The sequence below is a fragment of the Nicotiana sylvestris genome, chromosome 5 (assembly GCF_000393655.2).
Source record: "Nicotiana sylvestris chromosome 5, ASM39365v2, whole genome shotgun sequence".
NCBI lineage: Eukaryota > Viridiplantae > Streptophyta > Magnoliopsida > Solanales > Solanaceae > Nicotiana > Nicotiana sylvestris.
Window position 1 is genome coordinate 58,132,369 of NC_091061.1, and position 72,089 is coordinate 58,204,457.

Sequence of the window (72,089 nt, forward strand, 5' to 3'; positions counted from 1 at the left end):
TCATTGCCCTTTACCGCACAAGTGTAAGCAGTGACATGCTCATTAGGGTTCGAGGTTCCGTTGCACTTCAGAAGGTCTAGCATTCTGAACTTCTTTAGAATGGGTTTTGGAGCCGCTTCCTATGGGAACGGCTTCTGTACGAACTTCTTCGAATCCATACCCTTTAGGATCGAGGGTGCGCCCGGGATTTGGTCGACCTTGGAATTGTAGGTCTCTACCTTCTTGTCATTGGCTTCTATCTTCTTCTCGCCCTACTCGATCCTCTTTGTGAGGTCCTCGAGCATCTTTATGATGGCGGGGTCGGTTGCCAACTTGTTGTTGCTTGATCTTTCTGGTACCTGCTTGGCTTGGGGAGCCGTTTCCGGTGCTACCGTACTGGGAGTTTTCTGGTGGCTTTATAGCTGAGCAATTGCCAGTTGTTGTGCCTGTAACATTTCAAAAATAACGTGAAAGCTAACCTCTCGTTCTCCCCTAGCTGGGGTTTCCTGAGCTTCTTGTTGGTCTCCTTAGCGTACGCTCCTGTTAGTGTGGGAGCATATATCAACATGTTGGGCATTGCGTGAGACCACATCCGCGGGGATTGGCTCTGACACGCCTTCAGGGTTCAGCGGTGGTGCGCCAACACCTGGAACAACTACACCATTCTCTCTGTGGTTCTCAAGACCGTTGTTTTCATATGCATTTATTGAGTTAGACATTTTGACCTGAAATCAAAGGTTTTTGGACAAGAAAAAGCGTGAAATGTAACTTGTGTTATGTAGTAAACTAGCAAGAAAACAATCACTATTATTTTTAGCCTCACGATGGACGCCAAACTGTTTACCATGAAAATAGTAATAACAATTAAATTTGATTTTGTGGTTCTTAAAATATGTGATATATTTTTATGCTACTTTTTAGGCAATAGATGTTAAGTATGAGACTAGAAAATAAGATAAGAATTTGAAAGCAGTATGTTTAAGCAAACCGAGTGGCTGAGTATCGGGGCCTCGAGCCAGGTTATACGGGGCCTTGAGGACGAGCTCGATACTAAGCTGTGGACAGCCAATGAAGGACTAACAGTTTTGAGAGCTTTGATGAGGGCTCTTTGTGGTCAATAATGAGTAATAAATAAAGAACAATTAATGAAACACAATAAATGTAAGCAATAAATGTGAATAATAAACTCAAGGGAGGTTAAGAGAGAATGTGTTAGAGAACAAAAAGAATGTTCTTGTGTATTCAATATTGTGTATCAGATGTCCTTACAAAATTACAAGAAACCCCTTTATATATGTGAAGGGAACCCCAACATAGTACAAATGCATTTATTACAAAAATATATGGCTGGTACAGGCATTTAATGCCACGGTATGGGCTCATTCTAGCCTAATAAACCTAGGTTAGCTTTAATCACGTGCTTTGGGAACTTCTCGTTTGTTCATCATAGCCTTTGATTTGTACTACCTCGGGGTCGACCATTGAGAACCCTCAGGGGCGAACTCTGAGCTAAACTTCGAGCCTTCTGGGGGCGGTCCCTACGAGGTGCCCTAATGATCATAAATCGAACCCTCTGATTTTACCGTATACATTGCATTATCTCTTACCGTGCTCAATATCCAGCACACTCAATCACTCAACACTGCACAATACTCGTTGCGGCGTGCAACCCGATCCATATATATATATATATATATATATATATATATATATATAGCTATTAGTCTCATTATGACATGCAACCTGATCCATATACATAAGCCATAAAGCTCGTTGCGGCGTGCAACCCGATCCATATACATATAGACATAAGGCTCGTTACAGCGTGCAACCCGATCCATATACATATAGCCATAAAGCTCGTTGCAGCATGCAACCCGATCCATATACATATATTCATAAGGCTCATTGCGGTGTACAACCCGATTGTAACGACCCGAACCATCGTTTCCTGTATTTTCATCCCGTATTCCCCGTTAAATGCTTATTCATGTTTCAATATGTGTACTTGGTGAATTTGAGTCAATTCGGATCGAGTTTGGTATGAAATGGGACAATTAGTCTCTTTAAAGAAGAATTAGTTTGGAAAAGTCAACTGGACGTTGACTTGTGAGTTAGAGGGCTCGGAATTGAATTTTGATGATTTCGTTAGTTTCAGGGGATGATTTAAGGCCTAGGAGCGCAATCAGAATTAATTCTGGAGGTCCGGTGAAGAAATTAGCTCATTTTGGCGAAGTTAGTGTTTTAGCGATTTCCGGTTGATAGGTGAAATTTTGATCCGACGGTCGGAATGGAATTCTGAGAATTTTTGTAGCTTCGTTATGTCATTTTGGACTTGTGTGCAAAATTTGAAGTCAATCCGATGTGATTTGATAGGTTTCGGCATCGGAAATAGAAGTTGGAAATTCTAAAGTTCATAAAACTTGGATTGGAGGTTGATTCAAGATTTTAGCGATGTTTGATGTGATTTGAGGCCTCGACCAAGTCCGTAATGTATTTTGGGACTGGTTGGTATTATTGGTCGGGGTCCCGGGGGTCTCGGGTGTATTTCGGATGCCCAACGGGTCATTTTTGGAAGATTTTTGCCGTTTTGAGCATAAATGTAATGATCTAAAGGTTCATTTTTAGTTCTAGAGATCCAAATTTGATTCCGTGACTTCCAGAATTTAAATCATGAATTATAGGACTGATCTGGAAATTTTGGTTTAATTTCATCAAGTCGCGATTGGGTTTTTGACGTGAAATGTGAGTTAATTGTTTAACAAGCGAAATGGGTATTTAACTGGGCAAACGAGCTCCGAATTGAGTTTCGATTAAAGGTTTGTGTTTGTATTATTATTTGTGACTCATAGGAACAAGAATCATCTAATTCCGAGTTTGTATGATGGAGTTAGAGCCATTTTAGTAAAAAATGGTTGTGTTGCAAATTTCTTAAAAGCTGCAGTATTTTCTGCATCAGTGAACAGTACTCGTGCGTGAATAGTAACCGCGCGGGTGAACAGTGAACAGTGCCCCACGTGTATGAACAGTGCCCCACGTGAACAGTACCGAAAATTTCTGGACAGATTTAATGTCCAGCAGTCCGAGTTTGGTCATTTTTTTTGATTTCCAAGCTCGGATTTTGGGCGATTTTTAGCAAGAAATCTTGGGAAATCTTGAGGTAAGTCACTTGTGATTATTTATACTCCATAATATTGAATTATCATCGAATAATCCGACTAGATTACATGTTTTTGAGGAGTAAATTGAAGATTTAGGCCTAGGGATTTGAAAATAAGATTTGAAGATTTGAGGGGTCATTTGAACTCCGATTTTGGTAAATTTTATATGTACGGACTCGTGGCAAGACGAGGAATCCGGTGATGTGACTTTCGTAATTTTTCGAGAAGTGGGCCCGGGGCTCGAGTTTTGCGAATTTCGTGAATTTCGATATTTTTCGAGTCTTTTCGATTGGGTTATATTCCCTTAGCCTATTGTAATGTATTCGTTGTGGTTTTGACCAGATTCGACGCGCGAAGAGGTAAATTCGAGAGGCAAGGGCATAGCGGAGTAGACGTTGGACCGTCTTGAGGTGAGTAATGATTTTAAATGATGCACTGAGGGTTTGAAACCCCGGATTGCACAACATACTGCTATGTTGAGATGAGACACGCGTTGTATGACGAGCGCGGGGTCATTTACTATTGGGGATTGTGACTTGGTCCATCCCAGTTGATATTTTTACCGCGTAATTGATAAAGATTTATTGTTTTTCACTATGATTGGGCTTATTGCCATATTTGGGCTTCGTGCCAATTATCTGAAATCTTTTGTGAATTTACATCACTATTTTCCTCACGAATTGAAATATTATTTGAACTCAGTCCAATTGAATTATATTATTTTGTGAACTCAGCTACATTTATACTCAACTCGAGATTTAATGATATTTATAATGCTGTTGAGCTGAGCACTATTGTTTTACTGATGCCCAAGAGGCTTATGATTATTTTCTGGACTGATTGAGGCCGAGGGCCATACGTGAGGATATGTTGAGTGATGTGAGGAGGCTTTCAGGCCTCGAGTGTTATATGAGGAGGCTTTCAGGCCTCGTGTGTGATGTGTGAAGGCTTTCAGGCCTATTGATATTGCGCTTTGGGCTGTAGGAGCCCCTCCGGAGTCTGTACACACCCCCAGTGAGCGCAGGGTACCCAGGTGAGTTGGGAGTGGGCCCGAGAGGCCGTTGCTTGTGTGTGGTGAGTTGGGAGTGAGCCCGAGGGGCTGATGTTGTGTGCTGGTGAGTTGGGAGTGAGCCCGAGGGGCTGATACTATACTGAGATTTACATATTGAGCCCGAGGGGCAAGCTTTTGATTTATCCTTACTGTGGAAATTATTTGTCTTTACTGTTTTAAAAGAAGAATTATCTGATACTCACTATTTTACTGTATAACTGATTTTACTGCTTGGGATAGCGCTATATTGTGCCGTTATGAGATTTCATGTTTTCAGTCGTTATTTATTTTTATTACTCACTGGGTCGGAGTACTCACATTACTCCCTGCACCATGTGTGCAGATACAGGCAGAGCTGAGTTCGCTCCTGAGCGCTGATTCTTTCCAGACCAGGCGGTGACTAGGAGTAACGAGGTAGCTGTTGACGTCCGCAGCCCCGTTTTCTCCCTTATCTTTGTTATTTATGATAATTCCAGACTTTGTAAAATATTAGTAAACTCTGTAGTAGCTCATGACTTGTGACACCCCGATTTCGGGCTGAGTTGGGAGGGTTTTCCTTGTTCTATCACGTTTATTTCGCATTTAAGATTATATTGCCCATGATTTAGACTTATTCCTGCTAAGTAATTATAAAGAGATGTACTATTTTGTTGATTGGCTTGCCTTGTCCTCACGAGAGGCGCCATCACGACGAGGGTGGGATTTTGGGTCGTGACAAGTTGGTATCAGAGCCTAGGTTACTAGGTCTCGCGAGTCATGAGCTGGTTTAGTAGAGTCTCGCGGATCGGTACGGAGACGTCTGTATTTATCCTCGAGAGGCTGCAGAACCTTTAGGAAAATTTCATATTCTTGGAAATTCTTGTCGTGCGACTTTGTTGGTCCGAAAACTAAATTCTGTTGTTCTATTCTCTCGCAGATGGCTAGAACATGCGCTAATGGACAGGATGGACGACCACCATTGCCACCTACTAAGGCCACCAGAGGCCGTGGACACGGTCGTGGTCAAGGTCGTGGTCGAGGTAGAGCCGCAGGGGCAGCATCTGTAGACCCACTAGTTGCCCCGGCTTAGGATTAGGCTCCAGCTGCAGAGACTCCAGCAGCACCTGCTCAGGCACCAGCTGTGCCTATTGTTATTCCGGGTCTTCAGGAGGCCCTGACTCAGATTCTGACAGTTTGCACTAACCTGGCTCAGGCAGTTTCAGCCACCACTGCAGCAGCTACTTCACAGGCAGGGGAAGGCAATCAGACCCCCACTGCTCGCACACCTGAGCCAGTAGTGTAGGGATTACAGACTCCAGAGGCACCACCAGTACAACAGGTTGCCCCAGTTCAGTCGGTTGCACCGGTTCATGATAATATGGTCCCAGTTATGCCAGACGATGAGCAGCGTCTTCTTGAGAGATTCAGCAGACTTGCACCTCCTACTTTCAGTGGTGCTCAGGGCGAGGATGCCCAAGGTTTTCTTGACAAGTGTAGACGTATGCTGAGGACAGTAGGGATCTTGGAAGCTAGTGGTGTATCCTTTACTACTTTTCAGTTCTCAGGTGCAGCTTTCACTTGGTGGGAGGCATATGAGCGGCGTAGGCTGGTAGGTTCAGCGCCCTTGTCCTGGCAGGAATTCTCCACTCTCTTTCTGGAGAAGTGGGTACCGCGATCTTAGAGAGAGGAGATGCGCAGGCAGTTTGAGTATCTTCGTCAGGGAGATATGACCGTATCTCAGTATGAGGTGAGGTTCTCAGAGCTAGCTCGTTATGCTCCATGGATGGTCCCGACTGATCGGGAAAGGATTAGGAGGTTCGTGGATGGGCTTAATTATCCCATTCGTATTCTGATGGCTCGAGAAAGGATTTTAAGCCATACTTTTGAGGATGCAGTAGATGTTGCTCGCGACATTGAGACGGATCGTCGTCTAGAGAGAGAGCGGGAGGCTAAGAGGCCTCGTGGATCAGCTAGTCATAGTAGTGCTCCGTCTAGGGGCCAGTTTCAGCAGAGTAGAGGTCGTTTATACAGGACTCATCAGTCAGCTCGTCCAAAGTACCGCGGGCCATCTTCAGGTCATGGTCATCAGGGATTTCAGCAGGGCCAGTCATCACTCAGTGCCCTTCCAGCTCAGAGTTCTTCACGTGCCCCGTCAGTTTAGGGTCCTTCTGCACCGAGTACACCAGCTAGTCACTCCGGTGCGAGGGATTCTTTTCAGTCCCATCCTCCAGCATCTAAGGGTTGTTATGAGTGCGGAGAGTTAGGACATGTGTGGAAGCAGTGTCCTCATCGTACCGCCAGTTCATCACAGCAGAGGGGTCAGTCCTCATCTTCTGCACCAACTACTTCAGCACCCACCCAGTCAGCTAGGGGTGAGGGTCAGGCAGCTAGAGGCCTCCCCAGAGGGGGAGGTCGAGCGGGCGGTGGTCCGGCTCGGTTTTATGCTATTCCAGACCGGGTAGATGCTCTTGTGTCAGATGCTGTTATCATAGGTATTATCTCGGTCTGCCACACAGATGCCTCTGTCTTATTTGATCCGGGATCCACCTATTCTTATGTGTCTTCATATTTTGCCCATCATTTGAGTATGCCCCGGGAGTCTCTTACTTTACCTGTTCATGTGTCTACCCCGGTGGGCGATACTATTATTGTGGACCGTGTGTATCGGTCATGTGCTGTGATTATTGGGGGTCTGGAGACCCGAGTTGATCTACTGTTGTTGAGCATGGTAGATTTTGATATTATTCTGTGCATGGATTGGTTATCTCCATCTCATGCTATTCTAGACTGTCATGCTAAGACAGTTACTTTGGCTATTCCAGGTGTTCCGAGGATCGAGTGGCGTGGCATGACTGATTATGTCTCTAGCAGAGTAATTTCTTTCTTGAAAGCCCAACGTATAGTTGGGAAGGGTTATCTATCATATCTGGCTTTTGTGCGGGATGTTGGAGCTGAGACTCCTAGTATTGATTCTGTCCCAATTGTGAGGGACTTTCCTGATGTATTTCCTGCAGACCTGTCGGGCATGCCGCCGGACAGGGATATTGATTGTGGCATTGACTTAGTGCCGGACACTCAGCCCATTTCTATTCCGCCATATCATATGGCACCAACAGAGCTGAAAGAATTGAAGGAGCAGCTTCAGGAACTCCTAGATAAGGGGTTCATTCGGCCTAGCGTGTCCCCGTGGGGTGCACCTGTTTTATTTGTGAAGAAGAAAGATGGCACAATGAGAATGTGCATTGATTATAGGCAGTTGAATAAGGTAACAGTGAAGAACAAGTATCCTTTGCCTCGCATTGATGACTTATTTGATCAGCTTCAGGGAGCGAGGGTATTTTCTAAGATTGATCTCCGTTCGGGCTATCACCAGTTGAAAATCAGGGAGTCGGATATTCCCAAGACTGCCTTCAGGACTAGATATGGTCACTATGAATTTTTGGTTATGTCTTTCGGGCTGACCAATGCCCCAGCAGCGTTCATGCATTTGATGAACAGTGTATTTCAGCCTTATCTGGATGCATTTGTTATTGTATTCATTGATGATATCCTGGTGTACTCGCGTAGCCAGGAGGAGCATGCCCAGCATTTGCGTGTAGTGTTGCAGAGATTGAGAGAGGAGAAGCTTTATGCAAAATTCTCCAAATGTGAATTTTGGCTAAGTTCTGTGGCATTTTTGGGACACATAGTGTCCAGCGAGGGTATACAGGTAGTGCAAAGTTGGTCTAGACCGTCCTCAGTCACAGAGATTCAGAGTTTTCTTGGGCTAGCAGGCTATTATCGCCGATTTGTTCAGGGGTTTTCTTCTATTGCATCGCCTTTGACCAAGTTAACTCAGAAAGGTACCCCATTTGTATGGTCCGGTGAGTGTGAGGAGAGCTTTCAGAAGCTCAAGGCACTTCTGACCACAGCTCCAGTGTTGGTGTTACCATCAGCTACAGGTTCATACACGGTATATTGTGATGCTTCCAGAGTTGGGATTGGTTGTGTGCTAATGCAGGAGGGTAGAGTTATTGCTTATGCTTCTCGTCAGTTGAAGCCCCATGAGAAGAACTACCCTGTTCATGATTTGGAGTTGGCTGCTATAGTTCATGCCTTAAAAATTTGGAGGCACTATTTATATGGCGTATCTTGTGAGGTATTCACTGATCATCGCAGTCTTCAGCATTTATTTAAACAAAAAGATATTAATTTGAGGCAGCGGAGATGGCTTGATTTACTTAAAGACTATGATATTACCATTCTATATCATCCGGGAAAGGCCAATGTAGTGGCCGATGCGTTGAGCCGAAAGGCAGTCAGTATGGGGAGTTTGGCTTATATCCCAGTTGGGGAGAGGCCTCTTGCAGTTGATGTTCAGACCTTGGCAAATCAGTTGGTCCGGTTAGATATTTCTGAGCCTAGCCGGGTATTGGCTAGTGTGGTTTCTCGATCTTCCTTATATGATCGCATCAGAGAGCACCAGTATGATGATCCGCATTTGCTTGTCCTTAAGGACAGAGTTCAGCATGATAATGCCAAAGATGTGACTATAGGTGATGATGGCGTATTGAGGATGCAGGGCCGTATTTGTGTGCCCGATGTTGATGGGCTTAGAGATTTGATTCTTGAGGAGGCCCACAGTTCGCGGTATTCCATCCATCCGGGTGCTGCGAAGATGTATCAGGACTTGAGACAGCATTACTGGTGGAGGAGAATGAGGAAAGACATTGTGGGATATGTGGCTCGGTGTCTCAACTGTCAGCAGGTGAAATATGAGTATCAGAGACTGGGTGGTTTGCTTCAGCATGTGATTATTCCTGAGTGGAAATGGGAGAGAGTTACTATGGATTTCGTGAGTGGCCTTCCTCGGACTTTGAAGAATTTTGATTTGATTTGGGTCGTTGTGGATAGGCTGACCAAGTCAGCCCATTTCATTCCGGTGTGTACCACATATTCTGCGGAGCGGCTGGCTAGGATCTTTATTCAGGAGATTGTGCGGTTGCATGGTGTTCCAGTTACTATTATTTCGGATAGAGGTACTCAGTTCACTTCTCAGTTTTGGAGGACTTTTCAGCACGAGTTGGGCACTCAGGTGGAGTTGAGTTCAGCATTTCATCCTCAGACGGACGGACAGTCCGAGCGTACTATTCAGATATTGGAGGATATGTTGCATGCCTGCGTGATTGATTTTGGAGGTTCTTGGGTTGAATTTTTACCACTTGTAGAGTTTGCCTACAACAACAGCTATCAGTCCAGTATTCAGATGGCACCGTATGAGGCCTTATATGGGAGGCGGTGTAGAACTCCAGTGGGTTGGTTTGAGCCCGGTGAGGCTAGGTTGTTGGGGACAGATTTGGTCCAGGATGCCTTAGAAAAGGTGAAGGTGATTCAGGAAAGACTTCGCACAGCTCAGTCGCGTCAGAAGAGTTATGCGGACCGGAAGGTCCGAGATGTGTCATTTATGGAGGGCGAGAAGGTTTTGCTGAAGGTTTCGCCGATGAAGGGTGTTATAAGGTTCGGAAAGAAAGGGAAGTTGAGTCCGCGGTTTATTAAACCATTTGAGGTACTTAGGAGGATTGGAGAGGTGTCTTACGAGCTTGCTTTGCCGCCTAGATTGTCGGGTGTTCATCCGGTATTCCATGTGTCCATGCTCCGGAAGTACATTGGGGACCCGTCTCATATTTTAGATTTCAGTACATTACAGTTAGATGAAAATTTGACTTATACTGTGGAGCCAGTGGCTATTTTGAGTCGACAGGTTCAAAAATTGAGATCAAAAGATATAGCATCAGTGACAGTACAGTGGAGAGGTCGGCCCGTGGAGGAGGCTACTTGGGAGACCGAGCAGGAGATGCGGAGCAGGTACCCGCGCCTATTTGAAACTCCAGGTATATTTCTTAACTCGCTCGAGGACGAGCGTTTGTTTTAGTTGGGGAGAATGTAACGACCCGAACCGTCGTTTCCTGTATTTTCGTCCCATATTTCCCGTTAAATGCTTATTCATGTTTCAATATGTGTACTTGGTGAATTTGAGTCAATTCGGATCGAGTTTGGTATGAAATGGGACAATTAGTCTCTTTAAGAAAGAATTAGTTTGGAAAAGTCAACTGGACGTTGACTTGAGAGTTAGAAGGCTCGGAATTGAATTCCGATGACTCGTTTAGTTTCGGGGGATGATTTAAGGCCTAGAAGCGCAATCGGAATTAATTCTGGAGGTCTGGTGAAGAAATTAGCTCATTTTGGCGAAGTTAGTGTTTTGCCGATTTCCGGTTGATAGGTGAAATTTTGATCCGACGGTCGGAATGGAATTCCGAGAATTTCTATAGCTTTGTTATGTCATTTTGGACTTGTGTGCAAAATTTGAAGTCAATCGGACGTGATTTGATAGGTTTCGGCATCGGAAATAGAAGTTGGAAATTCTAAAGTTCATAAAACTTAGATTGGAGGTTGATTCATGATTTTAGCGTTGTTTGATGTGATTTGAGGCCTCGAGCAAGTCCGTAATGTATTTTGGGACTGGTTGGTATTATTGGTCGGGGTCCCGGGGGCCTCGGGTGTGTTTCGGATGCCCAACGGGTCATTTTTGGAAGATTTTTGCCGTTTTGAGCATAAATGTAATGATCTAAAGGTTCATTTTTAGTTATAGAGATCCAAATTTGATTTCGAGACTTCCAAAATTTAAATCATGAATTATAGGACTGGTCTGGAAATTTTGGTTTAATTTCATCAAGTCGCGATTGGGTTTTTGACGTGAAATGTGAGTTAATTGTTTAACGAGCGAAATGGGTATTCAACTGGGCAAACGAGCTCTGAATTGAGTTTCAATTGAAGGATTGTGTTCGTATTATTATTTGTGACTCATAGGAACAAGAATCGTCTAATTCTGAGTTCGTATGATGGAGTTAGAGACATTTTAGTAAAAAATGGTTGTGCTGCAAATTTCTTAAAAGCTGCTGTATTTTCTGTAGCAGTGAACAGTACCCGCGCGTGAACAGTAACTGCGTGGGTGAACAGTGAACAGTGACCTCACACGCATGAACAGTGCCCTCGCGTGAACAGTACCGAAAATTTCTGGACAGATTTAATGTCCAGCAGTCCGAGTTTGGTCATTTTTTTTGACTTCCAAGCTCGGATTTTGTGCGATTTTTAGCAAGAAATCTTGGGAAATCTTGAGGTAAGTCACTTGTGATTATTTCTACTCCATAATATTGAATTATCATCGAATAATCCGACTAGATTACATGTTTTTGAGGAGTAAATTGAATATTTAGGCCTAGGGATTTGAAAATAAGATTTGAAGATTTGAGGGGTCATTTGAACTCCGATTTTGGTAAATTTTATTTGTACGGACTCGTGGCGAGACGAGGAATCCGGTAATGTGACTTTCGTAATTTTTCGAGAAGTGGGCCAGGGGCTCGGGTTTTGCGAATTTCGTGAATTTCGATATTTTTCGAGTCTTTTCGATTGGGTTATATTCCCTTAGCCTATTGTAATGTATTCGTTGTGGTTTTGACCAGATTCGACGCGCGAAGAGGTAAATTCGAGAGGCAAGGGCATAGCGGAGTAGACGTTGGACCGTCTTGAGGTGAGTAATGATTTTAAATGATGCACTGAGGGTTTGAAACCCCGGATTGCACAACATACTGCTATGTTGAGATGAGACACGCGTTGTATGACGAGCGCGGGGTCATTTACTATTGGGGATTGTGACTTGGTCCATCCCAGTTGATATTTTTACCGCGTAATTGATAAAGATTTATTGTTTTTCACTATGATTGGGCTTATTGCCATATTTGGGCTTCGTGCCAATTATCTGAAATCTTTTGTGAATTTACATCACTATTTTCCTCACGAATTGAAATATTATTTGAACTCAGTCCAATTGAATTATATTATTTTGTGAACTCAGCTACATTTATACTCAACTCGAGATTTAATGATATTTATAATGCTGTTGAGCTGAGCACTATTGTTTTACTGATGCCCAAGAGGCTTATGATTATTTTCTGGACTGATTGAGGCCGAGGGCCATACGTGAGGATATGTTGAGTGATGTGAGGAGGCTTTCAGGCCTCGAGTGTTATATGAGGAGGCTTTCAGGCCTCGTGTGTGATGTGTGAAGGCTTTCAGGCCTATTGATATTGCGCTTGGGCTGTAGGAGCCCCTCCGGAGTCTGTACACACCCCCAGTGAGCGCAGGGTACCCAGGTGAGTTGGGAGTGGGCCCGAGAGGCCGTTGCTTGTGTGTGGTGAGTTGGGAGTGAGCCCGAGGGGCTGATGTTGTGTGCTGGTGAGTTGGGAGTGAGCCCGAGGGGCTGATACTATACTGAGATTTACATATTGAGCCCGAGGGGCAAGCTTTTGATTTATCCTTACTGTGGAAATTATTTGTCTTTACTGTTTTAAAAGAAGAATTATCTGATACTCACTATTTTACTGTATAACTGATTTTACTGCTTGGGATAGCGCTATATTGTGCCGTTATGAGATTTCATGTTTTCAGTCGTTATTTATTTTTATTACTCACTGGGTCGGAGTACTCACATTACTCCCTGCACCATGTGTGCAGATACAGGCAGAGCTGAGTTCGCTCCTGAGCGCTGATTCTTTCCAGACCAGGCGGTGACTAGGAGTAACGAGGTAGCTGTTGACGTCCGCAGCCCCGTTTTCTCCCTTATCTTTGTTATTTATGATAATTCCAGACTTTGTAAAATATTAGTAAACTCTGTAGTAGCTCATGACTTGTGACACCCCGATTTCGGGCTGAGTTGGGAGGGTTTTCCTTGTTCTATCACGTTTATTTCGCATTTAAGATTATATTGCCCATGATTTAGACTTATTCCTGCTAAGTAATTATAAAGAGATGTACTGTTTTGTTGATTGGCTGGCCTTGTCCTCACGAGAGGCACCATCACGACCGGGTTGGGATTTTGGATCGTGACACCGATCCATTTACATATAGCCATAAAACTCGTTGTGGCGTACCATTTGATCCATATATATATATATAGCCATAAGGCTCGTTACGTCATGCAACCCGATCCATATACATATATATAGTCGACTGCGCTCACTGGGGTGTGCAGACTCCAGAGGGGCTCCTTCAGCCCAAGCGCTATATCGCTGTAGCGCGCAGCCCGATCCCAAGAGTGTAATCAATATAACATGTTGCGGCGTGCAACCCAATCCCATAATATCACTCTCACTTAGGCCCTCGGCCTCACTCAATCATCAATCTCTCCAGTCTCACTCACGGGCTCACAATGTCATGAAACTAGCCCGACAACAATGATATGATGTATCAATATACAACAACTGAGACTGGGATATGATATGAATGCATGAATATGATTAAATATGAAATATCAATGAAATCAGTGAGATGACAGCAAGAAACAACCACTATGGGTCCTACCAATATTAGCATAAAGACTAAACATGATATCTAGCATGATTGACAACTCAGTTACTTAATCACATGGTGAAAACACAGATATCAACAAAATCGGGTCACTATTCAGTGCCCTAGAAACAACAGTCATAATTCACAGGGTACACGCCCACACGCCCGTCACCTAGCATGTGCGTCACCTTAACATCAATCACATAACACATAATTCAGGGTTTCATACCCTCAACACTAAGTTTAGAAGAGTTACTTATCTTAAACAACCCAATTCCAGATGCCGAGTAAACCAAGCGATGCTCCAAGAATGCCATCACGCACGTAGAAACCTACAAACGACTCAAAACTAGCCAAAAACAACTCAAATATATCAGATAAAGCCCAAGGAAGCAATTACAAATGATAAGGATCGAATCCTAAGTCAAATCCTAAATCCAGCCAAAAATACACCCGGGCCCGCACCTCGGAACTCGACAAAACTCACAAAATCCGACAACCCATTTAATTATGATTTCAACCATACTAGTTTCAGTAAATTCTGACTCTAATTCGATGTTCAAAATGCATAAATTCTTTTTATGAAACTTTAGGCCAAACCCCCAATTTCCTCTTTCAATTCATCAACCAAAAGCAAAAATCGAAGATAGATTCATGAAATATAACCAAGACCGAGTGTAGAACACTTACCCCAATTCATATGGTGAGAATTGCTCAAAAAATCACCTCAATCCGAGCTTGGAAATGTTAAAATGAAGCCAAAATTGCGAGCCCTTGTATTTATCATTCTGTCCAGCACTTCCGCTTCTGCGGACACTCAACCGCATCTGCGGTGTCGCTTCTGCGACAACCAACTGACCCCTCTCACCTGTGAATCAACATCCGCTTCTGCACAACCGCAGGTGCGCAACCAAACACGTTCCTACGCTAAAATCTCGCTCCTACGCCCAAGCTTTTTGCTTCTGCGGGGCCGCAGATGCGCCCCTATTCCCGCTTCTGTGATCCATTCCAACCAGGCCTTCCTTCGCTTCTACAATCAATCGTCCGCATCTACGGACTCTCATCTGCGTGCATTCTTCCGCAGATGCGGAAACATCAGAATCAATAGCCTTCAACAACATCAACATGAAGAAGAATGATACGAAATCAAATATGAAACACACCCGATCCCCTTGGGACCTCATCCAAACATACCAACAAGATTGATAACATCACACGGACCTACTCGAGGCCTCAAAACACACATAACAACATCGAAATGATGGATCACACTTTAATTCAAAATCAATGAACTTGAAACTTCCACAACCGATGCCGAAACCTATCAAATTACGTCTGATTGACCTCATATTTTGCACACAAGTCAAATTTGACATTACAGACCTGCTCTAACTTTCGAAATTAGAATCCGACCCTGATATCAAATGTCCACTCCCGGTCAAACTTTCTCAAATTCCAACTTTCGCCATTTCAAGCCAAATTCCACTACAAACCTCCAAATCATGATCTGGACGCGCTCCTAAGTCCAAAATCACCCAACAGAGCTGACGGAACCATCAAAAATCCAATCCGAGGTCAAATTCTAAAAAAAATCAAACTTAATCAAACCTTTTAAATTTAAAGCTTCTTGCTGAGAACCATTCTTCCAAATAAATTTCGAATAACCTGAAAACCAAAACCGATGATTCACATAAGTCATAATACATCATACGGAGCTACACATGCCCTCAAACAACTGAGCAAAGTGCAATTGCTCAAAACGACCGGTCGGATCATTACAGTAACTCTCAACTTAGGCCGATGAGGCCATATTATGAATCATCTGAAAATAACGTCTACAACTAACAATACCAAACTAAACATCCACATAGGGCTGGTAAAACCACAATACTGAAATAAAAAATGTACAGGACTCGTCTACTAGCTTCTAGGAATAACTGAACTGTATCATGGTCGGGACTGAGCCTCGACCTACCCATCAAACTTGTATATATAAAATGAACTCCAAGGTATAGATTTGGTAACTCCGAGGAAGTGGAGCTTACGAACCATGCTGATGTTTGACTTTGTCTGCTGGGAAGGTATATCCAGCTGTCTATCAGGATCTGCATGCATGAAAAACAACATCCCCAGCAAAAGGGATGTTAGTACGAAATAATGTACCGAGTATGTAAGGCAATATAATAACGGAAAGCTAAAACTAAACTGATAATATAATAACTGAAAGTACATGAGAGTCATTTATAATTCAAAAATATGCTTATCTGCTGATACTGACTCTTCTCTCTCAATATAGTAAGTAAAATAGTTGTCCGACCCTATAAGCCTCGGTATGTGTAACTGCTTTGCCATAGTAGGCTCGCTCATAGGCATTCGACCATACTAGGTCTGTATCTTGGCCATTCTGGGCTTGCTCATAGGCGCTCGGCCACAATAGGCTCGGTATATAACTTACCATCTGATTAGAGGTTGCCCAATAGGGGCCTGTCCATCGATTATAGCTTGATGGTGGTGAAAATACTATATATATATATATATATATATATATATATATATATATATATATATATATATATATGTATGTATGTGTGTGTGTGTGTGTGTGTGTGTGTGTGTGTGTATGTACATATACGTATCCTATGCTCTCTTGGTTGAAAAAAGATAAAACTAAACTGAATATGAAGTTCCGATAAGGGAGAATACTGTAGCTTATGAGACTAGGATAATGTACATAAATTCAGGAATAAGAACTTCTTTTTATGCCTCGTTATCAAACGCATGTAGTTACAGGATCATGCCAAAATGAAGGAAAGGTTTCACCTTAACATACCTTAACTCCGTGGAGTCCTTAATACCTTCCAAGCAATTCTTCAAACAACTCAACTCAATCTACCACATCATAAGGAGATTCAAATCAGTGTTGAATAAAGGCTAAGTCCGCAATTTAAACTAGTAGCTCGTTTACGTAAATTTGGGTAGCATCTCCCCTGTAACAAGGCCCTTCTCCAATACCATATACCAAAAACAACAAGAAAACAAAAATAACAACATGTATGCATTTTTGCCAACCTTATCTCCATCACAATATACCACAAAACAGCTCACACACCCTAATCACTTCATACATAAAACGATAACCAAATTAGTGCCAAACAACCTAAAAGAATGTGACCACGAATGACCAGCTCACTGTTCCATCATTATGTGGTGTTTCTTCACACCTTTTCTCCTCCAAAAATCCATAAAACATCAGCACAAGAGGCCAACACGAGTGGAATACAAAACAGTCTACTAAAAGTAAAATAAATCGAACTCATGGCTTCCGATCACCGTCCCATGAGTTATAACTATTAGAAAACGAATTTATCAACCTTCCTTGATATTTAAAAGCTTAAATAAAGAAAATATGCATTTTCTTAACTATGAAGTACCTTCCAAAACTCAAACTACAAAGAAAAAAATAGGCGATATAGTGATACTTACGTTGTAGGGATCGTTCTAATGTTGTCGCTTCTTGATATCGTACCCGAGGTGTTAATCTTCTTGGAAACTCTTGTAGAGATCTTAAAGGTAAGTTTTTAGGGGTTCTCTGATCGTGTTCTATGAAAAATAAAGAGAAAGACGATTTAAAACTTATATATATATATATATATATATATATATATATATATATATATATATATCAACTTTTGAAAAGTCAAAGAGGTGCTAGCTTGGCACCCTAGCATTGACCCTTCTTCCGACGCTTATATCTTTTTATCCGAATGTCGTATGAACGAATGGTTAAGAGCATAAGAAACTAAATTCAAATATCTTCAATTTGGTATACATTATGCCCCCCAAAAGACCTCATATAACATATGAAATGTATTGCTCAAAAAACTTTAGTGACACACATACTTATCACCTATGTAATCTGCGCAGTCTCGCGAAACATCAAATATCTCTCTACTCCTATATCGTATCGATAACGGTTTAATAAGTTAGAAACTAGATTTGTAGATGATCAATTTGGTAGGTATATAATCCCCTACTTCCAAGTATATTAGGAGAAAAGCTCAGCTACATTTGACCTAAGTTTCAACACATTTATGAATGTAACTTGTGATGACCTTTTCCAACTATTGTTCCACAACTCGCTTGGCTTAAAAACATAACACACGTCTATCATACAACTAAAATAAATCATACCATAAGCTCCTTATAGTTTTAAGCAACCTAGTCTCACCCAAAGTACATGTTATAACATTCCCAACTTGTCGACTTTCGACGAAACTTATTTTCTTCAATTCATTTAGTTTCTAAGGCTTCCAACCCTCTTGGTACTTGGCATTAGTGATCTTAGATACTTGTAACCTCTACGGTAACATGATTAATTTACTTTATAAACTTTTCAAAAATGATCTGATTTATGAGCTTACATCAATTAATTTACGACGTACTCTTGCGTACGAAAATATGAGTGTAACATCTATACCTTGTTATGAATTCTATATACTTTCTATGTTGAATTCTAACATGACGTAATATTCCTCTATTATATGATGATGTTTTGCTAGTCAAGGTTGAATTTTTCATGTTTAGCTGATATCTGCCGATTTGATATTTGATGATATTGCACCTGTTGTTATATTCTTGTTGTGAATTGTTATGATTGTACAAGTTTATTTGGTTAGTGAGTATCAAATAACTTGATCCTTGTCACTACTTTACCGAGATTCATCTTGAAACTTACTGAGTACATGTTATCTTGTACTCATACTATGTTTCTACATAAAATGTACAGATTTGGGCGTTGGTAATAGCAGACTTAAGAGTGAGCATTGTTGCTGACATAGAGAATTCAAAGTAGGGTGTAAAGATCGCCCGCAGATCCTTGGAATCCCCTTCCCTTACCTTTTCATACTGTTATCTATACATTCAGACATTATTCTATTATTTAGAGATTTTCCTTCTATTTCGTTTTAGAGCTCATGGCTTTGTACTACTAGGTTTTAGGGATTTGATGTTGTAGTATCTTATGCTATCTATTGTTTAGGATTTATTCTTTTATTTATGCTATTTCAATTATGTTATAACATGTTTCATTCAAATATATCTATATTGCATGTTGGCTTACCTAGTCTTTAAGGTTATGTTCCATCATAATTTTTGGTGGAATTTATGGATCGTGTTAACCCCCAATATACGGGAGCTTGCAATTCATACAAGTACTTTTCTCCATGTATTTACGTCCCTTCTTGCTGATGGCGCTATGTCTGTTTATGGATACATGTTTTGACGCTCTGGATGGATCGGTCACTTTGTTGATGCTCCCTCACTCCTCCTCTTTGCCAGTAAGCCCTATATCACGGTGGGAGCAGTTTTTTTTTCTCTCTAGATAGTTACATATTTTTAGGTAATATTGGGGGTCCTATCAAGTATCAATATTATTATATTTATTCGTAATGTCATGGAGGCTCCATAGATATAATGAGTTATGTTATGCTTTTGTCATTCTAGTAGATCTCGTATGTCATGTATGAATAATTATTCTATTGTTAGACGACAACTTTTTAAATTATTAAAAATTTCGAGAAATGATTTAACTTTCTGTAATTATGCATTATAATGTTCCTTCTTACATGGTAGGTTGGTTCACCCGAATACACAAAAGGGTCCCGATATAGAGTTTATTTCCCCACGGCCGGAGATCGATTGGCTTATCCTGTCACATTTAAGGCACCGAGTGTCATGTATGTCTATCAAGATTAGGGAGCGTGACACTGCATGAGATATTGTAGGTAATAGAATGAATAGACTAATATAGTGCAAAATTGAATTGGATGTGGATGAATTATTCGGAGATAAAACTATATTAAATCCTTCTTCATCACTATCTAAAATTGGATCGATAGAATAACATTTGAAGATTGATCAAAAGAGATTATGGTTAGATTCGCGTAGTATTATTTACCTTTTAGTTTCAACTTGAATAGTAGATATTATTATTAAGTTAATATATAGCTAAATAATATTTGTTCGTGGTTTGTAATTATAATGGTAAAAATATGTCCAATAAAATGATACGATAAATTTTAAATTTAAAACTAAGGTGGAATTTTTCCTTAATTTCGCATACCTTTTTAAATTCAAATCTCTATTTCCATACTTATTCTCCAAAATATATGCAACCTCAAATTTTATTCATTTTTGGGTCAATTGACCTGGTCAATGGAAGCACAAAAGTCATAGCAGTCAAAGATGATGATATTTCTACGGACACATTATTTCCAACCCCACACAACATATTGGTTGATAATACGAGCGACTATACAATCGGTCTTCCCCCACTAGTAAAGAGAAAAAAGAGAGACGAAGACTTCTATAGCTAAGACAGAGACAATATTCATTCATTCATTCATCACTGTGTGCGTTTTCTCTGCGTTCTTTTTCTTCTTCTTTAATCTACTACTACTACTACTTCTCTATACGTTCTGCCGGTGGAGGTGAGTGGGTTCAACTCGGTGGAGCTGCGCGTGGTGGAGTTTGTGTACAGCTTCAGAATCGATCGGGTGTTAGGAGTTGGAACAGTAAGTTTTGCAAAGTCAAGCTCCCTCTTTGATAAAGGTAAATTTATCATTTGCTCCTTGACTTTACTCTCAGATCGCCAAATTTAATTGAAAATGTGAGTTATTTTGTTTTATTTTTTTTTATTAATGGGGATTTTATGCTAATTAATTTTTTTTGTTAATTTTGTGACGGGGCAGAGCTATCCTTTTGATGCTTATAGTTAAAATTCCAAACATCTGTATGGGAGAGTTTGAGCTGGAAACAGAAATGGACGCGTTTTTGAGAAATTACAATTTAACCCTTAGCTCTGGAAGAAAATTGCAGAGGGGAAAATGTGTGGTTTAATTATTTTTAGTTTTGCAAATCGATTTTTGTATACTTGATGATTTATCTTTTGTGTTTGTATGTTTTAAGAAAGTTTTATGGTTGATTATTTATCTTCATTTCTGAGCGATTCAGCATTAAATATAGTGAAAATTACTTTTTCTCTCCCTGGGTAGTGAAGAGGGATAGATATCTTAGAATAAATGCAGCCTCAGCTTAGAAGAAAATGATTCCTATAGGAGCTATTTCATTTGTACCAATTTATGTGATGCATTTTCCTTTTGAGTCTGTCCCGTGAGACCTCTGTATTTAGAAATAATTTAACTTTTACCCTCTATGAAATGATTATAGTCATGCAAATGTTTATGGTTTGTTTTAGAAAACAAGATCCAGTAGTTTTTCGTTCTTTCTTTCTTAAACTATGTGTTCAATCAAACAATATTACATAAATTGGGACAGAGGGAGTAGTTGTTATAGAGGTTTAGTTGTTTGTTTTACACTTATATTTTGCGTGGTGTTTGCGTACTTGTGTTGGAGACTTGCATGTTTGTGTAAGGATAAGTGAAATATTTGGAGGATCCTGGTTTTAAAGAAGCTCTAATTTGCGTTAAAAGACGACTCGTTTAGTATTTGTGTAAAATGGAGGTGAGTAGAGCTTAATGGGTAAAGAAGATTCATGTATTCATCTCCCAGTAATTTGGAATGATCGATTGACTCTTTAGTGTCATAAAGTTTGCAATATTAATCTTTGTGTAGCTATTGTCCCTTAATCTACTGATAATTGCATTATGGGTTAAGAAGTGGGAGAGGAGGGTTTTCTAAATTGGGTTTTCAAAAAATGACCTTCTGTCTTTTTCATATTTTTTTCACAGGAATATGGAGAGTGAAGTTTGACTATGCCAATTTTCATGCAGTATAAATAAGCTAGACTTGAAGCTTTTGTGCTGCAGCAGATTTATCAGAGAAAATGTTGGAGGCTCCAAAGTTCGCAGGACTTATCGACTTAAATGAGAACCATGATAATTATGGCATCACTCAAAATTTTTACCATAAGCTTGGCGAGGGCTCAAACATGTCAATCGACAGTTATGGGAGCTTGCAAATGAGCATTGGTGGAGGTTCGGTTGCGATGTCAACGGATAACAGCAGTGTTGGATCAAATGGTTCCCACACACGCATTTTAAACCACCAGGGCCTCAAGCGCGTCCGCAATAACTATACCGCGGCAGCTAGTGTAAATAGGGGGAGAGTTTCTCAAGGGTTGAGTGATGATGCCCTAGCTCAAGCTTTGATGGATCCTCGATTTCCTACCGACGGGCTTGAGAATTATGATGAGTGGACAATTGATTTGAGGAAGCTAAACATGGGTCCAGCTTTTGCTCAGGGGGCTTTTGGCAAACTCTACAAGGGAACATACAATGGTGAGGATGTTGCTATCAAGCTTCTAGAGAGGCCAGAAAATGATCTTGAGAGAGCTCAGTTGATGGAGCAGGCATTTCAGCAGGAAGTCATGATGTTGGCAAGGTTGAAGCATCCAAACATAGTGCGTTTTATTGGTGGATGCCGTAAACCTATGGTCTGGTGTATTGTGACTGAATATGCAAAAGGGGGATCAGTGCGTCAGTTTCTGGCCAGGAGACAAAATCGATCAGTGCCCTTGAAGTTAGCGGTGAAGCAGGCATTAGACGTGGCAAGGGGGATGGAATATGTACATGGCCTGAATCTGATACACCGTGACCTGAAATCTGACAATCTACTGATTTCTGCGGACAAGTCGATCAAGATTGCGGATTTTGGGGTTGCTCGTATTGAAGTGCAGACTGAAGGAATGACACCAGAGACTGGAACATACCGCTGGATGGCTCCGTAAGTGTCTGGACTCTCTAGCAGCCTTATTAAATCATCTTATCTTATTCCTGTCTCTGGTCTTCGGCATTACCCCTTAACAGAGCTATGTTAGCTGTTTCTCTCTCTTTGGAATGCTTGATCTTTTTTTGTGTTAGTTTTATAGTTTCCAACGTCCTCCTGCTAAGTGTATTTGATTCATATATGTTAGATATTCGTGCCTATATGGTACCACCTTTTACTTACCAAGAAAAAAGAGGAATGGCTGAAACAGAAATATGTTTGTTCAGCATGATATGTTTGCTTGGACAATAAATTCGTACTATAACCTTCTCTCAATGGTCTGAAATATAACAGCACATTGCATATCTTTTGCAAAATTGAAAGGTAATGTGCCCTTAATAGGGAGCATTTTCCCTTAAGCTATTTTTGTTTTTGTACCTTTTCTCCTTGAACTATGGAAAGGCAACACCATTATCCCTTCTGTATACTCCACCTTAAGTTGAATGTATAACATGCTTATTCTGTGTGCTGCACTCCACTGTTTCTGGTCGTTAATAATTGAAAGTAGTGTATGGAACATGGATGTACTGCAATTTAATCTGGCCAATTATTTCATATTTGAATATTAAAAATTAATTGCTGGTGTCGTGTAAAATTACTTTTTCACAAGAAAAGGAAAAAAAAGGAAATAAAAGGGGAAAAAGGGGTAAAAAAGGGAAGAGACATCAGTTGGGTAAAGACTCTAACTAACTTCTCAGTAGTTTATTACTTATTAAGAAAAAAAAGTTGGAATATTTCACTATCAGTTAGTGTTTTGACTACTTTCCATCAGCAAATTGCTAAAGATTAGAAACAAATTGCTTGTTAGCTAAGAATAAAAAGTAACGGGGGATAGTAGTTCATACTTCATACAACTATAACTACAACTACAACAACTATGCCTCAATCCCACACTAATTCTGGCTGTGTTTGAAGATTGAATTTGGTATTAAGAATATGCAGTAATGTTCTTTAACTAAATTTTTTTTCTGAGTAAAAAGAGCTAGAGTGTGATTTTCTATGTAACTACAACCTATGCCTCAACAACAGCGTGTTGCATTCCTTTTTCAAGGTTGAAAGTTTTTTTTTTTGAGAAGGTAACAAGTTTTATAAATTAAGTAGAAAAACCTTTAGCATAAAGATTATGCTAAAGGTTAAAGATAGTTACAAGACCCTCGAAAAAGAGCAAAAACGCAAACCCTGACTTGTGGTAGTTACAAAGACCCAATAATATCAACTATAGACTCTACATCCTCTACCAAAGCTTCTTTATACCAAAAGTGAAACAAAAACATACATCGTCTTGATGTTCTGTTCAGTGTTAGCTCTATCTCCAAAGCATCTTGAATTTCTCTCCAACCAAGTTGTCCACCAAATACATGCTGGGATCAACTTCAACCTCCACCAATGCTTCTGCTTGCCTCAGTATAATACCTGGGTCATTCAAGCAAGCTATTATTTCTGCAGTTGTCCTAGGTATTGCCCATTTCACACCTTTCATACTCATGAAAAGATACCACAGCCTACTAGTTACTTTGCAATGTAAAAAGAGGTGGTTGTTTGTTTCAATCTCTTTTCCACACAAGAAACATTTGGAACACATAAGCATTCCTCTCCTCATTAAACTGTCATGAGTTAGAACAACCTCTTTGACTACAAGCCAACAAAAGCAAGCCACTTTAAAAGAGATTTTCACCTTCCCGATGTGCTTCCAGTGCCATGTCTCATTGTTCATGTGACCAGAGCTATTCAGGAGTCCATATGCTGACTTTACAGTATATACTCCTCCGCTGTTTCTTTCCTCTTCTTTTGTGATGCCCTTAAAGCCATCCAACAATTTGTAGAATTCAATGACTCTCGTAACCTCCCAGTCATTGGGGAACCTTCTGAACGTAACATTCCACCCCTGCGTACTCCATACCTCAGCCACAGTAGCTTGGGGTTGCTGCACTGTAGTGAACAAATCTGGAAAAGCCTCTTTAAGATGTCCATTACCCATCCAATCATCATTCCAGAAAGAAGTTTTATTGCCATTCCCCACTTTGATACTAACATTGCTGATAAATCCTGGCCATAAATTTCTAATTGACTTCCATACACTTGCACCATAGGGTCCAGAAGCTCCTGCTGTACACCACCTTCCATCTGCCCCATATTTTTCACAGATAACCTTCCTCCATAAAGCTTGATCCTCTAGAGAAAATCTCCATAGCCACTTCATAAGTAAACTCTTGTTATGCTGTCTCAAATTTCTGATTCCCAAACCTCCATCCCTCTTGCTTTTTAGCAAAGTGCTCCATTTTACCAAATTGTAGCTCCCTATTTAGTGCTCCATTTCTGATTCCCAAACCTCCATCCCTCTTGCTTTTTAGCAAGGTTGAAAGTTAGTGTGTGCTTAATAGGGAGCATTTTCCCTTGAGCTATTTTTTGAACTTTTTCTCCTTGAAATATGGAATGGTAATACCATTAAACCGTCTATATACTTTGCCTACAACTGAGTGTATAACATGCTTATTCTGTGTGTTGCGCTCCACTATTTCTTGTTGTTAATAATTGAAGTTCTGTATTTTACACTATGGATATACTACAATGTAATCTCAACAACAACAACCCAGTAGTCCCACCAGTGGGGTTTTGGGAGGGTAGAGTGTACGCAGACCTGACCCATACTCCGGAGGGGTAAAGATACAATGTAATCTGTCCAAGATTAATTAAAAGCTATTTAAGAGTGTCATGTATAATTACTTTTTTACCAAAAAAGGAAAAAAGAAATAAGAAAGAGATATTAGTTGGGTGAAGATTCTAATTGTAAAGACTTAGTAGTTCATTTCTTATTAAGAAAAAAAAATGGATTGTTTCACTGTTGTTTAGTGTTTTGACTACTTTTCAATAGCGAATTGTTAATTGTTTTTGGAAATTGGCTTTGGTACTTAAGTATGCAATTAGCCAATTATGTTCTTTTCCTAAATTTCTTTTTGGAGCAAAAAGAGCTAGAGTGTGATTTTCTGTTGTAATTTTCGATAGAGCATAACCAAAGGGGAGTGCTCCCTAATTATCAAAGGAGGTGTTTTTTTTTTGAATTGGTAACTATTGTATATATTAAAAACATCAGTACATAGGTTGCACTGAAAACCAGATTTACGTGGAGAGGATTAGTAGATGTTCTAATTCGAGACCTAGCAAGATCCTAGTATGTCTATGATTGTCAATGTATCTTCTATGTAAATCTGTTTGCACCAAAAACAAAAAAGAAGAATACAATTGAGTTTGATCTTCTGCACTGGATTGCTTCTATCTTCAAAACATCTATTGTTCCTTTCCCTCCAAACTGTCCACCAGATACAAGCCGGGACAGTCCTCCATCTATCTCTACTAGTTGCTTCAGCTCCAGTTTCTTCCCAGCTATAAAGGACATCTTTAAGCCTGTATGGCATTGACCATGAAATACCCCTAAGACTAATAAAGATTTTCCATAGTTGGTCTGTAATCTTGCAATGTAGAAACAAATGTGTGACAGTTTCAGCATTTTCCCCGCACAGAAAACATCTTGAGCACAGAGAAATTCCCCTTTTTATGAGATTATCCTGGGTTAATACCGCCTCCTTTGCTAGTAGCCAAGTGAAGCAAGCTACCTTGTATGGAATCTTTGTTTTCCATATATGTTTCCAAGGCCATGGGTCCACCTGTTGATTATTATGATTCAAAATCTTATATGCATCCTTCACCCGGTAAACCCCTCTGTTGTGCCTCTTCCACCAAAGTGAATCAAAACCTTCCTGTAATCCTTTAAATGCTTCCAGCTCTTTGTAAAGGTCAGCTAATCTTGTTATCTCCGGTCATTCAACTGTCTTCTTAGAGCGATTTCCCATCCTTGATGACTCCTCATATCAGCTACTGTCTTATGCTGGTTTTGTGCTAAACCAAACATATCGGAGTATCTTTCCTTTAAGCTTCCGTTTCCTAACCAATTATCATTCCAGAATGATGTGTTCCTTCCGTTGTTCACTCTTATGGAGGAGTGATTCTTCATTATAGGCCAAAGTTCTCTGATGGATTTCCACACACTTACTCCATATGATGTTCTGACTTTTTTTGAACACCCAGTTATTTTCCTCACCATACTTTGCTTTGATCACTTTGCCCCATAAAGATTGGGGTTCTTGAGAGTACTTCCATAACCATTTCATTCTAAGAGCCTTGCTATGATTCTTCAAATTCCTTATTCCTAAACCACCTTGTTTTTTATCCATTGTGAGTGTCTTCCATTTAACTAAATGGAAGACCTTTTTCTCCTTATTACCTTGCCAAAGGAATGATCTTAGGAGTTTGTCCAATCTCTGTAAAATGCCTGCTGGAATTGTGAACAAAGACATCATCTAAGTAGGAAGTGAGTCTAATACTGAGTTGATTAGAACTAGCCTGCCCCCAAAGATAGGTATTGTGATTTCCATCTTGACAGCTTCTTCTCACACTTTTCTATGACTGAATTCCAGATTTCTTTTGATTTGGATCTTGCACCAAGAGGCATCCCAAGGTAAACAGTTGGTAGGGACCCAACTTCTCCTCCCAATATCTGTGTCAGTTGCTCCATGTTGTTAACTTCATTAATGGGAAAAATATTGCTCTTTCTCCAGTTGATGTGTAATCCTGAGACTCCCTCAAATAAGACCAAAATGATTCTTAGGAATCTAAGTTGGTCCTTTTCGGCATCACAGAAGACTAGAGTATCATCAACATATTGTAGATGTGTGATCTCTAGATTGTTTGCCCCACTCCTGTTTACCTCAAAACCTTTAACCCATTCACTGACTTTAGCCGTTTTGATCATGTTGTTCAATCCTTCCATGACTATAATGAATAGAAAGGGAGATAAAGGATCACCTTGTCTTAGACCTCTGTGTGAACGGAAAAAACATTTAGGAGATCCATTTATGAGAATGGAGAATTTTACAGTAGATATGCAAAATTTTATCCATCTATTCCATTTCTGCCCAAAACCCATTAGTTCTAACATTCTGAGTAGGAAGCTCCAATTTACATGATCATAGGCCTTCTCAATATCTAATTTGCATAAGATTCCAGGTTCCTTCTTTTTTATTCTTGAATCCACAGCTTTGTTGGCAATCAACACTGCATCTATTATTTGTCTTCCTTTGATGAAAGCCATTTGTTGAGCATCGACAATTTTCCCTACCACCCTCTTAAGTCTTTCGGTTAAGACTTTTGAGAGCAATTTGTAGAAGCTCCCTATCAGACTGATCGGTCTGAAATCTCTCAATTCTTTCGCACCTGTCTTCTTTGGAATCAAAGCTATATATGTTGCATTGAAGCTTTTCTCAAACATCTCCTGAGAATAGAAGTTGAAGGCCGCCATGATGTCTTCCTTCAAAATGTCCCAACACTTTCTGAAAAAACCCATTGTGTATCCATCCGGACCTGGGGTCTTGTCACTTGCACACATTTTCAGACAGGTCAAAACTTCTTGTTCCTCAAAGTTACTCTGTAAAAACTCCCTTTCTGATTCAGAAATTCTTGAGCTATTTTCGAAATTGACCGTTGGTCAGCACTCTTTAGGTTCTTTGTATAACTCCTTGTAGAATTCAGTTATCTCAATCTCTATTCTGTCTGGATCCTCGACTACTTCCTGTCGAATCATTAGTTGATCAATGTTGTTGTTTCTCTTGTGTGCATTTGCAGTACGATGGAAAAATTTTGTATTCCTGTCCCCTTCTTTGAGCCACAGAGCTCTTGATTTTTGTCTCCATACAATTTCTTCATTCTTGAGTTGTTCCTCAATCTCCATTAGAGTAGCTGTTTTCCTCACTGATTCCTCCTCTGTCAGCGCTCTTAGTTGTGTTGTCTCAAAACCTGCTAGTTGACTTAGCAATTTTGATTTTTGCAGTCCCAAATTACCTTCATAAACTCTGCTCCATTCTTTTAGCTTGCCCTTGAGAGCTTTTATCTTGCAAGCTAAAATGTAATCTGGTCTTCCTGAGAATTCAAAAGATGTCCACCAGTCTCTAATTCTGTCATCAAAACCTTCCACATTCAGCCACTAGTTTTCAAACTTAAAGTATGATTTAGCTTGTTCCCACGCACCACAGTATAGAGCCACAGGTGAATGGTCCGAAATCAACCTTTGTTGGATAGTTTGCTTGATGTTTCTGAAGCTTTCATCCCATTCTTCTGAAATGAGAAATCTATCGATTCTTGAAGCGGCTGTATGATTGTCCCCTTTGAACCAAGTATAGTAGCCTCCTTTCAAGTCGTAGATCTATCAACTCCATATCTTCTATAAAATCCGAGAATTCCACCATCGCTTTGGACCTCCTTGAACATTCCCGTTTTTCAGAAGGGTACCTTGTAACGTTAAAATCGCCACAAACCGCCCAAGGACCTTCCATCAATCCCCTCACTGCACCAATTTCTCTCCATACTATTTTCCTTTCTATTCTACAATTTGGAGCATACACTCCTGTTATGTGACATTGAAAATTCTGTAAAAGAGCCTCAAACTTGCAAGTCAAAGTGTATGCACCAGTCTGTAACACCTCCCCTTTCCATACTCTGCAATCCCATAATAACAAAATCCCCCCTCTCGTGCCGCTAGCTTCTAAACTTGCATACCTCACCCATCTACCACCCCATATTTGACTGACTATTTCCTTAATATCCCATCCACTTTTGTCTCTTGCATGCATATAATATCTGCCCTCCAGTTCTGCACTTGACTTTTTATGATTTCCCTTTTCTTCTTGTCGTTTAATCCCCTTACATTCCAGGAAATTACTTTGATCTTCATATTGAAATGATTGATAGATCTCTTCCCCTACTCCTTTTCCCGTCACTCTTGAATTTGACATCAAACGAAGTTAAACCTTTTAATTCCAGTGATCCTTTGAATCTTTGTTTCTTCACCGCCAACTCTGTCTCCACCCTTCTAACCTGTCTACAACTGTCAATTTGCATTAGCAACTCCAATGCTTCTTCTTCATGGCCTTGAAAATCTACTCCAAACATTTTCCCCAATTTGATCATATTTTGATGGACCCATAGTGTTGCATCCATGTCTTTATCCATTAATGGATTGTGTTGCTGAACTGCTATAGGATTCACCTCCTCGATTTCCCAATCTTGGATAGAGCTAAAGTGCTTTACTTGTTCCAAAGCACTTCCAACTTGATCTTCCCCCATTTTTGTGTTTGTGCTCTGCTCCCCTGCCTTATGTTCCAGTCTTGCTATCTCTGCTCCACCTTCTGGCTGACTGCAACTGTTAAGTGTTGCCTTTGGCATATTTTCAAGGTTTTCATTGGGGATTGGGTCCCCTGGAGTGGACTCTTTTGCCCCCAGGTAAGAAGGTCCTCCCATTTCCTCAATACAAGGCTTCAACCTAATATCATCAGAAAACTCACACGAGAGATCATTAAAAATGATTTGTGCAGCCAAGTCGGAGTCATAGGATTTCAGCTCGTTGTTTGTCGCTTTACTATCTGATTCATCGAACTCGAACCTTGTGTAAGTTGCACATTTGCTTTTCCTTTATCAGTGTTTTGCAATATGGTGCACCCCACTAGATTGTTCAAATATCTCTCTATTTCAAAACATTGTTCGTTTTCTTGCATCTTCAGCTCATATCTTGTCTGTCTTTCAGCCCAGATTGGGATGAAAAATTTGATACCGTCTCTTTCAATCCCAACCTCATTGGGAGTCTTTCTGCCATCACCAACAATTTTAATTCTTGCCCACTTAAGATGATTTTTGAGATTAGTTTCTTCTTCAGTAGCTATCCATCCCCACAGAGATCTCCTATTTCTTTGAAGATCTTTTGTGATCATAGATGTAAAGGAATCCCCATGGCTCTAATCCAGCATGTTTCCTCAATTTGTGAGTTTGGAATGCATCCAGCAGTATGACTCCACCATTCCAGACGAAGCTTGAACTTTTTCCAACTCCATTCTCCTTGCATAATCTGCTTCGCCATGAATCTGTTTGGAAATTCAAAAAGAAACATGTTGCCTGTCATTTCATACATGTTTACTCCATATGCTTTGTTCCATGACGCACTAGCCCATCGCCTTATGTCTGCTAAAGTGGGTCTCTCGTTGATTTCTTTCCCAAAAAACCCGACAATGCATCTTTTTAGTAGACCAGAATCCTCGCTACCTGTCGGTTCCACACAGAGATATCTCCATTGTTTATGCTGACCTTTGCCTCTCGAAGGGTATTGGATTGCCATTTACTCTCCTTGATTGCTTTGACATAAGGGTAGTTGTCCACAGTGATTCTAGGTGGGGTTGTGGGATTCATTTTGGGGGTCTGATGTAGGAATCTTTCTATCTTAGCTGCTACGTCTTTCCAACCTGCATTCAAAGCTAACTCTGGAATTATAATAACAGACCTCCCTTCTCCCTTCAGTGACAGAATGCTCATGTATCTTCCATGAACGTTGAATTTCCTGGTACAGAAATGTTCTGTCATATGTTCCTTGTACTTCCATCGCTTCACTAAATTCATTTGATCTGTCGATGCTTCTTTAAGTACAAAACAAATCCATTCCATTGCCTTTCTGCCCATGGATGAACGTCTCATCATGCTGCGGCTTCTCTCCACCCATTCGAACCATACATCTTTATTGGAATTCCATCTGGTGATGTCAAAAGATTTGAATCCTGCGTTGAAATAAATCCGGTTGTCTCCCATATTGTACCACCCAGCTGCTCAGGTTATGTAAATTATAAGGAGTGTTTGATGGTAATCACAGTTGAGCTGTTGATGTAAAAGATACTGAAATCTGGACTAAACAGAGGTTCCCCGCTCCCCGGAAAAAATAAAAGTCGTCGGAAATCTGAAAAGATTGTACAGATCTGGTCGGAATTATCAGTAGAGGAAGCTGTCCAAAAGAAATTTTTTGAAACCCTGCCGGAAAAAGGCTCACGCGCCCGGCGCGTGGCGATTAGGTCGCCGGTAGGTGCCGCGCGTGGCAGCTTCTTCGTCGGAAAAATTTCAGTGGAGTGGTCGGAATTTTGGGGGCTTTTTAATGGTGTTCATGGAAACCTAAGATTCCTTGTTCCCAGGCTCCTCGGGGAGTGTGCCTGAGAGCTTGACAGTAACTTGTTGTTTTCAAAGGAGGTGTTTTAACGGTCTCTGTGGTGCAACTCTCCAAGAAGAATAACAAGTTGTACTTTCTTTTGATATCTGCCTTCCTCCTAATGCAACTAGTCTGCAGTACAGTGAAGTTGCTACCTGTTCATAAAAAAATTTCCTTTTCTTGATTTGATATGTCTACAACTCCCTTTCTCCATTCCAATTTCTGACACTCTTTCCATTTTCCCAAAATGTTTGATATTATTCCATGCAATTTTCACAACTTTCAAGAATTTTAGTTCTTTTAGCTATTAAAATTTTGAGCTTTGATTTGATGGTTTCTCTATAAAACTAAGTTTTTAATCATAACTTTGATATTTTCATCTACTATGAATAATATAATTTCTAAGTCCAATTCACGTCTTAAATTCTACTTAGAGTTGAATACCATCATATAAAATGAGACAGGAGGAAGTTATATATTATTGTATGCAAGGACGCTTCAAGTTTATGGTAAACTTTAATACAAGGAAGCAATAGGGAATGTCTTCTGTGTACAAAGATAAGAACATAAGACCTTCTCTCAATCTCAGATCATAACTTGTTGCTGGTAATACTTTGTGAAACATTAGCCATTTTAACTTAAAAAGTTGAGCTTTCTTTCATGGCATATCCTTATTCTTGACTAGATAGAGAGAGGCAGACTATGCTCCAATATTTGTTTCCCCATTTCGAAAGTTGGAAGTAGAAAAATGGATATTTTCATCGGATCCAGCTTTTCTCATTTGTACTCTATTCATTATCATTCGTGCTGAGTCTTTTCTGTATTGAAATGTGAGTTCTGAGAATATATCACGTTGAGTATGCTGATGAATATCTTTCTGCTTTCGTGCTTCTTATGGAAGGTTGAGTTAACCGGAAGCTTGAAGTAGTGCCTTTAATTCCTTCCTTTGTAGATCTGTTTGTGAACATTTTTTTTTTTTTATGAAGTAAGATAATATCATTGAAAGGACATCAGGAAGATGCCAAATTACAAGAACAAAAATTATGTTAGCTCCCGTACAAAAGATAAAAAACATTGTAAGCTCCAGTACAAGAGTACCTATGCTGATTAATATCTTTCTGCTTTCGTGCTTCTTATGGAAGGTTGAGTTAACCGGAAGCTTGAAGTAGTGCCTTTAATTCCTTCCATGCTGGTGAATATCTTTCTGCTTTCGTGCTTCTTATGGAAGGTTGAGTTAACCGGAAGCTTGAAGTAGTGCCTTTAATTCCTTCCTTTGTAGATCTGTTTGTGAACATTCTTTTTTTTTTTTTTTGATGAAGTAAGATAATATCATTGAAAGGGCATCAGGAAGATGCCAAATTACAAGAACAGAAATTATGTTAGCTCCCGTACAAAAGACAAAAAACATTGTAAGCTCCACTACAAGAGTACCTATGCTAGAACCAGGGAGCTAACAAAATCCAAAAAAGTGTCAACCCTATTAACAGGGGAAAGAAAGTTCCAACTGAACAAACTAACTAAACATCTAGCTTTTAGGGAAGTTGTTAGAGTTGATATTCCATCAAAACATCTGCCATTTCTTTCCTCCCAAACAATCCAAAATATGACTGCTGGGATCATTCTTCATATTCTTTTGATGGCTTTGTCAACTCTCCAAAAAATCTAGCTAATATAGGCTTCCTTGATGGTGTGAGGCATGATCCAAGTTATACCAAAAATGGATAGGAAGAAGTTCCAAATATCAGCAGTGACTGGGCAATGAAGAAACAGATGGTTAACACTTTCTGGTCTCTGTTGGCACATATAACATCTGTTGACTAAAGTAATGCTCCTTCTGCTAAGATTGTCCTGTGTTAGAACAGCTTCATTGAGGGCAGTCCATGTGAGGCATGCTACTTTGAGTGGCATTCTGGTCCTCCAGACATGTTTCCAGGGCCAATCCTCTAGTATTCCACTATGTGAGCAGATAAGGTTGTAACCCTCTTTGACTGTGTACTTTCCTTCTTTTGAATTTCCCCAAATGATTCTGTCTGGTTCATCTTCCGTGATGAAATCTCCCAATGTGGCTAGGAGAGCAAGTCATTGATTTCCCAATCCTGAAGGTTTCTTCTAAACACTGGATTCCAAATGTTATTCTCTCTGTTTTGAGCAATATTTGAGTCCTGATTGCAGGCTATTAGGTATAGACCTGGGTATGAATCCTTTAGTGCTGTATTACCAAGCCATATGTCTTTCCAGAATTTCAAATTAACACCACTACCAACTTTGAATGATGTATTCTGAAAGAAATCATTTTGAAAGCTGTTGATGTGTTTCCATAAACCCACTCCATGAGGTGCTGGACTTTTCTTGGGGCTCCAGTGATTCTGAATTCCATATTTGGCGTCAATGATCTCCTTCCAGTAACCTGCTTCAGTTTGTCCATACCTCCATAGCCATTTCATTAGCATACATTTGGTGTGAAGCCTAAGATTCCTGATACCCAATCCCCCATAAGACTTTGGTTGAGTTACTTTTGGTCACCTAACAAGTGAAAATTTGTGAGTGTCGTTGTTTCCTTCCCATAAAGACCTTCTTAGCCGGTCTAGTCGTTTCAGGACTGAGCTTGGCATAGGAAATAAGTTGGTATGTTGTCAAGGACACTACTGATCAGTGTGAGTATGCCCCCCATCGAGAGATATTGCATTTGCCAGGTTGCTAGTTTCTTTTCAACTTTTTCAATGACTCCATTCCAAATTCCAGTGGATTTGAATTTGGCTCCCAGGGGGAGTCCTAGATAAGTTGTGGGGAAGGAGCCAGTTTTGCAGCTAAGTATTTCAGCTAATTTCTCCAAATTTTGAACCTCATTCACCGGATAAATAATGCTTTTAAGCATATTGATGTGTAGCCCAGACAATGCTTCAAAAATGAGTAAAATGAGGTTGAGATTGATTACTTGTGACCTTTCCGCACCACAGAAGATCAATGCAGGATTTCTCCCAACCTGAAAACCTTGTATCCATCGAAGCTCCTTTGCCCTACCTAGCATCTGCGAGAGACCCTCCATTGCCAATATAAAGAGAAAAGGAGAGAGTGGATTTCCTTGCCTGAGGCCTTTTTGAGGAGAAAAGAAACCTACAGGACATCTGTTAACCAACACGGAATATTCCACAGTTGATATGCAGAATTTTATCCACCTTATCCACCTATCTCCAAATCCCATCTTCTTTAAGATGTTGATGAGATATGCCCAACTCAGTTGATCAAAAGCTTTTTCAATGTCTAATTTGCCCAGCAAACCTGTTTCACCACTTTTGATTCTCCAATCCAAGACCTCATTGGCAATCAGGGAGGCATCTGTGATCTGCCTTTTTTTTTTTATAAAAGCACTTTGTTGCCCAGAGATCAACTTGGCAATGACCTTCTTCTATCTTTCAGCCAAAATTTTTGCAGCTATCTTGTAAACACTCCCTATTAAACTGATTGGTCTATAGTCCCTGAGCTCTATTGCTCCTTTCTTTTTGGGGATAAGAGCAATAAATGCAGCATTGCAGGATTTGACCATATGACATCTATGATAGAAGTGATTGAGAGCCTCCATGATATCTGTTTTAATAAAGTCCCATGCCTTTTGAAAGAAGGCCATAGTGAACCCATCGGGGCCTGGTGCTTTATCAGGAGCACAAGACTTCTGATTCCTCAAAAGGTGATTCTAGATCAACACATTCATCTGCAGATAATGAGGGCAACCCCTCAAACTCTGCTGTAGGTCTCTAGGGTTCCCTCTCCTTGTACAAAGCCTGATAATAATCCAGTATTTCCTGTTTGATCTGCTCCTTATCTTCAACTAGATTTTCTCTCACCTTGAGCCTATCAATGCAAATGTTCCTCCTTTGAGAATTAGCAATTTTCTGTAAATAATTTTTGTTTCTGTCTCCGAACATTTAGCCATAAGCATCTGGATTTTTGTCTCCAAGAGACTTCTTCAGCTAGTGCAATCTGTTGAAGTTCCAATTTGAGATTGAAAGTCATCAGCTTTTCCTCTGGAGAATGTACCCTATGTTCAACCACTTGATCCAAGAGTCTTAACTCATCAAGTGCCTCGTTCCTTCTGTCTTCCAACTTGCCATGCACCTCTCTATTCCAGGTTGTTAAGTCCTTTAAGGATCTCAACTTCTGGATGACAATATAGTCTGGGGAGCCAATGATTGTATAAGATTGCCACCATTCCTTTATCATGTCCATAAACCCTTCAGTTTGTAGCCACATATTTTCAAACTTGAAGTAAGATTGTGTTGGTTCCGAGTCTCCACTTTCCAGGAGGATTGGTTTGTGGTCTGAAATTACCCTGGGCATTGCTAGCTGCTTCACTGCTTTAAATGAATCACCCCATTCAGTTGAATGCAAAAATCTGTCAATTCTGGATGCTTGTGTAAAGTTCTCCCCTCTTGACCATGTGTATTGTGCTCCATTAAGAGGAGGATCAATCAAGCCCAGCTCCGATATAAAATTTGAGAAGTCGATCATTGCCCTAGATCTTCTGGAGCAATTAAGTCTTTCACTTTCATGTCTTCATGCGTTGAAATCTCCGCCGATTACCCGTTGGTCTGACCATAAACCATTGATTGCTGCCAATTCATGCCAAAATTCCTTCCTTTCTGGGTTGGTATGAGGACCATATACCCTGTGTAAGCCCATTTGAAATCTTCAGTTAAACTCTCAAATCTGCAGGTTATTGAGAAGTCTCCTGATTGAGTATCAACACAATGCCACAACCTTCTATCCCACATGATAATGATCCCCCCTTTATTTCCCCAAGCCTTGAGTTCAGCCCATGATACCCATCTGTTGCCCCATATTTGCCTGGACAGAGAATTGTTCCAATCCTCAATTTTAGTTTCCTGAATACAAACGATGTCTACTCTCCATTTACGAATAAGAGACTCCAAAGTACTACTTTTATTCTTGTCATTTAGGCCCTGCACATTCCAGCTTAGGATTTTGACCTTCATGCGGAATGAGATTGGTGAGACCTGCCCCTAACCTTTCTGCCTCATATCAGACAAAGTTGTTGCCCAGCATGTCTATTCATCTGAAAAAGGAAATTAGGTTTCTGGTGAGAAATCTTTGTGTTATAGCAATTCTGCCTAGTACAGTCAAACCTCTCTATAACAGCCTCGTTCGTTCCGAATATTTTTGGATGTTATAGCGAGGTGCTGTTATAGAGAACATATATTATAACTTAACATGGAGATTGGTTCCGGAAAAGCTTGGCTTTTATAGTGAAATGTTGTTATATAGGGATGCTGTTATAGAGAGGTCTGACGGTATAGATATTTTTTCTTCCAGTTTTGTGATATATTAGGATTCTTCTCATTTGGAAAACAAAGAAAAACATCCAAATTCGTATAGCATGTGTGTTTCATTGTTGGTTACTTTAATGCATTTACTCTGATATGCAGGGAGATGATCCAGCATCGAGCTTACACCCACAAAGTCGATGTTTATAGTTTTGGCATCGTTTTGTGGGAACTCATAACAGGGATGCTTCCCTTCCAGAAAATGACCGCTGTGCAGGCAGCTTTTGCTGTTGTCAACAAAGGTGTTCGTCCAGCAATCCCCAATGATTGTTTGCCTGTCCTAAGTGAGATCATGACCCGCTGCTGGGATGCTAACCCTGATAATAGGCCACCATTCTCTCAAGTGGTCAGAATGCTCGAGGTTGCAGAGACAGAGATCATGACAACTGTCAGAAAGGCCCGTTTTAGGTGCTGCATAAGCCAACCGATGACTACTGATTAATGTGGGAAGAGGAATCTAGAAGCAGTAAGAACAGGAGTAAAGAATTTGGGAAGCCCAAAAAAACAGCTCATTTTAAGTCCTTTATGTGTATCTATTAGGCATAATTTCTTTGTTCGATAGGAAAGGGAGTAAGTTATGAGAACTCTTTGTTTCTTTGTTGTATCCTTTTCCCCCCCCCCCCCCCTCTTTTCTCTTTTGATTTAAGATGCTGATAAGTAGTAGAAGAGAGGGCTGATGTGTATCATACCGGTCCTTTTATGGCATTGTAGACCTTATCCTTTGTTGTTATCAAGTTTGAATGTATAAGGTCCTGAAGAAGTTACTCTCTGATCCATGCCCACACCCTCATCTGTGTTGGCTCCCAACGTTTGATCTTACATTGCAGGAAATATGGTAGCAAGAGTAAACATATTTTGCTTGGAGGACTGAATTCATTAAAATCAATCTATATGACCACAATGTATTAGTCAATGTGGTGTTGGTGAATGAGAGGTTTTTGAGGATTGAAATTCTGATTATTGGGGAGCAAAAATGACGATTTTGCTTGGAGATGGGACACATTCAAATCAATTTGCATGATCAGGATATAGTAGTTGGTTTAAGGGATGGGGATTAATTGTTCTAATTATTGGAGACAATAAGTTAACTATCTTAGTTCACGTCCACCCCGCCACTGTTTCATTTTGTTCTCCTTTAAGGAGGGAAATAATAAAAATAACAATTGAAAAAGAAGAAAACAAGATGGAGGAGGTATAATACTGGACTTTCGAAATAAGAAGAAAAAGGAGATGAAGCTTTGAAGTTGGTTGGCCTCAGATTAAACCTTAGATATATTTCTGCGTTTGGTGCATTGCTCAAATTCTGCTTTATCAAATCGTGGGTTTCAGTGGTAAAGAGACCATAATCAAATCTTGATGCACATTCGAATGAGAAACAAATCTCCCAATCGACCACTTGTTTAAGGTATCCTGATAAGCCATCTTCAATCTCGAGCAAGTATGCTAGTGAAAATATGTTTCCTCGTCGACTTTCCTTTGAAGTAGTTGAAGGATCATTCAACAGGGTACTAGATCCGTGCACTTTCGGATATTCACGGTTACCATTCCCTGGGGAGAGGCATTATAAGAATCTATGATTTGGATTAACATCCTTCCACCTTACAAGATGAATTTCCCAGACAATGATGATTTTTTCAACTTTGATGCAGATGCAAAATGAATGGAAGGCTACAATATTCAGAGTTGGAACTAGGATTTTAACTTCACGGGTTCTAAATTTTAGAACGAAGACTTCAAGTGCTAATAACTGGGTTCTAAATTTAATATTCATACATATATAATGAATTTTTTCTAGCTCCGCCCCTGACCGTATTAAAAGGTAGGAGTAAAGACAATAGCTAGTACATTGCAGCATGAGAAAACATCAATACCTACAATTCCATAAACGAAATAATCTGACTGCCAAGGCCAGACGTTATTTTGGTTGATGAAGAAATACAGGCTCGGTATCAAGTCATTCGATTTCTCTAAAGATATTTAAGGCCTCCTCCCAATTATCACTCATTTTGGCAGTTCTATAGGAATACAAAAGCAGCCATTGGTACTGCCTGAAACTATGAAAAACTAGAGTACATAAAACATCAGCCCGGAAAGATCCACAAATTTCCAGATGTCGGATGGCTTCTGTATTGCCTGTCATCACCTACTTATAGAAACAACGAAGAAATAGCGGGAAAACAGTTAGCACTAACATTACTGGCTGCCTCTCCTTGCCCAAGAATTGCAAATCACAACCAACTCATTGAACAAATGACAAATAAAGGAAAGAGATAAAGAGAGTTTTCTGATCCAAAGGTGATGAAAAGGCCACCTCCCAAAATGCTGTTAGCAATCTCCTTAACTATACGAGCCAGCTGGTTGCCCAACCAACTAACATTGAATGACAGCAGTTGATATTGCCTCTGAAATCTGATACAGGCTTAAGCATTACAAACTCTTTTTAAGGCAAATTCTTGTTGCCTTCCAAGTTTAATGTGCCGGCAAGACTATCGGCTAGTTGACTTATTGTGTCAGCTGCAGTAGTAACTGCAGCACTACCAGGTTGAAGTGTTCGCTGTTTACTCTTCTTTTCCAGCAAGGACTTCTCCCTCTCATCGTAATAGGTGAAATCATCCAATATAGAGGTATCCGCTTCATAGTTTTTGAAAATTTTCAACATTTCTAGTCCCTCTGGCAATTTCACCTGAAATGATCAGAAAGACAACAATGTGAAGCAAATGCAACTCATAAACACAAGCTATAGGACACATAGCCCAAGCAAGAGCAAGGGCACATGGTTGTCAATGCCAAGGTTTTGAATGTTAGCATACAGAAAGAAAAAAGAAAACCAGAGAAATTTCTAGCAGCCATTGGTCAATATATGCAAATCAAGCTGGCACTATCCTGAGATAATTTTTGTGATGATACAGGCAAAAGATCTGGACTAGCTACATTCAAGATAAGGACTTCCGCAGAAAATTTGCAGCTCCAATTGGTAATAGACATTGAGAACTGGATGATAATCTTCCTTATCAAAAAAGAACTGGATGACAATCTTAGAAGCAAGAACAAAAGTAGAAGATTACAAGGGCATATTAGTAAAAGATATATACCTCTTGAGAATCTCGGCTGTGAGTAACTGGCTTGTTGTCATTATGTTCCAGAAGTAGGTGGCGGAACTGACTGTTAGGCACGTCCTTAATGACATGCCATTTAACAGGAAATTGCCCACTCCATCGATCCTGCTGCCAGTGCTCCGCATTGTTCTCAAAATCAACAGGTCCAACCATCTCAGCAACCCCACAAAATTGTCCACTAGCATTCACCTAGAGTCATACCCAAATATTAAAAGCTCAAAAGTTTAAGCATGCCTATCATACAGAAGATGTATACTTATTAGCATGCATTGGTGTTTACTAAGTTTTCAAATACCGTGCTAAAAAGAGATACAAATTTAGAAAAACATAAGTGTAAAAAGAAAAATAACTGAAAGACAAATAGAAGCCTTCTGAGAATAACGACAAAGGTTGTTCTGTATATGAACCATTCTCCAGGAGAGTGATGCATTCATTTAACTCACAAGCCAATATAAGAATTGAAGGAACATACCGAGAAAAAGAGAAAAACAGGACAATCAGCATTCCTCACTTTTGCTTCACGATAAGCAGCATCAAGCTTTCTATTTCCCAGAGGAGTGCTAGCCCACACACTATATTTGATGCTTTTGTGAACATTATCTTCACTGAAGGATTTGATGACAAAGAACTTGGCATGCTCATAATCAGTGACAAATTCAGGCCGATTATACTGCTCCGGCTGTAAAGTATTAGTTGACTCAACTTCTTTATGGATCACAGATGAAGAGCTATCCTCAATGGGACCCTTGCTCTTTGGTTTTAATGCCCTTGGTCCTCGGTTTCGTTCACTTGCCATACCAAGTGATTCAGTAGAAATGTTAACAGAGTGCCGATCCCTCTCACGTCTTCCGCCTCTGTCAGGAGTTAGCCAATTTCTGTGACCTGGTTCCCACAGAGAACTAGACCCAGTACCATAGTTTGCACTAGGATAAGGATTGCCTTGGGAATAATGCCTGGCTGAGGAGCCTGGTGTGAATCCAAGACCTTGATGTGAAGCCTGGTTTTGATCAATTAAGTAGATCATTCAGAACAGAAGGTGTTACCGAGTATAAACAGCTCTAAGAAACACAAGACAGGACATAAAGATAATCAATTCCTTGTATATAGTTTCTTATTTGAGATGATAAAAGTCAGCTGCTAGTGAGACTGACCTCTATTCAAGCTAGGAGATATAACACAGCATTGACTAGATCTCATTTCCAAGCTAGTGAATGTGTGTCTAATGACCATCATCAAGATTTTGAAGTTAAAATATGCACTATGTTCTTTAATTATAGATCGAGCACAATATGCAGAATGTAAAAAGTAAGACTGATGGCTATAATTTCAAAGGCAATCACTGTGCTTAACATTAAGTAAAATCATGAGGGAGCTAATACTAATGTTTCATAGTTTCATTGATCTATTGTTTTGTACACTAGAACCAGCACTGCTAATTATGTAGATATAAGTTACCCGTATTATTATTTCTATTTCACGGAGAAAAGAGACAACAAAATATGACATGTACAAGGATAAATAAGATATCATACAGGTTGACAAAAGGGACATCAAAATTAGTAATGATATCAGTATAAACACCTTAAAATCCAAAGTAGGCTACTGTACACTTCATTCACAAGGACGTTCTTAAAAGAAAAGTTAACAGTTTCCCCCTCGAGTAAATAAAGTAATCCTTAATTGTTTCAACTTTAGGATTTTGTTTTATGAAAAGGTGCAGACAAGGAAATTATTTCAAATCTAGGATGAATTTCTTGGATATGTATTTTCTTATATAGTGTTGCCTGTGGATACATCTTGTACATTTGACTTATAACTTTTTTATAAGTCAAAGCTATTTCATTGATAATTCACCAAGATCCTGACGCTTACAGAAGTATGTCATTTCAATTGAAACTCCACAAAATCAAACCACCTATACAATACTGTATATCCTCATTACTCCAAAAGTATAACCAAAACAAAGAAAGCTTTTAACTCTGCCCCTCAAGAGTCATACTATTTCTCTCCCTCGAATAGAATTCTCATACCTTCAATGCTATATCCTATAAGACACTACCAAACATGGTCTAAGAGTCAGTTACTGATGAGCCATGCGAGATAGAATCTCGTACTTTGTACTACAAGTGATAGAAACCTTCAATTGGCACTAGTATTGGACACACACCAATATCCAATACTGACGCAGTTGCCCGGAAAGTAAAAGCTTGACTATCGTGAATACAATTTTAACTAGCTATTCAACGATTTCATAAAAGACTTCCTCAAAATCTATGTATCGGGTAATTATATAAACCCAATAGCTATAAGGGATAGCCAAAATTGCACATCTAACCGACATAATTCAACAAAATACCTATGAGGCCTTTGTGATTGCACACGAATAATATATCAAGAAGAATCCAGGCTACGCTGCTAAACCATATTGTATTTCTTTCCATTAGTGAGTAAGGTGGAAGCTGAAGAAGGAAATGAAAAACATACAGCCAGAAAAGTCACAATTTATCGAGTTTTAATTTTACCTGACCCAAAAAAAAGGATAGAATTGATCGAGTTTTAAATGCTCTCTAATGCATGGAGCGGTGCTTACTCTTAATTTTTCTCTGATGAGTTGAAAAGTTTACCATTAATGAACCAGCTACATCTGGTGAAAAAAGAACGAGCTACATCCAAATAAGTATAACATAAATCTGTAACTAAGCTATGCACTAAAACTGGGTTGGTTAGTTTATTAAGAAAAGAAAAACTTTTTATGTAAGCAGTAGCATATAAATCACACTACCCTCCTAAGACCCCACTTGTGGGATTATACTGGGTTTATTGTTGTAGTTGTTAGTAGCATATAATCATATTATTAACATAATATTTGAGGTGATAAAAACACTTATCATTAGAATTAGTAACAGATATTCACCATTCATTGCTTCTCTTTCACTAAATTTTCCAGTGAAGAAAAATGATAACAAACCTGCATGGCGTTTTGCTCGTACGACCCAAGTATGCCAACTGGTTGTGGATATAGTGCCGCAGATGTCATTTGAGACATGTATCTTCCAGAGTCGGGGTTAGGTCGATTAGATAAAGATTGACCAGATCCAAATTCACCTTGGTAATTGTAGAAACCAATGTTGCTGCTTCCCGAAAGCTCGCCTCCGCCAAACGATCCGACGGGTATGTAGTAACCTGATCCTGGCCCAAAATACGTGCTATCAATTTCATGGCCAGTGCTTCCTGGTGCCACCAGATCAGGCTGCGAAGCTGAAAGAGCTGATGTAACATGCGGCAAGCCAGGGGAAATAGGGGGTGCATAGTAATTTGGAGAAACCGGAATCTGGTGTGGGGAGTATAGCTGGCCATCTATCATAAAAGGAGAAAGAGGACTAGCAATGGGGGAGAACTGTCCAAATGCCATCTGAGCATCAAAGCCGTAACCCGGAGGGAAAAAGAGGGGATTCTCATTGTACATTGCCTGCAAAAGGTCAAGGAGATTATTAATATTTGGTGACCCACTGTATGGAATATAAATGCTTCCACTTACAGAAAGCGGAATCAGAACTTACTGGCGGAACTACATGCAAGTTGTTCACATTGACATCATTAGATTGTTCGGCCCAACTCCCAGTGCCATTGTCGTAACCTAGCACAAGGCAAATAAAGGATCAGCGACCATAAGGATTCTAAATTTAACAATTTTGTCTACTCCCCCTTACCACCCATGGGAGGGGGACCATATTTCACAAAGGAAATCCTAAAAATAAGGTTAAGAAGTAATCAAAGACAGTGAATCCGTTGGCAGACATACCATCTACTGAGTAAAAAATTATCTTTCCCTTCACAAATCACAATCATTTCAACATTAGTCAAAATTTTAACAGGTAGAACTTTTACTTCTATTACCTTCAAAATTAAAAGATCTTTGTAGAAAAAGAAGAAAAAAGGATAGAAATGATTTAGTAGGAACTTATTCATTGGCATCTTGCTGCATGCTTGTGACACCAGGTGAACTGCAATAACAAATTAACATTAGCCAAAGGAACTAACCTCCATAGTAAAAACCTTGGTCCTGAGGAGAATAGGAATTGAGAGGATAAAAGGGGGACAGAGCTCCAGTTTCAGAGGTAACAGGGTGATCTTTAGCATTTCTTGAAGCCCCAGGGATGGTTGCATTCGCAGAAGCATTTGCAGAAACAGTCCTTTCATCTTTGGGTGAAATAGGCTGATAATGGATTAAAATGGAAGTACTAACCAAATACGTCAACTATGCTGGCAAAAATATACAAAAGAATAAGCAATAAATATTGAAGACTATTAGTAATATACCTGTTCTGCAGCATTATGTGGTTCAACGGCTCTTTCACCTATACCCACACCAAAGAAGGCTGTTACTTGTCAAAACCAATGCAAGCTAGTAATAACTCAGTGATATGTAGATTTTTAAAGTGTATGAAACAAGGACATTTGAGGACCCTGCTAAATCTAAGTTGATTTCTCTCTCAGGTTTGATTTAAAACCCGCAAAACTCAAAGGAAAAATTAATTTTAATAGATTCATTTATTTACTCGATAAGTAAAACAACAAAGATGAAAAATGTAGTTCTCAAGGCCAAACCCAAATGATAAATGCTGATACTCTGCTACCCGGGGCAATAGGATATGAGATTGCCCCCTTCAGATAAAAGCAGGATTCTTCCTCCCAAAGGCCATAAGAGAGAAAAGCCTCAGAGGGATGCTCTGTGGAAAGATATTTTGGTAGATTTGGAACTTCTATTGCTCAAACGCTGGATCTTGCAATTGGAAGTGATGCTCTACTCGAAAAAAATAGCTTTTTCATAAATTTAATTAAATTGTGCAAGCATAAAAATGAGTCCCCATCTACATTTCAATGAAAATAAACTACTTGTTCAATTTGTAAAACAAGGATTTATAATAGAACTATAAAAGTAAGAACTTACTTTTGCAATGTAAACTTTAGTAGTTACACCAATTCGAAATATCAATTTTTCAAAATTCAGTGGGGAAAATGTGCAGGACTTAGCTAATTTTGTGAAACCCAGGCACAAATGAATGCTCAAAAGGACATCAATTTGTTCAGAAGCTCCTAGTTCCTTTTTTGAGATGGCTTTGATCAATTTGCAGATTCTCAATGACAAGATTCAGGAAGAGTTATATTTATCACGTAAGGATGTAATTAAATATGCCTATATGACTAAAGTCATCAATTCAATTGTAAATATTACAAAATTTGCAAGATGGTAAAGATCCACGGGAATACTTTGTTCACATCAGCAATACTGTGGAAGAGAGGCAAGTAACTAGAACCCAACATAATATCTCATAATCGAGTATCTATTTTCCCATTTAATTATATTTTTACTTCAAACTTTAGTTCAGGCAGAAGAGCTAGAGCAATATGCCCAAACAATCATTGAACAATGTGTAAGTGGCAATTAATCACTAACCTATAGATTGCATTAGTCATATCAGCCCATCAATCAACTACACCTCAATTTCAATCTGCTATATGAATCCTCATCCATTCCCGCTCTATTTAAGTCAATTAAATTCCAATACTAAATTTATTTTTTAGGACAAAATAACTATTCTCTAGGGTGAAATTGAAGAAAATGGAATAATTTGTATATAGAGATTTATATGCATGTCCTTTTCCTTTTATCTCCTTCTCGAATTCTCCTCTTGATCAATGTTTTCTCCTTCTTGGAATACCTTGTAAGTTTTCCAATAATATCTCATAATTTAGACATATTTTTATAACTCTATTTTAGATATTTGAATTACTTTGCTTAATAAAAAAAGATATTCGAATTACTTTTAGCTGAATTCTCGCACCCGCATCGTACCTGGTTCCGCACCCCCCGAATCTTAAAATTTAGATCATGACCCTAGTCCGAGCAACTAAGTATACCACACATTGTGCATGTTATCTCTTCGTAAGAAATGCAAACCATCTCAAATTACTTTCTCACACATTATTATCTGTGTTATTTTAAAAGAAATTCGTTAAAAGAACTGCGGTTTTACTTGATCAGATGTTGGAAGACTCCCAATAAGTATACTCATACTTTTACCTGTACATAACAAACATGCAGAATGCACTTTGCATGAAGCAGGCATTCAGTTGACCCAAAAAAGGATAGAAAGCAGATCCAGTGTAGAAAGGATTCACCAGTTAGGGTTCTTGCTACTTTCTCAATTCTGGGACGAGATATTAGTGAGGGAAGGCAATCGTAACCTTGTTCCATATCTTATCATACTAAATTTTTACGTTAAGATCTTTAACTAATAACACTTCCTAAAAGATCAGAAATCACCTTCAACAGATGATTGTACTGTACAGAAATTGCTTCAGATGCAGCTTATAGCCGGCTAAATAAAAGATACAACCGAAAAGAATGCACAAATCCCTTTTTGTGAAACCCTGAAAGAGTAACAGCAACACAACAGATATCTAAGAAAGAGAACTATCAACTGCAGCATTACCCAGAGCAGAAGAAAATTTCCTATTAATACAGTCACACAAACATACTCAATATAACCCACTATACAAGTTGTGGATAAAGCATCTCTACACAAATGCAAAGGGAAGGCTGCCCAACATACATATCAGGATTTGAACTTTATGGGGTTTGATTCTAAGATAGCAACCTCAAGTGCTAGTATGCTGAACTTAACTTTTGTACATATTCGTCAATTTCTTAATACAAATACAGGATTTGAACCAAAGCTACTGAGTTCTATAAAACCCATAACTTTTGTACATTTTTAGTAAATTTCTTAACACATATACAGGGTTCGACCAAACTACTAGGTTCTGCCGAACTCATTATTTCTTTTACATATTTAGTGGATCTCTTAATAGAGAAACAGAGTATGGACCAAAGCTACTTAGCTTTGCTGAACTCATATCTTAACGCCTACATCCCTTGCCCATTCTTCCTCTACACTGGCACTAACCGACTTTGTGTATATGGCTAGTCTTATTTTTATCATTAGACAAAGACCAAATAAATCTCTAACAATATAACATTACACACAAGGTCTTAGGTTCAAATCCCAGCACAGGTAAAAAACCTAGCTAATTTATTCACATCAGCCTAAACCTTGGTGGCAGAGTTAATACCTGTGCTGGTAAGAGGTGACAGGTACGGGTAGAACAGTTGAGGTGCAAGCAAACTAGCACAGACACCACTGTCATACAAAAAGGTCGGAATATATAGAATTCAGCCAATACAGGAAGAGATGCCGACCACGGCAGGTACCTGCCACCTCGTGCTAGAGCTATATATATATATATATATACAAAATTTAAACAAAAACATATCTATATACACTCACTGCTTTTAAATCCTAGATCCACTCGTGATACGTAATAACCTATGTAAGTAAAAAACGCACAAAAGAAATTTTAACGAACCTGAGGATGAAACAGACGTGAATCGATCGACGTTCTGCTGATTCGTATCCTCCATCAATTAGAATTGAATTGAAAATCAAAGTCAAATCTAATGATAATCAATGCAAATCAAAAGAAGAATCGAGTCGAGGGATGAGTTTACAAAACTAAATATACGAAAACCCCAATTACTGTAAACCCCCAATTTTCTCTTATTCGAATCAAAGAGAGAGAAAAAGGGGAAATTTAGCTTCGCGGGAGGGTTTGAAAATAATTAGACATAAAAAGGGGTTTAGGGTCCGTATTTTGTATATATATATGCACGTCCTTCCTCGGTGTGCCCGACGAGGAAGTTACCGTTTCAGTTTCACTTTTTCTACTTCTTCTTGTACACTTGCTTCTAACTTGTAAGTGAAGGTAGGTACTAGCATAAAAATATTTACTGGAGTAATAAATTTTCTATATAAGATTTTTTTATTTTGAAAAGTTCCAAAATGTTTGATGCTACTGTTAATCTGTTACTATCTTATTGTTGAAAATATGTTATACAACGTTCACAACTTTCAAGAATTCATATTCACATTAGTGATAAAAAACGATTTAGCTTTTGATGTGATGCTTCCTAGGATGCGATCGTACCAGTGCACTGGATTCCATCAGAACTTTAAATTTAAGCGTGCTTGGGCGAGAGTAGTAGTAGGATGGACAAGTCCCCGTGTTGTATCCCTCTCAAGTGGGATATTACTGAATATGTTGTTGTTGTGATGCTTTTCGTACTAATATATTTTTTTGGCAAAATATACAAATACAATCAAACCTCTCTATAACAACATTATTTGTTTCAATATTTTTTTTTTGCTTTTATAGGGAATGATTATTATACACATATAACAATATTTGAAGTTTAAATATATTTTAACAGTTATAAACAAAAATTATCCAATTTTTTTATGTAACATATAAAAGATAAGAAAATTATTCAAATTTAAATACTCAAAAGATATGTAAATTGTACTAATCAAATATTTTATAAGCATATGGAGTTGCTGGATGATTTTGGGTTTACATAATTGATAGAGGTGACAGCTGAAGGCCAGGTAGGAGGGATAGTGGTATTGTACAACCATGAAATTGTAACTATCCAAAACTTTGTTCGAAGGGATCAAGAAATCCATGCTACGATTGAGGTAACTCCTATACGTAAATATTGGTTTTTTAGTGCTATTTATGTCACGACCCTAAACTCAAACCCGGTCGTGATGACACCTCTCGTGAAGACAAGGCCAGCCGACACTTCCCATTTTCCCATTATTAACAATTAATTATTTAGAAACAGTCTAAACATGGATAAATAAACCAAAGTTTAAGCAAATGATAGTATAATATGCGAAATACAGCCCAAACACAGCCTGATACCGGGGTGTCACTAGTCATGAGCATCTAACAAAACGGAATACTCCAAATATATATATATATATATATATATATATATATATATATATATATATATATATATATAACTACAGAGTTTAATATAGAAAAACTAAGAACATGAAGGAATAAGATAGGGAAGAGCTCCGGGCTGCGAACGCCAACAGCTACCTAGAGACTCCTCGGATTCGCCTGAGCCGTAAATGATCAGCATTCGGGAGCGGGACCAGATACGCCTGAATCTGCACACTGGGTGCATGGAGTAAATTGAGTACTCCAACTCAGTAGGTAATAATCATAAATAAAGACTGAAAGCAGGAAATCACGTAAGGCACAAAACATGCTATAATGAAGCAGTAAAACCAGTGAAAGATAGGTAAAAATCCTTTAACTCAAATTTAACTTCATGAAAAGCCTTTTTCAACAATTAAGCATGGTAATTGATAGGAAATTAAGAAAAGATAAACATATAAAGGTTCGCCCCTCGGGCACAATATCAACAAATCCGCCCCTCGGGCAACATCTCAAAACAATACCAGCCCCTCGGGCTCAATCTCAGAACAGTACCAGCCCCTCGGGCAATCACATAGAACAATACCAGTACCTCGGGCTCAATCTCACATCACAATAGGTACCCGCGCTCACTGGGGGTGTACAGACTCCTGGAGGGGTTCCTTACGGCCCAAACGTAATATTAAGCCACCTCGTGGCATAATCACTAAGCCATCGGCCTCATATCAATCAAGCCACCTTGTGGCGTACATATCTCAGGCCCTAGACCTCATAATCAATATCAAATATTTCCTCACAACATAGGCCCTCGGGCTTACTCAGTCAAAATCCTCACAAGCCCCTCGGGCAATAGTAAAACATGATTCTCAGCCCAAAAATATCATTTAAAAGATCATGTAAGTGTTAAAATAGAGTAAACATGGTTGAGTACGAAAAACAGTGAAATATAACACGATTGAGTTCAAGTATAACGTCAGAACAGTGAGAAAATTCCAGTAAAAATCCCCGAAGGGTTCAAATAGTTGGCACAAGGCACAAAATATGGCATTCAGCCCAAATCATGATTATAGTAAATAGATTTCAAGTAAATACGTGGTAAAATAGTCATTCGGGACGGACTAAGTCGCAATCCCCAACAATGCACGATCCCACGCTCGTCATCAAGCGTGTGCGTTACCTCAATATAGCGCTACAATGTACAATTCGGGGTCTCAAACCCTCAGAACATCATTTACAATCATTACTCACCTCGAACCGGTCAAATCTCTAGCTCGCGACGCCTTTGCCCCTCGAATCGGCCTTCACTCGCGTCGAATCTATCCAAAATCAGAACGAGGGCGTCAAAATATGCTAAGGGAACGAAGCCCAAACGAAAATAATCAAAATACGACACAAATCCCGAAATTACCAAAACCCGACCCCCGGGCCCACGTCTCGGAATTTGATAATTTTTACATCAATAGATTCCTTATCTCTCCACGAATTCATACATATCAAAAGTTCTAAAATCCGATCTCAAATGGTCCTTCAAATCCTCAACCAAAAGTCTAAGTTTTCAAGCTCTAGTTCTTCAATTTTTTGGCTTAATTTCCATGGTTATTTAGGTGGAATTCACATTAGAATCGAGTTTTAAGTCCAAGAATCTTACCTCCAAGTGATTCCCCTTGAATCCCTCTTCAATCCCCTTCAAAATGCTCCAAAAACGACTAACAATGGAAGAAATAAACCCCACATTCGCGGACAAGACGACCTTTTAAACCTTCTGCCCAGGTCTTAATTTCCTTCTTCGCGAACGCGGTCAACACCTCGCGTTCGTGAAGCACAAAAATTCTGTTGACCAAAACTCTTCTTCGCGAACGTGAACTCACCATCGCGAACGTAATGCCTCAGTTTCACCAACCTACGCGAACGGGATGCTTACCATTTCAGCCCTTTACGAACGCCGGACTCCCCTTCGCGAACGCGAAGGCCAAACCTGACGCCTCCCTTCCTGACCCTTCGCGAACGCGAGGGTCCACTTGCGAACACGAAGACCAAAATGCCTGCAACAGCTGAAGCCAAAATCTGCAATTTTCTTAACTTAGAAATGATCCATTCAACCCCTCGAAACTCACCCGAGGCCCCCCGGACCTCAGTCAAAGGCACCAACATATCCTAAAACTTTATTCAAACTTCTACCAATCTTCAAAACACCTCAAACAACATCAAATCAACCAAAACACATCAGATTCAAGCCTAAGCTTCCAAAATCTTCCGAATTTCGCTTTTGATAAAAAACCCAACCAAACCACGTCCGAATGATCTGAAATTTTGCATACACATCCCAAGTGACACAACAGAACTACTGCAACTCTCGGAATTCCATTCCGACCCCTATATCAAAATCTCGCCTACCAACCGGAAATCGCCAAAATATCAACTTCGCCAATTCAAGCCTAAATGTACTCCGAACCTCCAAAACTCATTCCGATCATGCTCCTAAGTCCCAAATCACCTCCCGAAGCTATCTAAACTATCAGAATTCACATATGAGCCCTCTAACACATAAGTCAACATCCGGTTGACTTTTCCAACTTAAGCTTCCTCAAAAGAGACTAAGTGTCTCCAACCTTACCAAAATCATTCCGGATTCGATCCGTCCAACCCGATCACATATAGAACTGATAGACAAAGCAATAAGAAATAGAAATGGGGGAAACAGAGTGGTAACTTATAAGACGACTGGCTAGGTCGTCACATCCTCCCTAACTTAAACAAATGTTCGTCCTCGAACGAGTCAAGAAACATATCTGAAGCCTCAAACAGGTTAGGATATCTGCTCCGCATCTCCCGCTCGGTTTCCCAAGTAGCCTCCTCCATGGGCCAACCTCTCCACTGCACTTTCACTGAAGCTATATCCTTTGACCTCAACTTTCGAACCTGACGACCCAAAATAGCTACTGGTTCCACATCATAAGTCAAATCATCATCCAACTGAATCGTGCTGAAATCCAAAACATGAGACGGATCCCCAATATACTTCCGGAGCATAGAAACATGAAATACCGGATGCACACTCGACAAACTGGGTGGCAAGGTAAGCTCATAAGCCACCTCCCCAATCCTCTGAAGCACCTCAAAAGGCCCAATGAACCGAGGACTCAATTTACCTTTCTTCCCAAATCTCAGAACACCCTTCATGGGCGAAACCTTTAACAGAACCTTCTCACCAACCATGTAGGACACATCTCGAGCCTTCCTGTCAGCATAACTCTTTGCCTCGACTGCGCCGTACGAAGCCTCTCCTGAATCACCTTCAACTTCTCCAAAGCATCCTGCACCAAGTCTGTCCCCAATAGCCTAGCCTCACCGGGATCGAACCAACCAACTGAAGATCTACACCGCCTCCATACAAAGCCTCATATGGAGCCATCTAAATACTCGATTGGTAGCTATTGTTATAAGCAAACTTTGCGAACGGTATAAACTGATCCCATGACCCTCCGAAATCAATGACACAGGCACGCAACATGTCCTCCAATATCTAAATAGTGTGCTCGGACTGCCCGTCTATCTAAGGATGAAAAGTTGTGCTCAACTCAACCCGAGTACCCAACTCTCGCTGCACAAACCTCCAAAACTGCAATGTAAACTGAGTGCCCCTATCTGAAATGATAGAAACTGGGACACCATGCAAAAGAACAATCTCTTGGATATAGATCTCTGCCAACCGCTCTGAAGAATAGGTAGTACACACAAGAATGAAATGCGCGGACTTGGTCAGCCAATCCACAATCACAGCCGATCCACAATCACCCAAATAGCATCGAACTTCCTCAAAGTCCGTGGAAGTCCAACTACAAAGTCCATAGTGATCCTCTCCCACTTCCACTCTAGAATATCTATCCGCTAAAGCAAGCCACCCGGTCTTTGATGCTCATATTTCACCTGCTAACAATTGAGACACTGAGCTACAATTCCCACAATATCTTTCTTCATTCTCCTCCACCAACAGTACTGCCTCAAGTACTGATACATCTTCGCGGCACCCGGATGAATGGAATACCGCGAGCTATAGGCCTCCTCCATAATCAAATCCCGAAGCCCATCCACCTTAGGCACACAAATCCGGCCCTGCATCCTCAACACCCCGTCATCACCAATGGTTACATCTCTGGCATCATCGTGCTGAACTATGTCCTTAAGGACAAGCAAATGCAGATCATCATACTGGCGCTCTCTGATGCAATCATATAAGAAAGACCGAGATACTACACAATCCAATACCCGACTAGGCTCTGAAATATCTAACCTCATGAAACGATTGGCCAAGGCTTGAACATCAACTACAAGAGGTCTCTCCCCAACTGGAATATATGCCAAACTTCCCATACTCACTGCCTTTCGGCTCAAGGTATCGGCCACCACATTGGCCTTTCCCGGATGGTACAATATAGTGATATCATAATCCTTTAGCAACTCCAACCATCTCCGCTGCCTCAAATTGAGATCCTTCTGTTTGAACAAGTGCTGGAGGCTACGATGATCATTAAACACCTCACAAGGCACACCATACAAGTAATGCCTCAAAATCTTCAATGTGTTAACTATGGCAACCAATTCCAAATCATGAACGAGGTAGTTCTTCTCATAGGGCTTCAACTGACGAGAAGCATAAGCAATAACTCTACCCTCCTACATCAATACACAACCAATACCAACTATCGAAGCATCATAATACACGGTATATGAACCTGAAGCTAATGGAAAAACTAACACTGGAGCTGTGGTCAAAGCTGTATTGAGCTTCTAAAAGCTCTCCTCACACTCGTACGACCATACAAATGAAGTACCCTTCTGAGTCAACTTGGTCAAGGGCGATGCGATAGATGAGAATCCCTGAACAAACAGGCGATAATAGCCTGCCAAACCAAGAAAGCTGCGAATCTCTATGGTTGAGGACGGTCTGGGCCAACTCTGAACCACCTCTATCTTCTTCCGATCGACCTAAATACCCTCGTTGGACACCACGTGCCCCAAGAAAAGCCACTGAACTGAGCCAAAACTCACACTTGGAGAATTTTGCATAAAGCTTCTCCTCTCTCAATCTCTGCAACACAACTCTCAAATGCTCAGCGTGCTCCTCCTAACTACGCGAATACACCAGAATATCATCAATGAAGACTATGACAAATAAGTCAAGATAAAGCCGAAACACACTGTTCATCAAATGTATGAACGCTGCTGGGGCATTGGTCAGCCCAAATGACATCACCAAGAACTCATAATGACCATATCAGGTCCTAAAAGATGTTTTAAGGATATCAGAGTCCCTGATCTTCAACTGGTGATAACCTAAATAGAGATCAATCTTGGAGAACACTCTCGCTCCCTGAAGCTGGTCGAATAAATCATCAATGCGAGGCAAAGGATACTCGTTCTTAATCGTTACCTCGTTCAATTTCCTATAATCAATGCACATCCTCATAGTGCCATCCTTCTTCTTCACAAATAGAACCGACGCACCCCAAGGTGACACACTAGGCCAAATGAACCCTTTATCAAGGAGTTCCTGAAACTGCTCCTTTAATTCCTTCAACTCCGCTGGTGCTATACGATATGACGGAATAGAAATAGGCTGAGTGCCCGGCACTAGGTCAATACCAAAATCAATATCCCTGTCCGGTGGTATGCCCGATAGGTCTGCAAGAAACACATCGGGAAAATCCCTCACAACTGGAATAGAATCAATATTGGGAGTCTCAGCACCGAAATCCCTCACAAAGGCTAGATACGAAAGACAACCCTTCCCAACCATACGTTGGGCTTTCAAGAATGAGATAACTTTACTAAGAACATAATCAGTCACACCTCGCCACTCAATCTGTGGCACACCTGGTATAGCCAATGTGACTGTCTTAGAATGACAGTCCAGAATAGCACGACACGGAGATAGCCAATCCATGCCCAAAATAACATCGAAATCCACCATACACAATAATAAAAGATCCACCCGGGTCTCCAAACCCTCAACAGTCACCACACACGACCGGTACACACGGTCTACAACAACAGTATCGCCCATCGGGGTAGATACATGAACAAGTGTAGCAAGAAACTCACCGGGTGTACCCAAATAACAAGCAAAGTATGATGACACATAATAAAAGGTGGAACCGGGATCAAATAATACAGAGGCATTTCTGTGGCAGACTAAAACAATACCTGTAATAACAGCATCTGAAGCAATATCATCGGGTCTGCCTGGAAGTGCATAGAAAAGGGCCTGACCGCCACTTGATCGAACTCCCCCTCTGGTGCGACCCCTAGCTGACTGACCTCCACCCCTAGCTGGCTGGGCGGGTGGTGGTGAAGTAACTGGCACTGAAGCCGATGACTGATTCACACGCACACCTCAAACTGGAATCAACATAGCACATAACCGTGCAATCGACTAATTAATAGTGGACTCCCCTACTTGGCTCGAAGCCATAGAACTAAACATGCACAATAACTCATAACGCATATACTTTATTGCTGCCATAATACCATAGTGAGATTAAACTCAATCCTTTATAAGCTCGTGGAATACAGACCATCTGGTACTTTATATCTTCTGCAAATCTCGCATTCACTCTCGTAGTAGTCAAGCCTACTCTCTTGAGCAACCTAAATTCAAATTGTAAAACATATATTTCCTTGGTAACAAAGATCTTCCAATAAATGACACAAGGGATTACGCAAACTTCCGAACAATTCGTAGGAGATAACCCCACCTGCTTTGCCTCAAACTAACATTTCTGTATACCTTCCACCGTCATAACATTACGTAGTCACTTAAACTTCTTGAGTCTGAACTCAGGCCGCAACATGAAATTTACTCCACTCCCCACTAGGAAACATGGAAAGATTCTTCACACACCATAACTCGGGGCATACCTCAAATCAAGATGAAAATCGAGCACCTAATAGTCATTCTATCCTCTAGCATACCCTTCTTGTCGCTTCCAAATCACATGAATACATCTCGCAATCACATCACACTCATCACGTAACTATCCATTCATCACCTTCCTTAATAGGGACACAACAGAACATATGGATCCAGAAACACGCACTCACGAAATCAACAGCTCAGGGCTCAAGCTATAGGCAAAAATCCGGCTTCGAGTCCTCCAAACTGGCCCAACATCAACGCACAGAGATCACATTTTGCCCCTCGATCAGGGAATCACAAACCATCAATGCATATCCGATACCGAGCACTCATGCGCGCATATGAACGCGTGGAAGGAATTCAAAGAGTTACTTTTCAAGTTGAATCAAGGACGCACGATAAGAATTCAAGAATATGAAGTTTTTCCTAAAGGTTATGCAGCCTCTCGAGGATAAATACAGACGTCTCCGTACTGATCCGCGAGACTCTACTAAACCTGCTCATGACTTGTGAGACCTATGTAACCTAGGCTTTGATACCAACTTATCATGACCCTAAACCCAAACCCGGTCGTGATGAGCCTCTCGTGAAGACAAGGCCAGCCGACACTTCCCATTTTCCCATTATTAACAATTAAGTATTTAGAAATAGTCTAAACATGGATAAATAAACCAAAGTTTAAGCAAATGATAGTATAATATACGGAATACATCTCAAACACAGCACGATACCGGGGTATCACTAGTCATGAGCATCTGACAAAATGGAATAGTTATATATACATATATATATATATATATAACTACAGAGTTTAATACAGAAAAACTAAGAACATGAAGGAATAAGATAGGGAAGAGCTCTAGGCTGCGAACACCAACAGCTACCTAGAGACTCCTCGGATCCGCCTAAGTCGGAAATGATCAGTCCTCGGGAGCGGGACCACATACGCCTGAATCTGCACACAGGGTGCAGGGAGTAAAGTAAGTACTCCAACTCAATGAGTAATAATCATAAATAAAGACTGAAAGCAGGAAATCACGTAAGGCACAAAACATGCTATAATGAAGCAGTAAAACCATTGAAAATGATAAAACCAGTGAAAGATAGGTAAAAATCCTTTAACTCAAATTTAACTTCATGAAAAGACTTTTTCAACAATTAAGCATGGTAATTGACCGGAAATTAAGAAAAGATAAACCCATAAAGGTTCACCCCTTGGGCACAATATCAACAAATCTGCCCCTCGAGCAATATCTCAAAACAATACCAGCCCATCAGGCTCAATCTTAGAACATTACCAGCCCCTCGGGCAATCACATAGGACAATACAAGCCCCTCGGGCTCAATCTCACATCACAATGGTTACCCGCGCTTACTACGGGTGTACAGACTCCTGGAGGGGCTCCTTACGAACCAAGCGCAATATCAAGCCATCTCGTGGCATCATCACTAGGCCCTCGGCCTCATATCAATCAATCCACCTCGTGGCGTACATATCTTAGGTCCTAGGCCTCATAATCAATATCAAATGTTTCCTCACAACATAGGCCCTCGGCCTTACTCAGTCAAAATCCTCACAAGCCCATCGGACAATAGTAAAACATGATTCTCAGCCCAAAAATATCATTTAAAAGATCATGTAAGTGCTAAAATAGAGTAAACATGGCTGAGTACGAAAAACAGTGAAATATAACTTGACTGAGTTCAAGTATAACATCAAAATAGTGAGAAAATTCCAGTAAAAATCCTCAAAGGGTTCAAATAGTTGGAACAAGGCCCAAATATGGCATTCAACCCAAATCATGATGATAGCAAATAGATTTCAGTCAAATACGCGGTAAAATAGTGTCATTCGGGACGGACTAAGTCACAATCCCCAACAGTGCACGACCCCACCCTCGTCGTCAAGCGTGTGCGTCACCTCAATATAGCGCTACGATATACAATTCGGGGTCTCAAACCCTCAGAACATCATTTACAATCATTACTCACCTCGAACCGGTCAAATCTCCAACTAGAAACGCCTTTGCCCCCCGAATCGGCCTCCACTCTCATCAAATCTATCCAAAATCAGAACGAGGACGTCATAATATGCTACGGGAACGAAGCCCAAGTGAAAATAATCAAAATACGACACAAATCCCAAAATTACCAAAACCCGACCCCTGGGACCACGTCTCGAAATTCGATAATTTTTACATCAATAGATTCCTTATCTCTCCATGATTTCATACAGATCAAAAGTTCTGAAATCCGACCTCAAATGGTATTTCAAATCCTTAATCAAAGGTCTAAGTTTCCAAGCCCTAGTTCTTCAATTTTTTGGCTTAATTTCCATAGTTATTTAGGTGGAATTCACATTAGAATCAAGTTTTAAGTCCAAGAATCTTACCTCCAAGTGATTACCCTTGAATCCCTCTTCAATCCCCTTCAAAAAACTCCAAAAACGACCAACAATGGAAGAAATAAACCCCACATTCGCGGACAAGAAGACCTTTTAAGCCTTCTGGCCAGGTCTTAATTTCCTTATTCGCGGTCAACGCCTCGCGTTTGCAAAGCACAAAAATTCTGTTGACCAAAACTCTTCTTCATGAACACGAACTCACCATTGCGAACGCGATGCCTCAGCTTCACCAACCTACGCGAACGCGACGAGGCCTCTTGCGAACGCGATGCTTACCATTCCGGACCTTCGCGAACACGGGACTCCCCTTCATGAACGCGAAGGCCAAACCTGACGCCTCCCTTCCTAACCCTTCACGAACGCGAGGGTTCACTCGCAAACGCGAAGACCAAAATGCCTGCAACAACTGAAGCCAAAATCTACAATTTCTTAACTTAGAAATGATCCGTTCAACCCCTCGAAACTCACCCGAGGCTCCTGAGACCTCAACCAAAGGCACCAACATATCCTAAAACCTTATTCAAACTTGTACCAATCTTCAAAATACCTCAAACAACATCAAATCAACCAAAACACATCGGATTCAAGCCTAAGCTTCCAAAATCTTACGAATTTCGCTTTTGATAAAAAATCCAACCAAACCATGTCCGAATGATCTGAAATTTTGCACACACATCCCAAATGACACAATAGAACTACTACAACTCTCAAAATTCCATTCTGACCCCTATATCAAAATCTCGCCTACCAACCAGAAATCGCCAAAATATCAACTTCGCCAATTCAAGCCTAAATGTACTTCGAACCTCCAAAACTCATTTAGATCATGCTCCTAAGTCCCAAATCACCTCCTGAAGCTATTTGAACCATTAGAATTCACATCCGAGCCCTCTAACACATAAGTCAATATCCGGTTGACTTTTCCAACTTAAGCTTCCTCAAAAAAGACTAAGTGTCTCCAACCTTATCAAAATCATTCCGGATTCGATTCGACCAATACGATCACATATATAACTGATAGACAAAGCAATAAGAAGCAAAAATAGGGGAAACAAAGTGGTAACTCATGAGACGACTGGCCGGGTCGTCACAATTTATGCTAGTACAAATATGCTCAATAGGAATATGATGTGGGATAATCTTGAGAATATTAGCAAAAATTATAATGGTCCTTGGTTATTGGGGGAGATTTCAATGATATTTTAGGCTCAAATGAGAAATTTGGTGGCAAGTGTATAAATGACAGTAGGGCAAATTATCTTTGGTAAAAAATTAACAATTGCAACTTAATTGACTTAGGTTATAAAGGATGTAAATATACATGGTCCAACCATAGACATAAGAATAAAGGTCTCATTATGGAAAGGCTTGATAAGGTATTAGGAAATGAGGAATGGATTAATCTCTTCCCAAAGAGTTCTATTATACACCTCCCTAAGACCCATTCGGACCATAACCCTATCTTAATAGAATTAATCCCAAAAAATAATTATCTCCACAAGTCACCCTTTAGACTTGAGACCTATTGGTGCAAGCATCCAGAATTCAAGCCCTTAGTTCAAAACAATTGGACAAATACTGAATAAAATTTCATAGAAAAAGTTAAGGTTTGGAAGCAACAAACTTTTGGTGATATAATGGGAAAAAAAAGAAAGATCCTAGCCCGCCTTCAAGGTATTCAAAATTCCAAGCACTATTCATATAGTACTTTCATCCAAACCCTAGAAACCAATCTAAAAAAATACTACAATGATTTACTAAAAATAGAAGAAGACTATTGGAAATTAAGGTCGAGGGTTATGTGGCTAAATGAGGGAGATATTAACACTAAGTTTTTCCACATCTTTGCCTCCAATAGAAAAAGAAGGAATAAGATTAACTTCTTTAAAGATGAGGAAGAAAATTGGATCAATGACCCTCATCTAGTCACCTCTCATGTTTGTAATTATTTTCACTAATATTTTTACCACTTCACACAACAAATCAAGTCGGGTTAGTCCTCTAAAAAGCACCTCTCAAAACTCTTTAAACCTTAATTGCCTAGATAATCCTTTACTTGATATTGAAAACAAAAAGGCTCTCTTCTCCTTTAAACCTTTCAAAGCACCTGGTCCGGATGGCCTCCACCCATTCTTTTTCCAAAAATACTGGGATATTATAGGACCCTCTGTGACAAACTTGTGTCATGACATTTTAGAATCAGGAAATCCCCCAAGATCTTAACAAAACTTACCTCTGCCTAATTCCAAAAATACCCAATGCCAACAACATCAAAAATTTTAGACCTATTGGCATATGTAACACCATTTACAAATTAATCACTAATATCCTAGCAAATCGTCTCAAACCTTTCCTTGATCAGCTTATTAGTCCTTGTCAAGCGAGTTTTATAACAATAGAAGGGCGTATGATAATACTATTATCATTGAGGAACTAGTTTCAAAAATCCATAAATTAAAAGGAAAACAAGGTCACATGCTCCTTAAAATTGACCTAGAAAAGGCTTTTGACCGGTTAGAATGGTCATTTGTGCATCACACTTTAACCTACTTCAATTTCCCTCAAAATTTTAAAAAACTCCTCTTAAACTGCATCTCAACTAGTTCCATAGTTGTACTAGTTAATGGCTCAATTAGTACATTTTTTAAACCAAGTTGGGGAATTAGGCAAGGTGATCCTATATCCCCTTATGTCTTTATCTTTTGTCTGGAAATATTGTCAAGATACATAAACCATCAAGTTGATGTTAAAAATTGGGATCCAGTTACCATAGGGAAAAGAAGCCCTAAGTTTTTACAAAGAAAAGGTATGAATTTATCCAAAAAGAAGCCTCACATGAAATCGTGAGAGGCTTAGACCATGCAATATGAAATCGTGAGAGGCTAAATCCAATATGAAATCGTGCCATGCAATCCAAAAAGACTTAGATCTATTTTGTAATCTATCAGGGCAATGTATCAACACTTCAAAGTCCAAAATTATCTTTTCTAACAATTGTCCCCAAACTCTCATGAATGAAATTACCAATAATTTGAGTATTAAAAGAAGCGATTTCTTTGGTACATATCTAGGTTTTCCTATATTAAACAAACACCCTAGACCAAAAGATTATCAATTCATAATTGACAAAATGAGAGCCAAACTAACGGCTTGGAAAATGAATTTATCAATATAGCTGGCCGGACAACACTCTCACTTTCTTGTCTAAACTCAATCCCTAACCACTATATGCAATACACCCTACTTCCTACAAACATTTTTAATAAAATTGACAAAGTACAAAGGGACTTCATATGGGGAACTACCAGTGAGAGGAAAAGAATTCGCCTCATCAAATGGTCCATCATTTGCCAACCAAAAAGCAAGGGAGGCCTTGGACTCCATAGAGCTAAAGATAAAAACCTTTGCAACCTTGGCCTAGCGTGGAGAGCCCTTACGAACCCTACCACCCCATGGACAAACCTAATTATTAGTAACTATAATAACTTCAATACTAGTAAAAATTCTTTTAATGGAAGAGCATTCAAAAGGGGTGGGAGTTATGTTCCAAAGGTATCATTTGGTAGCCCCATCACCAATCCAACATTAACATTTGGGAAACCTATTGGATTTCGAATTTGGGAAGCCTTGGAAAAATAATAAAAGGCCCCTTACTAAGAAAGGATTACTCAATAAGAATAAGAGACATCTTTGATGGCAAAAACTGGCACTTTGGCAATATATCCCTCAATCTTCCCAAAGAAATCATGGACACCATATCAAAGGTTAAAATCCATATTAAAAAACCAAATTGTGACATCCCTATTTGGTCTCTAAATACAAAAGACTTCTTTACAATCAAAACTTGCTATACTATCATGGACTCTAACGAGGGCATGGAAATCGATTTTAAATGGATTTAGGATCTTGTATGCCCAAATAAAATCTAATTCTTCCTATGGCAATGACTTCATAATAGAATACCTTGTAGACACTATCTAGCAAAAGTTGGCCTAAACATTGACCCCCACTGCCCTATATGTGGAGATCATATAGAAGAATCCATAATACATATTTTCTTCAAGTGCCAAGCCAGTAAACAACTTTAGGACAACCTTGGATGGCAAAGCTCCTATAAGGAGCATGGTGATCATTGGTTAATCCAATTAAAATTTTTGACTATCCATTAAACAATAATTTTTTAAACTGGAATCTCTTCTTCCCTTTTGATATTTGGCATATTTGGATAAATAGGAATAGCAATAACCAAAACAATACAAATTACCCTATCAATATTAACCACATCATTGCTAGGGCTACTGAATTTTGACTCCTAACTGAAAAGAGTATTCTACTTTCTCCAAAAATCCATATCAATGTTAAATGGTATAGGACCCCAAAGGGATGGTTCAAATTAAATATTGATGCAAGTTTCAACAAAAATTTGCAAAAATGTGGCCTGGGTGGAGTAATCAGAAATGCTAACGGACACTGGATAGTTGGCTATGCAAAATCAGCTCATGCACGTGGATCACTGCATTCTGAGATCAAAGCACTACTAGCGGGACTTAAAACAACTCTTAATTGGGGGATGTTCCCTCTCCAAATTGAAACAGATTCGACGGAGGTAATCCTGTCAATCCAACAAGGTAATAATCTTTATGCTAACATTGTCAACAAATGCAGGTTGTTAATGCTCCAACAGAAGCATGTAATCATCCATCACGAGTTCAGGCAAGGGAATAAGGTAGCTTACCAACTGGCACAGATGGCAATTGCTGATCTTAGGAAGAAGAAGAAAGTTTTTGTGGATCCACCAGAAGATGTAAAAATTCTAGTAGAACGTGATTGTGAGCACGTGATTTTTGTTTTACACGACAATCACTCCAAAAGAAACAAAAAATAATAGCGATCGGTCTTGCTGTACAATTTTTGGATTTTTCACGTGGCATTTTGTTAATTATCTATGATTTTTGTCCATTTTTTATTATTATTAAAACAAAATACAAAAAATGTGTGTGTCATGTGCAGTTTGAACCGTAATTCGGTTATTAAATAGAAAAATCATAAATATGCATCTTTGTCCGTGATTGTTGTTTTGTTTGATTTTACCTGCTTTAAATATTTTAATATATGTGTGCAAATAATTGTATTAAATGTTTAATTAATAAATTTTAATTTGATTTACTTAGGTTTTGTTTTAAAATAATAAAAAAATATAATAAAAAGAGAGTGCAGAATTGGGTTGAAATCAGTTTGGGCCTGTTTTCGTTTTAATTCGAGGCCCAAAATCAAACCCAAAACCCCATGTGTACCCGGTCCACACCAGCTGGCATCCAGAGCGTCCAAACGACGTCGTAGTGATCGAGTCTGATCTAGGCCGTTGATCCCAGATTGATCAACGGCCAAGATCACTTCCCCATAACCCATGATGAACCCGACCCATTCCACCCGGACCGACCCCAATCCTTTACACTTGAAACGACACCGTTTCTCGTTAGCTGAAGGATCCTGGCCCTTCACCGTGTCTCATCCAACAGCCAGGATCCATTCACCCACTCCATATATAAGCTTCCACTCGTACCCCACCCCCTATCCAAATACCCCTACCTTCCATTGTCCTCACCACAGTCCCCCAAACCCTAGCCGCCTCTGTACACCTTCACCATGAAAGCCGGCGGCATAGACGCTGGTGACCCCCTCTTTGACACCATAGGACCGCCTCACCCCCCCTGAACATGGATCTGTTGACCGTTTAGTTTGAATCATCCCTTAGGTTCTCGAATCTTCATTTGAAGATTCGAGCAAAACTCGATCCACACCGATCTACCCCAGCTTCGCACCAGACAGTCCCTGAACCTCCCTCGTGACCAAACCATGCTTGGTTTGGTCCGAATCTAACCATGGGGACCCAAATCCCAAATCTACCATCTATGAACCCTAGGGTTCCTCGTGACTGGTCCGTGTCTGTTTGAGCCAAGTGATTAGGGTCTAATGGACCTTAATCGAAGTGTTTCTCATTTGAAAAACACTTCGATTAAAGTCCGTTCAACCCCAAGAAGGTTCTCCTCAAGTACGAGTTTGGTCTTCTGATTCTTCCAAGGATTTTTAAGGTAAGCTTGTTTCTCTTTGCTTTTATTCATGTCATGTGTTTGTTAAAGGTCCGTTTGTATGGCCGAAATGTCTTGTTTAGTTTGTGTTTCGGATTTTCATCAACTGTTGTTGTCCACCTTGCCCGGGCCCTTGCATTTGGTCAAGTCCTTCTTCATTCACTAATAATGTGTGTGTGGTTAAACTGTATAGTCAGTTGAATTCGAAATTGTTCGATTATTTAGTTCCCAAGGGCATTTTGTTTTGACAGTGTAATTTGAATCGCATGTTTGATACTGTTAGATTTCTGATCATGGTCTTTGATTGTATATGTTATAATTGGTATAGTCGAGTCGACAAATGTCGTCAATTAATTTCAGTAGTTAGAATGTTAACAATTGAATCTGTTGCCTGCTGCAACTTTGTTTGAATCAAAGTAAGAATCAAGTATGGCTACTTATAGTTGCTGTATTTGAATCTGAAAATAAAAAGGTTAGATTGTTAGCTGCAATCTGAATTGGAGGGCATGTGCACTTGTGCACAACATGTGCATAAAGGCCCTTTTGGTTTAAAATAGTTTGACAGCATATGCTGTCAGATTACATTCTGCTGCCCATATTCTGCTTTAGTTCAGAAATAATAAACCTTACTCAAAAGGTAAGTCTGCCAGGGAATATCATGGGGGTGTGTTTTTTATTTAAATAGTGAGTGGAAACTGGAAAGAAGACAGCACATGGGAGGGGTTTTCTGATTGATAAACAGGCTGTTAAAGGGTTGAGTTTTAGGCTTATAAGAGGGGGAGGGGAGAAAACATAGACAGATATACACAGACACACATAGAAAACTCAGATTGAACATTGAGAGCTGAGTTTTGAAAAACAGAGAACACTGAAAAAGAATTCTTTTGATAACTCAAATAGATTTCAAGACTGAAATTGACACTGGATTTTGAAAAGAAAAGAGATAGTAAGAGAGATATCACAGAGAGGCTTTATACAGACAGACATACGAGAAAGAAAAAACATACAAAATCAGAAACTGTTTTCTTCCTGCTGTTTGTTCGATTCTTAGTTGGTTCAACCTGTTCAAATCAGTTCTGTTTTTCTCTCAAGTATCAGCTAAGTTTGTTGTTTGGTTCGTATTGGCTGTTTCTCTTGGAATTGGATTGTCTGAATTCTGATTCTACTCCCCTGCTTATTGCTGTCATTTTGCTGCCTCTTCCCTCGTCTATAATTGCATCTTGCACTGGAAAATGTCCTGCTGCTATTTATCTGTTACTGCTGCTGTTTCGTTTACACTGCTGCTCAACTGACTCCCCTGCTTTCTTCATTGTAAGCATCTCCTCAGGTACACATTTCGAATCTGTCTGATGTAACTGATGTCGCAATGAAAGTTGAATCGAAAGATCTGAAGGAATTATAATCATCTGTTGCTTCACTTACAAATTTTTATAAATGTTGTTAAGCTGTGTAAGTTTTAGTCTGTTAGTCTAATAGAGAATACATTAGTAAGTTTGTACTTAATTAAAGTTTATGCTGATCTGAAACTGTGACATTTGACTCGTTTAGTAGTATACAGGATGTAAATACAATTCATGGAATGTGCAACTATTTAATACGATTGTTAAAATTAAACTCACTCTTTTAGCATGCTTTGAATAGGTAAGGGCGAATGGCTGTTAAATCTAGCCAAATATAATACAGTTTTGAATCACCTAGTTTTGACTTCCTTAGGTAGTTTATAGGATGAGTTTTGAACATCATCGGTAACATCCTTTAATAAGGAATTCTATTAATCCTGTTTAAGCAAGTTAATTTAAATCCGACTTAAGGATGTTGTTCGGATTAAGTGTTGTATTTCGTCAATCTCGTATGTAACTTCTTTGTCCAATTAAAGCATTTTTCATAAGGTATGACGTCTCTTCATTTTATAAATAATTAATCAGAAATTGATAAGGATCCGGATTAGGCCAAAGCATATACTTGAATTAGCATGTATCTTTCTTCTTCTATTTTTAGAGACAAACGCATTAGAAATGTAGTCGCTTTAGGATATCCTTTTAAATAAAAATGAGACGAGCCTCGACAAACAAAAATGCACAAGCTGCGGGGCCCTCTAAATGTATATATTAAAATACTTAGAATTCGGGACAGGCCGTTTAGCGAATTTTACGGCCTTCCCAAAATAACAATACGCTAGTTGCTTTAGGCGCACCTTTAATAATTTAACCTTCTTAAACACGGGTGCACATTGATGTGACCCAAATCCGAATCTCAACGGAGTCAAAATGTGTCGACGACCACGGGTGCATTGATTGTGACGTGGTTCGAGATGCATTTTCACGACGTTGCAATTCTATAAAAATAAATGATAATAATAAAAGCGGTTTAAACTTAATAAAAGCACATAAGTCACAACATGTATTTAAATCAGATATTTAGCCATTATAACAATTTAAGCGACCGTGCTAGAACCACGGGATTCGAGGGTGCCTAACACCTTCCCTCGGGTCAACAGAATTCCTTACTTAGAATTTCTGGTTCGCAGACTTCATTTGGAAAAGTCGAAAATTTCCTCGATTTGGGATTCAAGATAAACCGGTGACTTGGGACACCAAAAGCCAAACCTTTCCCAAGTGGCGACTCTGAATTAAATAAATAATCCCATTTCGAATATTGTCACTTAAATTGGAAAAACTCCCCTTGCGCATTTTTACCCTTAGGGGCGGGCGCGCAAAGAGGAGGTGTGACAGCTCTGGCGACTCTGCTGGGGATTGACAACCCAGAATCTCCGGTTCAGGGTTCAAGAATTCGAGCTTGGAATAATTGTTATATTTGGCTTTATTATCTGATATTTATTACATGTTTTGACATAACGTGCTGCAATGTTTGTTTTTTACTGCTTTGATATTATCTGAACTGTATATAAACTGTGACGAACCCTTCTCTCTTCACCTCCGGGGAGAAGCTCGCTGGTCGAGGCTCCCTATTCTGTTAGTGTCGATACCTGAAATAAGAAAGAGGACGGATAAGTTACGAAGCCGGACGACCTTTTGGTTCCCGGTAAGTTGCCCCTCCTCGACTCAAGTTGTCCGCTCGGGTACACAGTCTAGAACATCTACCCAGGTTATAAACCTAGTATAACGAGACCTCATGCCGGATCCCTAGTAGGAACGCTTATCTGCATCATGTTGCATTTGACATAGGGGACTCAACACAGGGGTTGGGTCCGTCTAGGACAAGCAACCTGGAATGAAAAGACCATCATGCTGCATCCCGTTTGTTCTGCGCATCTCTTTGCTTCAGATCTGCATGTTGACCGGTTTCCGAAAATTTTCAAAAAAGAATAGCAGGGTAGGGAGATAATTACTTATTCTTTTGGAAAGAAAAAAAACATGTCCGAGTAATGTCAAACCTAACCGGAATTTTCTAAAATATATAAAAAATGATAAAAAAAGCTTGTTTTTCAGTTTGACTATTCCTTTTAATCACTTTCAAAATCCAAAAAAAAATATAAATAAAAAAAAATCAATTTTTTTTGTTTCATTTGTAGCACCTCTTTAAAAGATTTTCGAAATTTCAAAAAAAAGAGGAAGTTTAAAATGTGTAAATATTTCCTTGGTCTCTTTTCAAAAATAAAACATATAACAAAATTTCAAAAAAAAGTTATTCTTCGTTTCTTTAAAGGACTTTATTTTTGTTTCCCCTATTTTTGATCCGACCGAACTACGCCGGTTTGATTCTCACACGATGTGAGATACGTATGCAACTCTCATCGGGTCCAACCTCCCGTTTTTTTTTGCAAAAAAAAAAAAAATCTCTTAAAAAAAATCTAGATAATTTCAATTTTTGAGTCTAATAGAAATTTATCGCCCTAAATAAATGTGCAGGATGAGCACGATACAAAATGAACCGTTTTCAATAATGACCAAGATCCCTTTTGAGTTGCGATTATGGTGGAACGATTTAGGCAAGGAGGGGCAAGGCAAAGTGAGGAAATATCTGAAAAATCTCCCGGATTTACTAAACATTCAGCCTCGGGGCGATATTATCAGATCATTGGTCACTTACTGGGATTCGGCGCACAATGTATTTCATTTCTCAGACTTCGAACTCACCCCGACGTTGGAGGAAATAGCAGGATACATTGGGGGTGATGAAGCTCCGTTAAGGTTCAAATACTTGATTGCACCTAGGGCCGTCACGGTACACCGGTTTCTGGATTTTTCTGAAAATACCCCGAACATTTCACCATCCAGATCTTGCCAAAGGTTTCTGCAGTCTCCACCTCATGTATGCTAGATACGGTCACGAGGGCGGGTTCAATAAGCCGGATTTCAAACTGTGTAGTAAAGGCAACCGACAAAAGTGGGACGAACACAGGCTGTTAGCTTTTATGACGGCCTTCTTGGGTCTTATAGTGTTCCCAAGGAAGGACGGAAACATCGATCTAAAAATAACTGGGGTCGTCAGTACTTTGCTCACCCAAGATAAAAGTACTCTGGCGCCTATGATTATGGCTGACATTTTCCGGGCTCTCATCGCTTGTCGAGCCAGGGGCGACTTTTTCGAAGGATGTAACCTATTGTTGCAAATATGGATGACCGATCATTTATGCCACCGCTCCCCGCTCTTGGGTTACGGTTTGCCCGAAAAGACTTGTATTGGAGAATTCTACACTAGAGTCAAAGGTTTCAATCTACCTGAGGGCGTCGCATCATGGACCTCATTTTTCCGAACTCTCGCTGCTAGCCAAATCCAGTGGACGCTCGGATGGTCACCTATTGAGGAAATCATATACATGCCGGTAACCAGGCCCCATTTCCTGTTGATGGGACTTAAAAGCATCCAACCCTACGCACCATATCGGGTTTTGAGGCAACTTGGGAGATATCAAGTGGTGCCGAAAGATGAAGATCTGAGTACCCAAGTGATTGAAATCAGTCCAGACGGTCGTTTCCCCGAAGAAGAAGTTCGCCAAATCTGGAGTGAGTGCCAACATCTGACAGCAAGCACTTGTGTGATGGATATAGCAAAAGGGGAAGTTGCCCCAGGGTATCACGCTTGGTTCAGAGGCGACCTGTCTTGTGAAAGACCAGCTAAGAGACCGCATCTCAAAGATTTTGTGGAATCATCCCAAGGGAAATGGAACTGGTTAGCAAAAGAAAAGGGGTATCGGGCAGAGATCGGTGATTTGAAGCTACAAATTGACAGTCTGAAATTCAATAACAACATACAAATCGCGGCAGATCAAAGCGAAAAGAACAAATTGGTCCAAGAAAATGAAGAACTTAAGGCCCAAATCCAAAAATTGAGATTGTCTCTTGATGAACAGCCCAGAAGTCGACCAGAACAGCAGTTGATTAAGGGTTTAAAAAGAGAAATCGCGGAATGGCGAGATGGTTTAGAAGAATTGGAAAAGATTATGGCAAAGCTCAAGGCACAATGGGGAATAAGAGTAGAGAAGCATCGCCGATACTTGAATCAATCGAAACGCGACCACAAGAAAACTATTGCCAAAATGAAGAGAGAGATAGCTATACTTGAGATCAAAGCAGCTAATCAGGCCAAGAATTTCCAAATTGAGAGCAGATACTGGTACGACTCATTAGCCCAGATGAAGTTAGAAGTACGACGACTGAAGAATCGGCATATACAGGATTCTCAGGTATTCAAGATATGTAGCGATCAGATAAAACGCCTACTCATAGAGAAGAAGCAAACCAGAGATAGGATCAAGGCCATTGCCCATGCCATCACCAGACGATGCCTACGATGTGAGGACATGACCAGTGTTACCGTCCTTTCGGCAGTGATGGGTTATGTCAAACAGACCATGCATGAGCTGGAGTAGCTCGAGAGGGATCTCACACCTAGGACAGCGGCGAGGCCGAACGATGCCCCGCGGGCACCAATTTTTAAAACCATAATGTACTCATAAGTCTGAGTCTGTATCTTAGCATCTTCTGCCTGTTTTTCCCATCAGTTTATTTTAGTCTATGTTGAGTCTAGGTTTATTTTCAAAGTTTGCTCTTTCTTTTGCAAAATGTAGTTTGTAATAGACCTTTTCAACAATAAAAGGTGTGTTTATTTTTATGCTCATTTGTGTTTTTGAACTACGTAATGATCTGATTCACGTGGCGTCGTGATACGTAGGCAATTCTCATCGGATCCGGTCGCATTTTTACCGCAAAAATAAAAACATAAAAGAAAAACAAAAAGAGAAGAAAAAATGATAAGAAAAGGGAAGCCTAAAAAGAATGTCGGAATGACGCATGCTTTCGTCGCAAACATGTAGAATTCACTTAACTGTATAGGTGCATCATGCTCAACGTGAGGTTGCCTATCTGTTATTTATTTCGAATTAACCACTCGTGTGTCGTTGAGTTCTGTCAGGTTTTTGGAAAGACGGTTGGTTTGGTGAAAGTTTGGCCTCGCACTCATACTTCACGAGGTCAAAGAGAAGTGTTCAACTACCTGTTGTTAAGACCGGAAGCAGTACTCACACTTACTTCACCAGGTCAAAAGGAAGTGTGGAAATGTCTTCAGAAATTCCGTTGCAAACAATACCTGTTTCCGAGGAGAGCTCGATCTCAGCCGTCCTCACACCTGAATCCGCAACTGCGGAAGAAAATAGAATCCTACGACTCCGCATGTTGGAAATGCCGGACGACTGGAATAACGGAAAGGAACGCCAAGTGTCGTCCCCGGATTCCTTGAGTTATTCTCCAGGTCAAGCGGGACTTCTAATGTCCCCATAAATTATCCCGCTACCCCATTCGGGTACCCAGCCACTTCAGCCTTCTCTGCTGGATCGCCTTCTGAGCCTCATCCCCGAATGTCAGCCACCGATGCAAGCATGAACATCTTTACTACACTGCCCTGCCCGATTACGGCACAGCCTGCTACGTACAAGCCAAGCTTTGACTCATCCTCTTTTACATTCCAAGCACCCTCGTTCTCAATGGAACCAACTAGGTTCGCTACCAACACTAATCCTCCGCCGCCTCAGTGCGAGCTTGCACCTGGGCAGGATCAGAACCCCAGAATTGCAGAACAAAATGAGATGGCCAAAAGAATGAGAAGCCTTGAACAAAGTTTGAAGAATATGCAAGGTTTGAGCGGACAGAAGAGCGTCTCTTACGCCGACCTATGCATGTTCCCTCACGTGCATCTGCCAGTGGGTTTCAAGACCCCAAAGTTTGAGAAATACGATGGGCACGGTGACCCCATTGCACATCCTAAGAAATATTGCAACCAATTACGGGGAGCCGGCGGAAAAGAAGAACTGCTAATGGCATATTTTGGGGAAAGTCTAGTAGGGATAGCCTCGGAATGGTATATGGACCAGGAAATGTCTCGATGGCATATTTGGGATGATCTCGCCAGAGATTTTGTGAAACAATTCCAGTATAACATCGACATTGCACCAAACCGAAATTCTCTGTCGAATTTGAAGAAGAAACCTTCAGAAAGCTTCAGAGAATATGCTATTAAGTGGCGTGAGCAGGCGTCAAGGGTGAAGCCTCCCATGGATGAGGTAGAAATGGTCACTACCTTTCTCCAGGCTCAAGAGTCTGACTATTTCCAAAACATGATGTCAGCCATGGGAAAGCCGTTTGCAGAAGCAATTAAGATTGGAGAGATGGTGGAAAATGGTCTGAAAACAGGTAGGATTCTGAGTCAAGCAGCCATAAGGGCGACCTCCCAAGCCGTCCAAAGCGGGTCCGGAGGAATGGCAAGAGGGAAGAAAAAGGAAGAAACGACCATGGCAGCCTCGGAAGCAAGGGAATATCGTCATCCCAGGCCCCGTTTTCCGGAAAGAACCCCACAACACTACTACCCCCACTCAAATCTGGCATATGCTCATCAACCCTATATGGTCATGAATGCCCAGCCTTATGCCCATCCGCCGCAACAAGCCAACCGAGGCCAAGCTCCACCTCCCAGAAATCAGCCTCCTTACCGCAACCACTATAACCCGCAAC

General features: G+C 40.0%; 2 protein-coding genes across 4 annotated transcripts; one reads left to right on the forward strand and one right to left on the reverse strand.

The window, feature by feature from the left end:
- Positions 1–19,926: 19,926 nt before the first annotated feature.
- On the forward strand, positions 19,927–37,513 carry LOC104227685 (serine/threonine-protein kinase STY13-like). Its single transcript, XM_070174404.1, has 3 exons — positions 19,927–20,163; positions 21,303–22,296; positions 36,847–37,513. The coding sequence occupies exons 2-3, from the start codon at positions 21,398–21,400 to the stop codon at positions 37,184–37,186; spliced, it is 1,239 nt and encodes a 412-aa protein (XP_070030505.1). The 5' UTR covers positions 19,927–20,163; positions 21,303–21,397; the 3' UTR covers positions 37,187–37,513.
- Positions 37,514–38,598: 1,085 nt separating this feature from the next.
- Positions 38,599–47,617, reverse strand: LOC104212881 (YTH domain-containing protein ECT1-like). 3 transcript variants are annotated; one of them, XM_009762249.2, is made up of 9 exons: positions 47,292–47,617; positions 46,189–46,295; positions 44,181–44,218; positions 43,902–44,101; positions 43,421–43,497; positions 42,829–43,329; positions 40,333–40,857; positions 39,837–40,049; positions 38,599–39,427 (listed from the first exon to the last, which is right to left on the reverse strand). In XM_009762249.2, exons 3-9 carry the CDS (start codon positions 44,192–44,194, stop codon positions 39,185–39,187), a joined length of 1,773 nt encoding a protein of 590 aa, XP_009760551.1. In that variant the 5' UTR covers positions 44,195–44,218; positions 46,189–46,295; positions 47,292–47,617; the 3' UTR covers positions 38,599–39,184. The 3 variants fall into 3 exon arrangements, with proteins under 3 accessions (XP_009760551.1, XP_009760550.1, XP_009760549.1); XM_009762248.2 differs by lacking the exon at positions 46,189–46,295; XM_009762247.2 differs by lacking the exon at positions 46,189–46,295 and having other exon boundaries at positions 43,902–44,076; positions 47,292–47,616.
- Positions 47,618–72,089: the final 24,472 nt, after the last annotated feature.

What these genes read in the sequence shown, in the direction of transcription:
- LOC104212881 (XM_009762247.2), bottom strand. Translation starts at nt 47,346, where the DNA reads ATGGAGGATACGAATCAGCAGAACGTCGATCGATTCACGTCTGTTTCA. An exon ending in CACGTCTGTTTCATCCTCAG is followed by an intron (nt 44,219 to 47,291) that starts GTTCGTTAAAAT and finishes GTGTGGGTATAG; the next exon opens with GTGAAAGAGCCGTTGAACCA. An exon ending in CTGTTTTTCTCTTTTTCTCG is followed by an intron (nt 40,050 to 40,332) that starts GTATGTTCCTTC and finishes GTATGACTCTAG; the next exon opens with GTGAATGCTAGTGGACAATT.
- LOC104227685 (XM_070174404.1), top strand. Translation starts at nt 21,398, where the DNA reads ATGTTGGAGGCTCCAAAGTTCGCAGGACTTATCGACTTAAATGAGAAC. An exon ending in ACATACCGCTGGATGGCTCC is followed by an intron (nt 22,297 to 36,846) that starts GTAAGTGTCTGG and finishes TCTGATATGCAG; the next exon opens with GGAGATGATCCAGCATCGAG.